Source organism: Siphateles boraxobius, unplaced genomic scaffold (assembly GCF_051911475.1).
Source record: "Siphateles boraxobius isolate OS27281-9 unplaced genomic scaffold, OSU_SipBor_1 65, whole genome shotgun sequence".
NCBI lineage: Eukaryota > Metazoa > Chordata > Actinopteri > Cypriniformes > Leuciscidae > Siphateles > Siphateles boraxobius.
In genome coordinates, this window is record NW_027509192.1 from 21,660,662 (window position 1) to 21,721,609 (window position 60,948).

The 60,948-nt window shown below is 40.5% G+C and overlaps 2 protein-coding genes across 12 annotated transcripts; one reads left to right on the forward strand and one right to left on the reverse strand.

Annotated features, from left to right (window-relative positions):
- Positions 1–1,157: 1,157 nt before the first annotated feature.
- LOC143721211 (protein NLRC3-like) lies at positions 1,158–15,393 on the reverse strand. 4 transcript variants are annotated; one of them, XM_077211478.1, is made up of 17 exons: positions 15,258–15,373; positions 14,634–14,783; positions 14,425–14,532; positions 14,217–14,333; positions 12,690–12,806; positions 12,442–12,500; positions 12,013–12,108; positions 11,849–11,920; positions 11,087–11,124; positions 9,183–10,977; positions 8,492–8,665; positions 8,033–8,206; positions 4,198–4,371; positions 3,870–4,043; positions 3,600–3,773; positions 3,036–3,209; positions 1,158–2,618 (listed from the first exon to the last, which is right to left on the reverse strand). In XM_077211478.1, exons 8-17 carry the CDS (start codon positions 11,896–11,898, stop codon positions 2,489–2,491), a joined length of 3,057 nt encoding a protein of 1,018 aa, XP_077067593.1. In that variant the 5' UTR covers positions 11,899–11,920; positions 12,013–12,108; positions 12,442–12,500; positions 12,690–12,806; positions 14,217–14,333; positions 14,425–14,532; positions 14,634–14,783; positions 15,258–15,373; the 3' UTR covers positions 1,158–2,488. The 4 variants fall into 4 exon arrangements, with proteins under 4 accessions (XP_077067593.1, XP_077067590.1, XP_077067589.1 ...); XM_077211475.1 differs by lacking the exon at positions 12,442–12,500 and having other exon boundaries at positions 15,258–15,393; XM_077211474.1 differs by lacking the exon at positions 12,442–12,500 and having other exon boundaries at positions 14,634–14,748; positions 15,258–15,387.
- A 10,839-nt stretch (positions 15,394–26,232) lies between these two features.
- On the forward strand, positions 26,233–59,988 carry lsm14aa (LSM14A mRNA processing body assembly factor a). 8 transcript variants are annotated; one of them, XR_013196691.1, is made up of 11 exons: positions 26,248–26,497; positions 27,581–27,744; positions 37,280–37,421; positions 38,209–38,322; positions 44,842–45,018; positions 49,477–49,557; positions 50,346–50,525; positions 52,688–52,850; positions 52,942–52,980; positions 53,080–53,418; positions 54,611–58,164. XR_013196691.1 is itself a non-coding variant. In XM_077211495.1 (11 exons), exons 1-11 carry the CDS (start codon positions 26,377–26,379, stop codon positions 57,916–57,918), a joined length of 1,431 nt encoding a protein of 476 aa, XP_077067610.1. In that variant the 5' UTR covers positions 26,248–26,376; the 3' UTR covers positions 57,919–59,988. The 8 variants fall into 8 exon arrangements, 4 of the variants coding, with proteins under 4 accessions (XP_077067612.1, XP_077067613.1, XP_077067610.1 ...); XM_077211495.1 differs by having other exon boundaries at positions 53,080–53,305; positions 57,895–59,988; XR_013196693.1 differs by lacking the exon at positions 38,209–38,322 and having other exon boundaries at positions 26,233–26,497.
- The last annotated feature ends 960 nt before the right edge of the window (positions 59,989–60,948 follow it).

Genomic DNA, 60,948 nt, shown 5'->3' on the forward strand with positions numbered 1-60,948 from the left:
ACATGCATCAAATTTTAACCATGTATGGAATGGGAATGTTTTCCCATATGGTTAGGATTCAGGCATTGTAACCGCACTCTTCCACATTTATGCTCAATTTCAATTTAAAATGATTACAAAATTGAACCACTTCTGTAGATTATTTGTACACTGACCATGTCTTACTGACGTTATAATTGAAGCTTGATAATCATGAATGAGAAATTTACAAATTAGCTTAATGACTTGAGATGAACAATAGAACAACTTCTTGTCCATTTCTTGGTTTTAAAAAGAATGATTTGACTGCATGGCTAATGAATTGTTTACAAGTAAGAGATATTGTGTGTTTAATCTCAGGTGTGACGAATCTTATTTGTAAAAGTGGTGATAGGTGCCAGTGTTGCTTAGTTAGGACCAGTTTTCCTGCTCATGATGCACCCAAAAGGGTTAGTATTTTTTTTTTTTTTTGTTCTTTGGTTTACAGCACTGGCTGGACAGCATGAATTTAGATGGGGTAATAGAAGTCTCCAAATCATATAAACACGGATATTGTTTACCTTTGTTAATTATGAATTCACAGTTTAGTATTGCCTGCATCATGTTTGCATGAGCAGTGTTTTAAAAAGAAATATACTTTTGTAGATTGTTTGTTTTAGAAATGAAGTTTGCCTTAATAGACCATGTATTTGTTATGCCAAATTACCTATATTCTATTGTTGTATTTTTCAATTTATTCCTGTTTTTTAAACACTCTCTTAGTGCAGTGATTCAAGGTTCAAAGCGGTTGGTTTTGTGAATGAGACGCATGCAGGTGCTGTTAAACCAGTGTAGTTTGGCGTTAAATGCACTCACAAATGAATAAATTGTAGCACTTTTCAATGAAATAACTTATTTACTGTATTGTCAAAAGCTGGAAATGCAATATCCCAAACAAAAAAGCCAAAATTTTGACCAAAGTCGAAATATATAATTGTTTCCATGATAGAAAGTATTGTGTGGAGAATGGTTTGCAGTGACTAACCATAGAAAGTTTGGGGAAACTCTGAATATCAACATGTTTTCATGTTAAATGAGGAAAGACATACTGTAATCACTATAATGACTATTAATGAATGATGCCCCTTTCTTATTTCATAAATAAACATTCAAATGAAACACTTGATGATACTGGGTCATTTTTGTGTGTGTATTTACTCCAATTCTTTAATCAATTCTTACTTCTCTTGTATCTTCATTAGACAAATGTAAACATTTGCATTTTTAAACGTGAGAGCAACATTACAGCTTGAAGAAACAAAGGCAGGTTTGACATATCTTGACATAAAGAATATAATAATACAATTTATTTACTCTATGCAGCAAGCCTCCTACAGATCCTGTGCTGCTCTCTACTGTTCATTCAGAGACTCACATCATTATTCTTAGTTTCATTATTTTGTAAACTAAATACTGATAATGCTTCATTCTACAATGACAATTATTAATACAACTACAAAAGGAATGTATGTAAAGACAAACTTTGATGGTGACTTGACAAACCCTTGTGGAAAAACAAGTGCACTTAGACTTTACGACACTGTTTCCAATTAAAAACATAAAAACTTTGTATGCGTTTTGGCCATTTATTTACAGCACAGCTTTTTGGGGGCCGGCAAACGATTGCTAGGTGGTTACCGGACGGACATATGGATAAATAAAGGATAGAATTAGAATTTTAAGGATCTCAGAAGAGGTAGTAGTTCACAGTAAATACTGTATAAATATTCACATTTTGCCAAGTCAACATATTTAGCAGCTGTCACACTATAATAAGCAAAAAACTAGCTAGAATTTGAAAGAAATTCTAAATTTTTACTAAAATAATGTATACTATAAAACTGACTATATACAACATATGTACTACAAAATGCACAGTAATAATTCATACAAAAATGTGTTTGTTTGAAAGAAAAGTCTTTAAGATGCAGCTGATGTGGACCTCTTAAAACAGCTGACTTACTCATCAAACCTGCTAGTCCTCATAGTTTCCCTTGAACCTAATCTCATTCCATCTTATGACATTTTGTTTCTGCTCAAGAAAAGTGTGATTCATTCAGTACCAGTGATGCCATATCACGCACATGGTGCATTTTCCATACTGATGTTCTATACTATTTTTCTATACTATTGTCCTTTCCTTGCTAGTTTGAATAATTCAGATAATGAACAACACTGAGACCAGGGGCCGGTTGCATAAACTGCTAAGACTATTCTTGCAAGTTAATCATCATTAATCAACATAGATGGGTCTAATTTTATACTGAAAAGTAAGACTGATTACCTATTAACTAACTGCTAGTTGGTATATTTCTTAGCCATTATATTAAGAAAGTCTTATGTTTATTCAACTGGCCCCAGATGTCACACTTACAACGACGATCTAACATAGCTCTCTTTCAGGTCTGTTCAACTGGTTTGATGTAACACAGCTGGGAGCAAACTTGTCCAACTCACTCAAAGCACTAAATTATTTTCTTAAGAGCATACGCTTTTTTGTTTTTGTTTTTTGTTCTGTTGATTTTGTTGGATCTACAAGGAGAACATCCTGTGTGTGAGGGACATTCATTGGCGTCTGATTTGTTGTTCCATCCTTGAATCTGTAAGGTGCAGAGACAAAATCAGCAATTGTGTAAAACATGAATATTATTTGAATTATAAAGTATTATACATAATGGTCAAATTTGTTGTGCTGAATTTTTATTTTTACATTTTGATGATACTGATATATGTAGACTAGATACATTATTTCTAGACACACATATAAATGTACATTTACATATTTAAAAAAAAATACTACTTTTATTTCTACTTTTGTCTTTTTGCTTTAGGGTGAAATGTGGCCTTAAGATTCACCTGAATATTGTGGCAAACAATCAAAAGATATGTTAACCCAATCTTGTCTTATTTAAATAATAACTTTATTAATAATTTTTTTAATGTATAAATTATCATGGGATGTTTAATGGCATAGCACAAGGAGTATACTGTCTGTATGCTAAGTTTCAAACACTTACTCCAGTTCTTTTAGTTTACTGTGTGGATTCTCCAGCAGATCTGAGAGCAGTTTAACTCCTGAATCTGACAGTTTATTTCCTCTGAGATCCAGTGCTTTTAGCTGTGATTGGTTAGAGCTGAGAGCTGATGCCAGAACAGCACATCCCTGTGCCGTAAGCCCACAATATGTAACACTGCAAAGGGTTGTGCAATTATAACAAGATTACTTTAAATTGCATTTTCTGATTTTTCTGTAAAAACAGACAAATGTTCTGTGTTAAGTATAGATACATCGACCTTTCAACACATTGTTCACTAACAACAACAAGGTGTAACCTATAATGCATTGCTAATGATCCACATGACAAAAGTTACTGTTATTGACTGTATTTTTGTTTAAAAAAAAAAGCAAAAAACAAAACAGATTGCTGCAGCATATTTTCACTTACTTACTTACTCTCCCTACGAATGCAGAGCTCAGAGAATCCCCAAATATTGGTCTTAAAGTAACATACACCAAGACCATTACAAAGGATGGGTAAATGATGGGATAATCATTATTGGGTTAAAGAAAACTTTATTACCTCAGTGACTGCAGTCCTGATAGAAGATGACACACTCCCACTGAAAGCTGCTTTAAGCCTGAGTCAAGCAGGTCATTAGCACTGAGGTTCAGCTCTCTCAGACTCGAGTGTTTGGATGTGTCCACATAACCCACCATCTGACAGCTTTTATGAGTTAGATTGCAATTATTCAGCCTGAGAAAAGCATAAAAACAATGAAAAAGTTTTAAATATCCATACAGTTTCATTTGTTAATTGTGAAATGTTCACATGAATCTAGAGGCCTGTTACCATAATCTCTCTAGACAAACATGTGGGTCTTCAAACACAGGGAGCAGATCCTTTACTCCTGAGTCTGTGAGGTTATTAATGCTGAGATCCAGCTCTCTCAGGTGTGATGGGTTTGACTTTAAAGCAGATGACAGTGCAGAACTTCCTCTGGCTGTAATTTTACAGTCTGATAGACTGCGAATAGTAAAGGCAAACAAACATAAACTAGTGTCGTTTGATACACAGCATGTGACATTATTTCCTCAGAATCAGATTGTTAGCACCATGTTATTGCCCTGTGGGCTGTGTGTTAATCTACTTGATTAGTCTACTTGATAAATTGTAATACCTCAGTTTCTCAAGCTTGCAGGAATGGTTCTTTAGGCCAACACAGAGCAGTTCCACTCCTGAATCCTGGAGGTCGTTCAAACTTAAATCTAAATGTTTCAGGCTTGTAGAGGAGGACTGAAGTACTTGGGCCAGTGCAGCACAGCTTTTTCTCGTCAGTTCACAGCCTATCAACCTAAAAAAAAAGCCTCCAGTTTATATTTGTAGACTTTACAATATGACTGCTGTTTTTCATCTGCCTAGTTGTAAGGGGTACTATGCAAATAGTATGTGCTGCGTTCGGAAAGAAAAGGGGGTAACTCCCTCTGTAAGGTTGGAACAAGCAAAGACGGTGGGTAATCCCGCCACTCGCGCCCCCCCTCTTCATCTGTGACCTCCGTTGGTGATGGGGATGTCAACGGAGAGGAGAAGCCCTATCCTCATCTGCCTAATGTATGGATGAAGGGAGTGTGCAATAGTCCCAGTTCTTCTTCTATCGCTGTTTTGATATTGGGAGTACGTAGCATAATATATATAGGCTGTTACAGAAGTGGAAAGCAGGTGTTGATGAATGGGCATGACTGCTAGCAGAGTCCCACTTTCCCATTGTTCAGCCCGTCCGATAAATGCGGAAGTTGCATTTTGTTTCCCCATGTGGTCATGTACGAATGGACTGTATAATAGAGGAGAATGGAGGAGGCATGGACACCAGGGAATGGAAGGACAAAGCATAAAGGTGGACGTTGTCACCATTGTGAATAATTCTGTCAGTAACATTTGGCTACAGCCCAGCTGGTTTCACAGCACAGTGAGCAGGCATTTGTTCAGTATTGCGGAGTGCGTATTAATGTCCCAAAAGCGTTAACTCCATGACACAATGTTGAGTTCCTCTTTGAAAGGGAAAATCTAGATCGTTCATTTAACAATATACCGTATGTAACACAGTTCCATTGCCACAATTCAGCCATGCCTGCCCGTCTTCCTTCAGACCCTAGGCGTCCTTTTATTTTGTGATAAATGTTATTCCTTTCTATGTAAAGCACTTTGAATTGCCTAGTGTATGAACTGTGCTATGTAAATAAACTTGCCTTGCCTAATTACAAAACAAGTACAAATGTATTCTCTGTAAACCGGGCCAAATGAGTGAACACTGTTACTGCATTCCTGACATGGGTCAGATCCTTAGTCACCTCTCAGATGCCAAATACTGACACTGCTGTAAAAAAATATCAGAATAGACACACTGGTTTTAAGAAAAAGCCTCGGTTACAACTGTAATGCTGTAATGCTGCGTCGATTGATGCTGTGGGAATGTTCTGGTGATTGCGTTGTGAAGCATCTGTGAAATCAGTCCAACGGTGTGACGAGATGTTAGAGGTAGGTGAGGTCACAAATTAGGAAACTATAAAGCATGCCCAAACAACGCTAGCTTCTAATAGGCAGTAGGGGTGTGAACCTACACTGGTCTCACGGTTCGGTTCGATTACGATTATCATGTCATCGATTCAGTTCAATTTGATATCGCGATGCATCGCGGTGCACTGCATCTGCAATTAAAATTTTTACTCCAAAAGTGATGTGTGCATTCGCACGCGCATGTTCGCCTGTTCGGGAAGTCGCACTGACAGAAACAGTGACATTCCATTTGAAGTTTCAAGGGAGTAAAGCCTGTATATGCCATTTAGTAAATGAAATTGTGTCAAATCAATTTTGTTGTAAAGAAATGTTCATTTAAAAGCAGCGCTCATTCATCAGTGTATAATGTTACCATAGAGATGCGCGCATCGACCGTCGCCGAGCCCACTGTTGAAGGTAACGATCATCCATTTATAATCAAACGTAACAACACAGAATAATTGTAATTTGACCATCGGGTTCGGATACTTAAATCAGCTCTATGTGTGCGTGACATGAGCGCACAAAGCGCATGTCTTCTCCAGGTCGTGCTTACCAGGTTGTTCATTAGAGCCGAAATGTGCCCAGAATAGATGTAGGCTTTTAAAATATATAGAGCATTTTTAATTACTCGCACTTGCGTCTCGCCTCCTCTGCCATTGTATGCTACCGCGACAAAGCACACACGCGACAAATTACGTCAGAAAAGCGTCAGTATAACCGGTTATGGTCTATTACTGAACCGATACCGAATCGTCCTCGTCTGCATCGCGATGCATCGTAGAAACGATTCATTTCGACACCCCTAATAGGCAGAGGTAAGTCGCTGACTGGCACGCAGGAGGTATGGCAGGGTGACGCAACGTCTCATTCCCTCTTCAGGGAACCAAGTTTACAGACAGACCTAGTCCAGGTGAACATTGTCCAGATCTCCCGGGCAGAATGATCGGGGGAAAAACGTAGAGACATAGCCGTGGGCATGACGGAACCATATAGCATCCATTCCCAGAGGAGTTGGATGTGTGAGGCTGAACCAGAGTGAACAGTGAGATGTCTCTCGAGATGCAAACAGATCCACTTGTGCCTGGCCAAACACCCTCCATATCTGCTCCACCACCTCAGGGTGGAGCCTCCCATCCCCGGGCCTCAGCCCCTGTCTCGACAGGAAATCTGCTCCCTGGTTCTGGCACCCATGGATGTAAGCTTCCCTGAGTTAAAGCAGCTTTCCCCTGGTGATTTATGTAGGCGACCACTGATGGTTTCTTCCACATAACCAAAGCACATAAGCATCGCAGCGTGACCTTGATCAAGTGAAAAGGATTGCCCCTCTGGGAAAATCCCCTGGTCCCGAGCCACCACTGTAGGGGTCTCATGTACAACAGGCCAAAATGTTTCACGTTGGACACTGCTGCCATCAAACCCAGCAGGCTCTGAAACTGTTTCACCGTGCTTGCATCGTAACCAAATCCCACACCACGTCTAGAAAAGTGGTCCTCTGTGCTGGAGAAAGCACACTCTACTAGGCGTTATTTTGTAACAAACCAGTCCAGTTTTAAACTTGAGCAGCATGACTGACTGATTCAGATGACGCAGATCCAAAATGGGACGCAACCCAAGAGAAAGATCAGTGGCCCATCGCAACTCAGAGCATCATGGCCAACCCTCCCCCACCCTCATCGAGGTCTCCTAACAGGTCTGCCTAGTAGGCCTGCACCAATGACCAGATGCTGCATAAGCTTTGGCCACCAAACAGGGATTGAAATTAACTTTTTCACTCACCGGCCAATTTGGCTACTAAATGTTTAAGTTATCAGCCATTCAGAACTTCTACTAGCCAAAAAATGAACCAGATTAACTATGTCACAGCTTATACATTTTTTTCGAGGTTGGGGGGGGGGGGGGGGGTGGATTCATACATTCATTTCATTATTTAAACAAAATCCTGTCATCCATGCATCTCCGCCCTTCCTCATTCATCCTCATCACCAAAAATGTATTTTAGACATTAGCTTACAAGAAATTCCCCAGCAAAGTGAGTAAACATAATAAGTAAGCTGCCAAACTGGCTCGTGATTTGACAGCGTTACCCGCCACAGTTGATTTTTAACCACATTTGACGGGTTGGCGGGGGTTCATTTCAAACCCTGCCACCAAAGCCGAAGTTGTTCTGACTGGCTTGGTGGGCAATGTCAGGGCCTTTAGGGACGATGCAGACTGAGGTGAGAGATAGCTAGCTAGCATCTCTTCCACCTTAGTCATCGCCCCATAACCATGCTCTTTGTGGCCAACTATTGAGGAATAGTGTGTTGTTTGTGCACTGTGAATCCACAATCTTGACATCTCAGTGTACGTAACCTAGAAGGTTTTTAAAGTGAATAAAATGTGTGCCACTGCTATTGTACCCAGTAGGAAGTAATAGTTATATATAAATTAGTGCCCACTTATTATATATTAGAACTTACCTTAATATTTCCAGTTTACAGCTTGTATCTGTCAGCACATCAGAAAGCATTTTCACACTTGTATCGTGTGGATTGTTGTATGTCAAATCAAGTTCAATTAAGTAAGACGGGTTTGATCTCAAAGCCGAGGCCAAAGAGGCACCGCCGTCTCTACCAATGCTACAATTGAAAAGTCTGCAACAGCAAGAAAGAAAAGAAAAAAAAATCACAAATTAAATGTTAGTTGTTTCTCCTAGACAGCAATGTGATAAAATGGAGAACAAATGGAGACTTTTGATGTTCCTTCTGAGTGAAAACCCATCAATGATTATTTTATTTTCATACCACTGCACGTCAACAGGTTTTGAGACTCAATGCAATGACTTATAGTTCGTAATTTAGCAATTAGCAAGCAGTTTGCAATGTATGCCATTGTAAATATCTTCAACATCCTATACCATGAGTTTGAGTCCTTCCTACCTCAGTCTGTTTAGTTTACACTGAAGATTCCCCAATCCAGCAGCAAGTTGGTTTATTCCTGAATCCTGAAGATTGTTAGAACTCAAATCCAGCTCTCTTAGACATGAGAGACTTGAACTAAGAACAGAGGCCAGGCCGGCACAGCTTTTCTCTGTCACATTACAACACCTCAATCTGAAGGGAAAAGATTAAAAAGATTCACCAACTATATTTGAAATTACATTACAAGAAAAACTTAACTGTTTATCTCATCTAAGTCCTAAAACTGGATCTGCAAAGTATGTGAATGTATCAAGTTACATGAATACTTTCACATGCTACTGCATTCTGAAATGTGTCCAAATACATCTCATAACAATGCAAATATGCACTGCATTCTCAGCTTTGCTGCAAGGGTTGCTAGAGTTTTCTTTTGGAAGTCAACTGTCATGGCAAAGGAATAATTTGAAGAGAATCTTCCTGTGCAAGTTAAATAAAATTAGTTGACATATTTACAATCGGCTATACGAATAATAGAACATCCAGTTTAATCCCTTTAAGGTAATTTTATTGCAACCTAATACTGAGGTTGTTATCAATGTATTAAAATAAGAAAGCATGTTTAGTATGTACAACAGGACTGCATGCTTGGAATATGCTAGAAAAGTGTACACATCTGTGTTTGCATACTTGAGTAGAGTGAGATACATACAGAACTGATCGAGATGCTTTGATTACTGGCAACAGTCTCAACAGTCCCTCATTCGAGGTCATGCTCGGATGAATGAACTTTGCCAAGTCAAAAACATCCAGTTCTTCAGCAGATGTCAGCAATATGTAAGCCAAAGCAGAAAAACGTGAAGGAGACAGCTTTCCAGCATAAAAACCCTGTGAATGTATAAATTCCCGCACTTCCTCAACCAGAGAATCATCTTTCAGTTCACTTAGGCAGTGGAAAAGACTTATTGCCTTCTCTGCTGAAGGGTGGTCCCTGATTTTTTCCTTGATGTATTGAAGTGTTTTCATGTTGCTTTCAGCATCGCTCAGCACCGAAGTCAGCAGCTCCTGAAGAAGAGTCTGATTGGACTCAAGTGACAGTCCCAACAAGAAGCGAAGAAAAAGGTCCAAATGTCCATTGTCACTTGCTAAAGCCTTATCCACAGCACACTTCAGAAATTCATGCATTGATAGTTTTTTTAATGTACTCATGATTTTAGCATTTGTCGTCTGACTGAGGACATTTCGCTGCTTGTTGACAAACACAAGGAAGGCATACAATGCTGCCAAAAACTCCTGCATACTTGCGTGTACGAAGCTGAAGACCCTCTCCTGAAGCAGTCCTGCCTCTTCCCTAAAAATTTGGGTGCAAACTCCTGAATACACAGATGCAACATTGAGTTCAATGCCACATTCCTTCAAATCTTCCTCATAGAACAATAAATTACCATTTTCAAGTTGTTTAAAAGCCAGCTTTCCAAGCAACAATGTGGTCTGGTTATCCAACTTCAAACCTTCTTCGGAAATCCCATCGAATTTGTGACTCCCTTGCTTGATCTGGAAAATTAGGAAGTGTGCGTACATTTGTGTCAGGGTCTTGGGAATTTCACCACCATCAGGATCCCGAAACATCTTTTCAAGAACTGTAGCTGATATCCAACAGAACACTGGGATGTGGCACATGATGTGAAGGATCTTTGAAGACTTCAAGTGTGAGATTATTCTGGAGGACAGTTCTGGATCACCTATTTTTTTGATGAAGTACTCTTCTTTATGGGAGTCATTGAAACCTCGTACCTCGGTTACTCGGTCAATGAAGTCAAGTGGTATTTGACCTGTTGCAGCTGGTCGTGAAGTTATCCAGACCAAAGCAGAAGGAAGCAAGTTCTTGCAGATGAGGTTTGTCAGTAGGACACTGATTGAGACTGATTCTGTCACACTGGAGCAACTCCTGTTGTTTTGAAAATCCAGAGGAAACCGACATTCATCAAGTCCATCAAAGATGAAGACAATCTTGTATTTGTCTGAATGTAACACTTCTGCGTCTATTTTTAGATTGAAGAAGCGCTGAAGAATGTGTATCAGACTAATTTTCCTGTCTTTAAAACAATTCATTTCACGAAAAGGAAGTGGAAATATCATCTGGACATCCTGGTTGGCTCTCTTCTTAACCCAGTCCAGTGTGAACTTTTTCACGGACACTGTTTTCCCAATGCCAGCGATTCCTTTGGTTAGCACAGTTAGGATTTGTTTGGTAGAACCGGGACAAGCTTTAAAGATATCATTAGCTTTGATTGGTGCATCTATTGAGGCTGTATGTTTAGATACCATCTCGATCTGTCTGATTTCATGTTCCCCGCTGTGCTCACTGCTTCCAACATCAGTGATATAGAGCTCTGTATAGACGTTTTCAAGCAGAGAAGGGCTACTGTGCTCTTCATTCCCCTCGAAAATACACTGACACCTGTTCCTCAACGTCCTCTTAAGCTTACATGTCCAGTTCAGATCCTCTGTGAAGTTTGACATAAGATGTAGTTAGAATAAAAAAAAATGACTAGATCATTTAAAGATTTGAAAATCTAGATTTAAAGATTCATATGAAACCACTGAAATGAATACCATTAAGAACATTTGACCTTAATTCCTTCTGCTGAGTTCTGAAAGAAAAAACAGGTGTGAAAATGCAAAAATAAAATCATCAGGATGTTTAATGTTGCCATGTTTTATTTGTTGATAATGTAAAATAACTTTATATTAAATGTGAAGTGTATAATTCTTCTAATGTTGCTCATATTCCAGCTTAACGTTGCACAGTAAATGTTTTTTGTTTATGTTGCACTGGCAGACATCTTGAAATTATACTGACACCTATCAGCATAAATTACACAAAACTAAACATTTTTAGTTCACAATAACATTGAAAAGGAGCTTTATTCACAATCAATAAATTACACACTATACCTCTAAATAAATAATACACACAAAAAACTAATATTTTGCATCATCTGCTGTATACCTGTATGTTATTTCAAATTAGTCCGATCAACGCCACTGATTCCTGCACATTAGGAAATGTGGTGAAGGTTTTTCAGTGAAAAACAACTTAAATATGGGTCTGTTCTACACAAGACTGTACTTACAATATAATATAGCATAAGAGTCTTATGGACCAACATGGTACTATATGAAGGTGCGTAACTGATTTTAATTTTGGGTGAACAATTCCTTTAAACTGATGTCAAACTTTGTGTGAAGCAGACACACTTTTCAGAAGACTAATATAAATATATGCTTTAAAATGCACCATAAGCATTTGTGTTTACTTCTCTATCATACAAACAAACTAAATGATTTAACACATTGCTTCACATTAACACATACTTCAGTTCTGTGTGGATTGGTTCTCTTCTGAAGTTGTTAGGATCATCCATTGACTGTTTGTGATGAATCGGCCTGCAGTGAAGAAATTATTTAATGGAGGCAAAATCTTATAATATAATTAATGTTTAAGGCATTATTCACGTTTATTAGAATAAGGGTCTCACCTGTGTTCAGGGATTTCCGTCTTGAAGTATAACGGGGAAGATTGATTCCCAAGTGACACTTGACTCGGTTCAGCGTGTTCTTTTGGCTTGTTCAAACTCCAAAAACAAAAATGAATGAATGAATGAATGTAGTTCAGTGCTAACACTTTAGGTTGTGTTGTACATTTGGATGGACTGTTGGATGACAGTGCATATAATATTAAATAAAAAAAATAACTCAAATCTTAAAATACCCAAGGCTAGGACCAGTAAAAAGATCAGTGAAAGGTCATAATTGTCATGTTTATGTTCAGTTAGTTTATTTTTTATGGACTTTTAGTTTGTTTGTCCTTAGTCACATGTTTAAGTTGTCCAAGTTCATGTACACTAATCAATCATCACTGCTGTTTGTCATTATGTTCATTACCATTGTGTATTTCAGTTCCTCACCTCTTGCCCTCATTGGTTTTGTTTGTGTGTTTTGCACACGTTATGCTCGGGTTTCATCTCTTGGATTAATAAAGAACATTTATATTGTTATTCATCATCTACCTTCTTCTCTTGGACTAAGCGTGACAATAATTAAGCAAAACGAGCACATTATAATTTTGTTCATTAGCCTTCAGTCGCTATTCGTGCAAACATGATTGACAATGTTTGGGCCACTTATTCTTTTGCTGATGTCTGTTTACACATACTTCATTTCTGTGTGTATTGGTTCTCTGCTGAAGTCCTTAGGATCATCCATTGACTGCCCACTTTTCATTGATAAACCGCTTGGCAAGGAGAAGTCAGAGTCTGTGCGATGAATCTGCCTATAATGAAGAAATGACTTAGTCAGAAGCAAAAGCTCCCGTTACCGGGTTTACAATGATCGAGTAATTTGTATTGAGCTCATCATATGATCTGAACATGAGGTGACCCACTCCATGTAAAATAAAGCAGCTTTAATTAGGCTTTAAATTACTTGATCTCATGTATAGATTATTATTATTAACATATTTTTATTCATTACTTTATGTGTGAAACTTTGTAATGAGAGGAAATTTACCACTTTTGATATTCAGAAACTATAACTATAAGCCATAATGCTACTGAAAAGTGTAAGCATTGAGCCTGATGTATTGTGTAAACAAGCACAATCTTACACTATAATCACAAGCTAGTGGTTATAGTTTATAAAGTTTTAAATATGGATATTTTTCTTACACAAAGGCAAGGCTTCACTTCCGAAGGCCTTTATTAACCCTGTGTGGAGTATTATTATTATGGATGGATGCACTTTGTGGGCTTCAATTTTCTTTCCAGAAATTCACTCCCATTATAAAGCTTGGAAGTGCCAGGACATTTTTTAATATAACTCCAATTGTATTCGTCTGAAGGAAGAATGTCATATACAACTAGGATGACTTGAGGGTGAGTAAATCGTGGGCTAATTTTCATTTTTGGGTAAACTAAGGTGAGATAGAGATTATGGTGGATGAGATTGTACTAGTTCGTATGAATTACTTACCAATTCGCCAAAACCTACTACCAAAATGAACTGCCATGAAATTGTGTTGTCCTCTCACAGTCATTATGGCTTCTGAAGATATTTATGGCAGTTTTATGGTGCTCAACACTATCATGCCAATTTATAACTATTTTACTTTTTTTTTTTATTGGTGTATGAATTCATGTGATCTCGTTCGTTCATTTCTTTGCGATCTGCTTACGTCCAACAGCTGAGAGTTAGGTGCATGCGTGGAAATCATACCAAACAACATTGGTGCAAATCTAACTGCACAAATTCATACAGAATCGGCAACTTCCAGTCTACTTTTGTTGTATTGACCAGAGCAAACATTCCTCAAAATATCTCCTTTGCTGTTTTACGGAAGAAAAAAAATCAAATTGGTTTGGGATGACATGATGGCAAGTAAATGACGTCAGAAATTAAACTCCTGTATTCCTTTAATTATACAACATTATTCATATTTGTTGATGATGTTATAATATTTGTAAAATTTTAAAGAAACTTAGCAATGTCTGTGCATCATAAGCAGTTTGTAATATTATAGTCAGCTGTGTATATGGGTTTCTTGTGAGGCAAAACTCTTCACTAACACAGTTTGCTGTGCGAGTGAGGTACATGCTCTGGTCTGAAAACTAATATATAAATGCATCAAAAGCTGTTACATTGAGAATTATTATAATTAGAATTGTTTAACACATTGCTAACATACTTCAGTTCTGTACGGATTGGTTCTCCACTGAAGTTGACAGGAACAATCTTAGACTCCTCACTTTTCATTGACAAACCGCTCGGCAAAGAGAAGTCAGAGTCCTCATGATTAATCAACCTAAAATGAAGGAAAGTTTCAATGGAAATAAAATTTGACTACTTGTTTGAGTAAGTTTCCACAAGCTTATCCGAGATGGGTATGAGCTCACCGGTGTTGAGCGGTCTTCTCCTTCAGTGTTAACAGACGAGACAAAGACTCGTTTCCCAGTGACACATGACTTGGTCCAGGTGAAGCCGGTTTCTTTGGCCTTTTCAAGCTTTACAAACAAACCCAGAGCTGACACTTTATGATATGTTTTATGATGTGTTGAATCAAGTGCAGAAATAAACAGATGAATAAACAAGAAACAGCTCAAACCTTAAATCATCTAGTTCAACCGCTGGCCCTTTGTCGCCACTCATTTTACTGTTGGAATGACCAATCTTAACTAGTCTAGATTAGCCTTCATCATTTAAAGTCATCATCCATAAACCTGAGACAACAGACCGACACTGATGTAAATCACCACTGAAAGAAAAGTACCAGTCACAGAATTGATAACAAATGACATTAAGACTGTGAGAACTGATTGTTGTTTTCAAGACACAGATTCATAAAATTAATTGAGTTTTGGGTTTAGCATTTGTAAAATCAGACATGGTTTAGATTTATTTATGTTTCATTATACAAGAAACTTACATTTTCTAAAGTAGCATTTAGTGATAACTAATTGAAAGCATAATATGAGTATTTATTTTCTGAAACAAGTTAAAACTCATAATGTTTACCTTAGTTGAACATGAAAGACATATCATTTAATGGTGTTAAAGTATCTTTGATTGTATAAAAATATGTTTAAAAAAAATGCATAATATAGTATATAGGTAATCATTACCCTGAACACACGCAGATATGTCGGAGTTTCAAGAGCCATGATACTTGTTACAGTACGTTATATAAACTGCATAAATGTTAATATTGTAAACATATTTTATTACTCACCTCTTAATATGGATTTCTGCTTATGAAAATACAAACATTTTAGCTCCCTTTCGGTTCCCTTTGCTCTGCTTTCCAACTGTTTGAGAGTATTATTTTTCTTGTCACCTTCTTCTTATGTAAAATGGAATGCAGCTCTTCAACATTTTATCTCATGAACCATGATGAACAAGAGGCTCTCTTAAAGGCACAGCCCACAATTAAAGCATTGGCAATGAAAAAATGAACTGGCTCTCATGCCTCTTTTGAACTTGTATGAACTTCCTCCTTGGAACACAAGAATGATATGCCTAATACTACCAATAAGTGTGCAATGTAACACAAAACATGCTGCAATTGTCTCTATTAAATTGGACTGTCAAAACGTACTGAAATGATGGTGCAGACGCAAGGGGATCCATTTGCAGAATTTATTAGAAAGGTCAAAACAGGCAGGGTCAAACAGTGGCAAACAGAACAGAGAAGGCAAGGCTGAGACAAACCAGGTAGACAGGCAAAGGGTCGAGGCAGGCAGAGAGAATCAGAGTCCAGTAAACAGTCCAGGGTCAGGGCAGGCAGAGAAAGGTCAGCAACAATAAACAATCCACAGGTCAAACACAGAAATCAAACTCGGGAAGATAACACTCAGAAATGATGGCCGGAGCAGATCAAGACTTCGCACTGAATGAGTGTGTGAATGAGGCTTATATGAGTGTGTGTGAATGAGGTGCAGGTGTGAGTGCAATCAGTGCAGTGCAGATGTATGGTGTTTGGTGTAATCAGCCCAGGGAGGTGTGTGATGGGAAATGTAGTCCAAGTAACCCCAGGAAGTGCGTGGCTATTCGTGACAACTTCATTTAAAAACAAACAAAATAAAAACATTAGAAAAATGTCTCAAATCATGTACACACACAAGACATTGAGGCAGTGTTGTTACTATTAACTAAAACTGAAACTATTAAAAAAATTTCTTTTAGTAATTGAAGATACGCTGAAATAAAATATAAATATAAATATTAGATGAATATCTTCACATAAGCCCATAATAAATGTCACATTGACCTGTGCCCTTTAATATATTAGGGCTCAACAATAAGGATTTTTTTCTATTGGCCCAGTTAGACCAGTTCAGATTTTTACTTGCCCTGATAAAATTCACAATAAGTTATTGTTTTCATTGTTTTTGACCTATGTATCCCTGTAAACAGAGCTTTAAGATTTTCAGGTTTTACAGGCAGGAAATATACATAAATTGAATAAAGTTATCAAACACTTAGGGGGCTTTCACACTGGCAGTTTAGTTCGGAATGGGGCACGGTTCGCATGAAAAATCGCTAATGTGAACGCTGTCATGGACCCGGGTGCGCACTGGGGTACCGAACCCGAGACTACCTGGAGGAGGTGTTCTGAGTTCGGTTGCTCCCGAACCGTGCCGCGGTTCGCGTGTATGTGAAAGCAACACGGACTCGGGTGCACACTTGTTCAGGAAGTAAAGTAACCTGCGAATGCGTTTTAGCCGATTATGATGTATTTAGTTAAATAAAACACACGTAAGGGATGTGGATTTACCTTGGATACGAGCAAGAGTGAGTCTGCAGTGTATTCGCAAATAGTGCGTGCAATCAGGGCAACAAAATAATGGAAATCCACAGTCTCCTCAAAAGAGTCCATTTGCAAGCAGCGGAAAGACAGCTTATGCGACACACACACACAGTAAACCTGTGTTGTTTACTCAGCTATGCATAATAGCACCAAATTAATAAAAAACACAATATATTGACCCACGTCGTGTTTTCTATCATGCGCCGTGCACGTTTCCAATGACGTAAGATGCACGCAAACGCACCAGAGTTCGATAGAATCAAGTTGAGTGTGAAACCAGACCAACGTTGCGGGGGGCGTCGTGAACAATCGCGCTCGGCCTCGGACCGCAGCAAACGAGCCCAGTGTAAAAGCACCCTTAGAGCAGTGAGTGATTTTCTCTTTTTCTTTAGTTCTTTGATTACCATTATTGACAGTTGACTGCTGTCACTTTAAGACCTGCCGCTCATAACATAGATCTGACATGCATCCCATTTTCTCATAACTCTTTCCGTTCATTTAGGACTTCATTTAACTCTTTTAAGACCGTGCTTAACTCGACTAAACTGGCATTTTGGCATAATTTTGTGTGTTTCTGTCCCTTCAAAAGCGAAGAGAACTCAATGCGTGAACTCGTGCGCTGTCTGAAGTGGCTTTCACAGATCCAGATTCATTCTTTATTGTCCTCGATAGAAGAAATCTGTTTTCGAAGACTGTACCAGGAGCAACATTCAGCACGCATAATATGCACATAATGCAAAAAATACACATATACACAGAAATACACATATTGTTTATGAGTTAGCATCTTTTGCCTGAGGGAAGAAGGGTGAAACATGAGTTGAGAGGGTTGCTGGGATTGTGAATTATAGTGTTCGCTCTACAAATGGCAGCAGTGTCAATGAGAGCCGACAAGTTGGGAGTGGGAAGGCCAATTATTTTTGTGGAAATGTTAGTGATTTTAAGGAGCTTGTTTCTATTGGTGAGAGAGAGCATGAAAAAGCAGGTGGCACAATACAGGAGGATGGGTTCAATGATACTGCGGTACGAGAGAAGCAGGAGGTGTGGTTTGACTGAAAGAACCTCAAGTTTACATGACAAATAGTCTTTGTTGGCAGTGTCTATGGATGGCTGTGATGTGATGATCAAACCTTAATTTATTATCCAAAATAATGGCAAAGTACCTGCAACTGTCAACAATTTGTACTGACTGGGCATTGATGAAGCATGGAGAGGTTTTGGCATGTGTGCAGGATGAGTTCCTGACATCAAAATTGTTCAGGTCTCTGGTGAACGAGTTTGAGTGTCAGGATACAGGCTCGGAGACAGAAGTAAGTGAATGAACATAAACTTGTCACATACAAGGTGCGTGCTCAAAGGTGAATAGAAGGAGGATACTCTGACGTGTAGACTTTCAGGTGAGCAGGTCCTCTTCAGTGTGCTTTACATCAAACTAACTCAGTTCTGTGATACTTGCTTTCTTTCAGGTTATCCATAGGCGAACGATATTCAGGAAGGATACATGGGTTCAGGACCGGGCAGGGACCGTAGCGTGGATCCTGAGGACATCAGAACATGGATAGACAGGTTAGTATACTAAAGGTAAGTATACGTTACATTACTTGCTGCTGAACGACACGGAGAGTTTCTTAGTGACTGGGTTTGGGTCTGTTCCTGTTGGAGGCTTGACAATGACTGAGGTATCCGTGAGAGTTTTATAGAGCTGGGTGATGAGGTAATTGATTGTAACCAGGTGCAGGTGATAATTCAGGGGAAAGTGATTGCAGGTGCGCCAAAGAGGATTCTGGGGACTGTAGTGCAGAAATAGATGGTGACCCATGACTGTACCCCCCCCTCTCCGAAGGCGCGTCCTCGCGCCGTATAACATCCAAAGGGGTGGGAGGGTGGGCGCCCTGGAGGCTGACGAGGGCGTGGTTGCACAGGACAGGAAGCCTACAGGGCGGAGCTGGCAGCTCGTGGGACCAGGGTGGAAACGTCTGCGGATGTGGCCACGGCGGAGCAGGCTGTGGGTGTGGCCACGGTGGAGCAGGCTGTGGGCGTGGCCGTGATGGAACAGACTGTGGGCGTGGCCACGGCGGAGCAGGCTTTGGGCGTGACCAAGGCGGAGCTGTGGGACCCTCGGGCGACCAGGGAGGAGCTGTCGGACCCTCGGGCGACCAGGGAGGAGCTGTCGGACCCTCGGGCGACCAGGGAGGAGCTGTCGGACCCTCGGGCGACCAGGGAGGAGCTGTCGGACCCTCGGGCGTCCAGGGAGGAGCTGACCCTTCGGGTGGCCATGGCGGTGAGGACCCTTCGGGTGGCCATGGCGGTGAGGACCCTTCGGCTGGGCGCCCCCCCAAAATTTTAATGGGGAAATTGACAGGAAAGGGGGGATCCGGCAGCAAAGAGGATCAGCGGGCTCTGGCGCGGGATCAGCGGGCTCTGGCGCGGGATCAGCGGGCTCTGGCGCGGGATCAGCGGGCTCTGGCGCGGGATCAGCGGGCTCTGGCGCGGGATCAGCGGGCTCTGGCGCGGGATCAGCGGGCTCTGGCGCGGGATCAGCGGGCTCTGGCGCGGGATCAGCGGGCTCTGGCGCGGGATCAGCGGGCTCTGGCGCGGGATCAGCGGGCTCTGGCGCGGGATCAGCGGGCTCTGGCGCGGGATCAGCGGGCTCTGGCGCGGGATCAGCGGGCTCTGGCGCGGGATCAGCGGGCTCTGGCGCGGGATCAGCGGGCTCTGGCGCGGGATCAGCGGGCTCTGGCGCGGGATCAGCGGGCTCTGGCGCGGGATCAGCGGGCTCTGGCGCGGGATCAGCGGGCTCTGGCGCGGGATCAGCGGGCTCTGGCGCGGGATCAGCGGGCTCTGGCGCGGGATCAGCGGGCTCTGGCGCGGGATCAGCGGGCTCTGGCGCGGGATCAGCGGGCTCTGGCGCGGGATCAGCGGGCTCTGGCGCGGGCTCAAGGCTCTTGCTCGAAGACTGGCTCTGGCTCTTGCTCGAAGACTGGCTCTGGCTCTTGCTCGAAGACTGGCTCTGGCTCTTGCTCGAAGACTGGCTCTGGCTCTTGCTCGAAGACTGGCTCTGGCTCTTGCTCGAAGACTGGCTCTGGCTCTTGCTCGAAGACTGGCTCTGGCTCTTGCTCGAAGACTGGCTCTGGCTCTTGCTCGAAGACTGGCTCTGGCTCTTGCTCGAAGACTGGCTCTGGCTCTTGCTCGAAGACTGGCTCTGGCTCTTGCTCGAAGACTGGCTCTGGCTCTTGCTCGAAGACTGGCTCTGGCTCTTGCTCGAAGACTGGCTCTGGCTCTTGCTCGAAGACTGGCTCTGGCTCTTGCTCGAAGACTGGCTCTGGCTCTTGCTCGAAGACTGGCTCTGGCTCTTGCTCGAAGACTGGCTCTGGCTCTTGCTCGAAGACTGGCTCTGGCTCTTGCTCGAAGACTGGCTCTGGCTCTTGCTCGAAGACTGGCTCTGGCTCTTGCTCGAAGACTGGCTCTGGCTCTTGCTCGAAGACTGGCTCTGGCTCTTGCTCGAAGACTGGCTCTGGCTCTTGCTCGAAGACTGGCTCTGGCTCTTGCTCGAAGACTGGCTCTGGCTCTTGCTCGAAGACTGGCTCTGGCTCTTGCTCGAAGACTGGCTCTGGCTCTTGCTCGAAGACTGGCTCTGGCTCTTGCTCGAAGACTGGCTCTGGCTCTTGCTCGAAGACTGGCTCTGGCTCTTGCTCGAAGACTGGCTCTGGCTCTTGCTCGAAGACTGGCTCTGGCTCTTGCTCGAAGACTGGCTCTGGCTCTTGCTCGAAGACTGGCTCTGGCTCTTGCTCGAAGACTGGCTCTGGCTCTTGCTCGAAGACTGGCTCTGGCTCTTGCTCGAAGACTGGCTCTGGCTCTTGCTCGAAGACTGGCTCTGGCTCTTGCTCGAAGACTGGCTCTGGCTCTTGCTCGAAGACTGGCTCTGGCTCTTGCTCGAAGACTGGCTCTGGCTCTTGCTCGAAGACTGGCTCTGGCTCTTGCTCGAAGACTGGCTCTGGCTCTTGCTCGAAGACTGGCTCTGGCTCTTGCTCGAAGACTGGCTCTGGCTCTTGCTCGAAGACTGGCTCTGGCTCTTGCTCGAAGACTGGCTCTGGCTCTTGCTCGAAGACTGGCTCTGGCTCTTGCTCGAAGACTGGCTCTGGCTCTTGCTCGAAGACTGGCTCTGGCTCTTGCTCGAAGACTGGCTCTGGCTCTTGCTCGAAGACTGGCTCTGGCTCTTGCTCGAAGACTGGCTCTGGCTCTTGCTCGAAGACTGGCTCTGGCTCTTGCTCGAAGACTGGCTCTGGCTCTTGCTCGAAGACTGGCTCTGGCTCTTGCTCGAAGACTGGCTCTGGCTCTTGCTCGAAGACTGGCTCTGGCTCTTGCTCGAAGACTGGCTCTGGCTCTTGCTCGAAGACTGGCTCTGGCTCTTGCTCGAAGACTGGCTCTGGCTCTTGCTCGAAGACTGGCTCTGGCTCTTGCTCGAAGACTGGCTCTGGCTCTTGCTCGAAGACTGGCTCTGGCTCTTGCTCGAAGACTGGCTCTGGCTCTTGCTCGAAGACTGGCTCTGGCTCTTGCTCGAAGACTGGCTCTGGCTCTTGCTCGAAGACTGGCTCTGGCTCTTGCTCGAAGACTGGCTCTGGCTCTTGCTCGAAGACTGGCTCTGGCTCTTGCTCGAAGACTGGCTCTGGCTCTTGCTCGAAGACTGGCTCTGGCTCTTGCTCGAAGACTGGCTCTGGCTCTTGCTCGAAGACTGGCTCTGGCTCTTGCTCGAAGACTGGCTCTGGCTCTTGCTCGAAGACTGGCTCTGGCTCTTGCTCGAAGACTGGCTCTGGCTCTTGCTCGAAGACTGGCTCTGGCTCTTGCTCGAAGACTGGCTCTGGCTCTTGCTCGAAGACTGGCTCTGGCTCTTGCTCGAAGACTGGCTCTGGCTCTTGCTCGAAGACTGGCTCTGGCTCTTGCTCGAAGACTGGCTCTGGCTCTTGCTCGAAGACTGGCTCTGGCTCTTGCTCGAAGACTGGCTCTGGCTCTTGCTCGAAGACTGGCTCTGGCTCTTGCTCGAAGACTGGCTCTGGCTCTTGCTCGAAGACTGGCTCTGGCTCTTGCTCGAAGACTGGCTCTGGCTCTTGCTCGAAGACTGGCTCTGGCTCTTGCTCGAAGACTGGCTCTGGCTCTTGCTCGAAGACTGGCTCTGGCTCTTGCTCGAAGACTGGCTCTGGCTCTTGCTCGAAGACTGGCTCTGGCTCTTGCTCGAAGACTGGCTCTTCCTGGGACTCGGAACTGGACGGGGCCAGCACATCATGGGACTCGGAACTGGACGGGGCCAGCACATCATGGGACTCGGAACTGGACGGGGCCAGCACATCATGGGACTCGGAACTGGACGGGGCCAGCACATCATGGGACTCGGAACTGGACGGGGCCAGCACATCATGGGACTCGGAACTGGACGGGGCCAGCACATCATGGGACTCGGAACTGGACGGGACCAGCACTTCATGGGACCCGGAACTGGACGGGGTCAGCAGCGAAGGAAACTCTGGGCTGGAGGAGGAGGTAAGACCTGGGACTGAGGACCGGAGAAAGGAAGCTGATTTTAGTACTGATCGCACGGATTTGAGCGCTGGATCCGCCATTTTTGCCCCCAGGTCCCTACTATTAGAAACCAGCTTCCTGGCTCGGGGCCACACGGGAGTCTCAGGCTGAACAGCGGGGAAGCAAGGAACCCTTGGGGCTGGCTCTGGCGGGTCGGCTACTGAACTCCGGATGATGACGGGCGGCGTGGTGAATAGAGAGTGAGCTGGGTTGATGGTTGCCGAGACGTGACGTGCAGACTTGGGAAGACTGACGTGGATTTCGGGCTGAATGTCTCCCACGGAGAGTGAGGAACCACACACCCACAGCGTACGGTCAATGAATTTGACCAAAGGGAGGTGGAGATCTCCCAACAGCAGCATCTGGGCGAGAGTATCGTCCAGCCCACTCCAGAACTCACATGTGAGAGTTTCCTCATTCCAATTGAGGTCCTGAAAAAGATGGAGATAAATCCCTGCGTAGTCTTCTAGAGACCGGCCGTCTTGTGGAACACAGAGTTCGTGATTCATCTTATGTTGGTTTGGTCAAGCCTTCTGTCAGGATACAGGCTCGGAGACAGAAGTAAGTGAATGAACAAACTTTATTTCGTCACATACAAGGTGCGTGCTCAAAGGTGAATAGAAGGAGGATACTCTGACGTGTAGACTTTCAGGTGAGCAGGTCCTCTTCAGTGTGCTTTACATCAAACTAACACAGTTCTGTGATACTTGCTTTCTTTCTTTCAGGTTATCCATAGGCGAACGATATTCAGGAAGGATACATGTGTTCAGGACCGGGCAGGGACCGTAGCGTGGATCCTGAGGACATCAGAACATGGATAGACAGGTTAGTATACTAAAGGTAAGTATACGTTACATTACTTGCTGCTGAACGACACGGAGAGTTTCTTAGTGACTGGGTTTGGGTCTGTTCCTGTTGGAGGCTTGACAATGACTGAGGTATCCGTGAGAGTTTTATAGAGCTGGGTGATGAGGTAATTGATTGTAACCAGGTGCAGGTGATAATTCAGGGGAAAGTGATTGCAGGTGCGCCAAAGAGGATTCTGGGGACTGTAGTGCAGAAATAGATGGTGACCCATGACATTGGGTCAGTAGGCGTCGGAGTGCTGGCTTTCGAAATGATTCCAGTGAGTGTTTTCACTTTCTGAAAGACCTGTCTGGTGTTCATGCTACTGAAATCCTGATCTAATTTGTCCTTATATGCAGGTTTTGCCTTTTTGATGTCATTTTCCGTGTCTCCAGTGAAAGCCACTCTTTGCGATTAAATGCTTGTTATTTCTTCTTGAGTTTGAGTTTTATTTGGTGGGTCATCCGTGGTCTGGAGTTTTGACTAGGATAGCGGTTTTCATACAAAACTTGATGTAGTCACTAATTTATGGTCTTATTGTCACTTATTTTTATATCCAGGTCGCCATCAAAAATACTCCAGTTCGTGCATGCAAATGACCCCTGGAGTTGCGCAGTTGCGTCCTGTGGCCACTGGGTGATGCTGTGAGTTGCTGTTTTTCCCTCTTCAGCATTTGTCCATATTGCAGAAGCAAGAAGGTGATGTTGTGGCCTGCGGAGCGTAATAGGGGATGCACGCGAGTAGTATAAGCATGGTATATGCTCCCATAACACAAATCCAACACATTTTCCTTCCCTGTGGGGGTATCTAAAGGATGGGAGGACACTGTCCAGCCTGCAGCTATTAAAATCCCCCAAAATAAACACTGGAGCGTCAGGATATTTGCTCAACATAGCATGAACACTCAGGGCTGCTAGCTCAGGTGCCGTGTTGGTATTAACATTGTTGCACCGCCGGTTGTTAATATAAACACACACCCCTCCACCCTCTCCTTACCGGAATCCCTTGTCCGGTCTGCTGATGGTGAAGTTATCCAGACTAATGTCTTCATCTGGATCAGAATCGTTCAGCCACGTCTCGGACAGCGCGATGATGCAGGCCTCCCGAAAGGATTTCTCACCCATTGCCACAACTGAACTTCAGGTCCGGAGGCTTCCTAAAGCTCATACGATTGCACTCACTCTAAAGACAGTAACGACGGCGTCCATTTTACCACATCAATCCGAGCACGAGCATGAGTCCGATGATGAAACATTGGAAAAAGTAGTTATTCAACCCGAACCTCCATCGCAAGGATGACTTGAGCAGGACGTCTCTCAGTGATACACTACTCAGTTTGAGGAACATTATGAGATGTTCCAGCTGTAATGAGATGTTCCTCACCATCAGCATCAACATGTCCATCAACAAACCCATGTGTATATTTCTCATTTATTGCGGTGCACATGCAGGAACTGTATCAATAATAGTGCATACGTTAGTCGAGCACTAATGTGAGTGACTGATAACATTAAAGTTTGTAAAACAAATCTTGCTCCATCCTTTATCATCACTCAAAGTTGTAAAAACAACAGACAACCCACATTAATGGACACAATTTTAGGAGATAGTGGGCCACAGCTGATTTGCAGAAGTATTTCAGTAGTGAGTTAGCCGGTTAGCTGGAGACCTACACAATATAAAAAAAACAAAAGAAAAACGTATTTCGAACACCCGGTAGAAAATATATACATCAATAATTAATCATACTCATCCAAATACAGATTAAGTGACCATGATCTAGAGATAGAGAGAGGAAGACATAGACAAACATGGAGAGAGAGAGAGCAGAGGATCTGTAGACACTGTGATCTACAGCACATAGAGGATGAGGAACACTTTCTGCTCATATGTACCAAATAAACCGATATAAGAGACTCTTTTCTGCCCAAATTTGAAACCTTGATTCTGTCATTCTATGAACTGTGACACTGAAAAAATGTCCTTCTTACTTGGAGAAGATGATAGTACAGCTGCACTAGCGGCTAAATATGTGCTAGCTATTCATAACGCCAGAGACAGCTAATTCTCTGGAGTGACCCACTGTATTTATTCTGTATTTATTCATCTATTAAGATAGGTTATTTTTATTTATCTGTCTATTTACAATTTTACATATTTTATTTGTTTGTTTGTTTGTTTTATTATTTATATATATAATATGTTGATGCTTTGGCAACATTGTGTTACACAGTCATGCTAATAAAGCTAATTTGAAATTTTAAATTTGAGAGAGAGAGAGAGAGAGAGAGAGAGAGAGAGAGAGAGAGAGAGAGAGAGAGAGAGAGAGAGAGAGAGAGAGTGAGAGAGTGAGAGAGAAAGAGAGAGAGAGAGAGAAAGAGTGAGCATGCACCACAGATGCAATAAGATTTATTATATACCAAAACTGGTAGGAAGGTTGGTAAGTAAATAAATAATATATATATATATATATACATAAATGAAATGAGATGCATACAAACAAATAAAGATAAAAACTAATTAAATAATACAAAATGAATAAAGATAGGCCTACAAACAAAATAAATAAAGATTAATAAAAAAGTATGTCAATTAAGAAAGATCATTAAACAAATAAATAAAGATAAATAACTAAATAGATAATAATGAAAATAAAAAATAACGCTAAATAAATAATAATAATTCAAAAAAGAAAAGAAACTCACCAGTATATCATTAATAAACTCAGTCGACCAATAATGATGGTATAATTGATATTAAAACACACACACACACACAATATATATATATATGTATGTATATATGTGTGTGTGTGTGTGTGTGTGTGTGTGTGTGTGTGTCTGTGTGTGCGTGTGTGGGTCCCCAAACAGTCCCAACATTTTTTATGCTTGCAGAAAAGAAAAGAGAGGGGAAAAAAACCTTCCCAACATTTAAAATTGGGAAACCCTGACGTAGACGAAATTGTAGGCGGTTCAACGTCATTTCCGCCTGATGGCCTGAAAATGCAGGCGGCCATATTAGCAAACACACTCACGCAGTAGCAGCAGTTTGTTTATGCTTGTGAATTGCAGATAAATATTTACCAAAACTTTCTCAGTTTAGTTGAAGTGATCGTGTGACGATGAGCGGCGGCACGCCGTATATCGGCAGTAAGATCAGTTTGATCAGTAAGGCGGAGATCCGTTATGAGGGAATTCTCTACACCATCGACACCGAGAACTCAACCGTCGCGCTCGCCAAAGGTCAGGAAACACTCTTTACACACAAAAGACTCTTTAGTTCGTGTTCCGCGTAGTATTGCGACGGTGCGCGTTGTATTTAGCACCGAGGCTGCGTCTCAAAATGTACTAAGCTCCCTAAACAGACAGCAGTGTTGAGCACTGGAGCCTCGTGCGGCATGTTGGGCTTTATAACCTTAAGCGTGTTTCAGTTTTTTTTTTTTTTTTGCATCATTTTCACCTGCAGTAGTTTTTGGGCATCATAACTGCAAAATAAACGCGTCTGTCGTTTTCAAAAAACGCAATCTGGCTTGTCGTTAGGATTTTAGCATGTTAGTGTGTTTAACGTTAATGTAGGATTCACCCCCTCTATCCAGCTGTTAAGTTACATCGAAGTGATGTATTCTCTTACAAATGTACCATGTTAACCAGAGTTTATGCCAAAATACCACAGTTAAGTTACTGTAGTTATTGTTGCTACTGTAACGTTAACATCTTTCCCCGTTCAAACAGTGTAAGCGGTCTAATTCATGCTAGTGGTTGCTAATACAGAGTTACCACAGTTTTATGGTATAAATTATAGTCACTGTGATATTTTGGATGAAACTATCATGGATGCCGTAGTAAATGATAAATGCTCAACCTTTATAACGTTACCTGGCGTTAGATTAAAACTACTGCATTTATGGATCTCTAATGATTTATTGCCAGTCTTTTCTGTTTCAAATGTTAATACTATCTCAACGTCCTTTTATTGATGCTATTAATATAGCACACATTTAAGCTCAACTTTAAAAACTCCTAGACACTATTATAGCAATTCCTAAAAAAAAAATCACTGTCTGTCCAACTTTGAAACGAAGATGAATGTTAGGATTGTGATATATATATTTTTTGGTAGTACTAAAGCAAATTGTGAGTGTATTTTAGCACCATTTTGTTGTTTTGAAGCTGGGACGTCAAACTTAACAACCGGATTACTTACCGAGCAAAAGCTCTCCAATTTTAAGAAGATTAGAGTCAAACCTCAGAGAAGACTAATTTATTACGAATTACTTTGATGAAAGCTCATTAAAAACTCATGTTTGGCTCTCTTAATTGTTGCAGTGCGCTCCTTCGGCACGGAGGACCGACCCACGGACCGCCCCATCGCACCCAGAGATGAGACGTTTGAGTACATTATTTTCAGAGGAAGTGACATCAAAGACCTGACAGTGTGTGAACCTCCCAAACCGACATGCTCTCTGCCTCAGGACCCCGCCATTGTTCAGGTACACACACGAATGCACTCAGTAGCTGATTCCTGTACCTAATGAAAAAATGAAGGTTTATAATAGGCGTACAAATTGGGCTGGGCGATATGACTGCACCAGAATGCTTAATTTACATGTTAAAATCATAAAAATTGTCTCTTGGGCGATGATGCCCCAGACCCCCCTCCTGACAGTGAAATGGACATATTTGTTTGACTTTCTAACATTTACAGATGGAGAATATGCCTTTGAAATGTAGGTTAAGCCCTGAGGAAAGCGCCACATCTCAAATGCATTAAACAGCGCAAGTATTTATCTGTCAGTCAGCAACATTATCTGACAGGGCAAGCTGCTTTAAACTTGTTAACTATATCTAACCAGTTATTTTGAATTTGAAGCCCTTAATATAAGCTTGTGTCATGTTTAAGACAAATTGTACTTTCACTGCAGCAGCTCACACTATTAACCGCTATTTTTCAGATGTGCTCGTATCAAACTACTGTATCGATATAAACGGTATTTCCTCGTTCCATATCATTTCTAAAAAAATATATCGATATATCCTACAAACTCGATATACCGCTGAGCCCTACGTACAAATGTGTTTTTGGCACATGTAGGCCAAAGTCTAGTGAGCTGCCTACTGTTAGATCCTTCTAGTACTTCAGTAAAGCCAAGAATGTGGATCCGGTCTTTCTACGGGATCCGGTCCTAAAGCATTTAGATTTCAGTCATTAACTGTCTTCTGTCAGCCAAAGAAGCAGGGACGCAGTTGTGAAAATGCAGGAACCAGGATGCGAAGTGATTGTAAAAAATGAGCTTAAAAACATCATCCTGTGACGTTAAAAACCTAAAAATGGAGGCATTCTCTTATCTCTATCTTGTGAAGGGAAATATATCCCTTGAAACAACATGATTAAACAAGAAGCACTACAGGTGTGAGGAAAATAAGTATTCAAATATAATTAAATCATTGTAAATAAATAAGATAAACCGTAAAGAAAATAAATCGCAACACAACTGTGATTAATCTCTTCAGCTACATTCATACAGGTTGCTATTTAAAATCCCTTAGATCCAGGGCCTAAAATTAACACGCACCAAATGCGAGTAAAATTCGGTGTTGGCGAGTAGTTTTAGTCAAGACCATATAATCCGAGACCAAGAGGCCTGTTTTTGCAAAAATGGTTTCATGGCCGATAAAAAAAAAAAGTCTGGTAAATTCTCAAGTCACTGGCCATTGGCAGCTGTGGAAAAGTTAGTTTTAGGCCCTGCTTGGATCCTTCACTGCCAACACAGCATTTTGGGGGACTTAAGAAATAACTAGATTTCTAAATAATAGCCTAATATTTGTCACAATTGTTAAACTGTTACTTCATGCTTTTGGAGGAGATTAGGATAGGGAAGGGGGAATATCTGAACATTTTAATAATTCATAAACTGGTGATTTCTGAGTCAGTGTCGGCTGCAGTGATGTAGTCATCACTCTGCAGTATAGTGGAAGCGCCTATAGAGCTAAATTGACGGGGTTTTTTTTTAGTTTGCTGCATGGTTAAATAAATAGTATTAAAAAAAATATATAGCCTATATTTAACTCACGGGCGCGTCATCACGCCCAACCACACACGTGCCTACAGACATATTTCACTGAGCAAGCACAATGAAGCGAGTGAAAAGTACTATGTGGGACCATTTCGACAGAAGAGGCTAGGGGTGGGAATCTCTAGGCACCTCACCATTCGATTCGATTACGATTCAGAGGCCTGCGATTCGATTCTAAAGCGATTATCGATTATCTGAATCTTTTGTGTGTGTGTGTGTGTGAATATAAATACTTTGCTTTAAAAGTACAAAGTAATGACCCATAAAGAATTAACGTACAATATATTTTATTAACATTGCAAAGAACCAACAGGAAAATAAATGTGTGCCTGAACAAGCAGCATACTTGAAGTAAATTAATAATATAACAACAACAGGTGTTCTGACGATTCATGCTACCCATCGAGATGTGCTACTTACTGGTGCATGTGGAGACTCATTTTTCTTCTGCTTACCACGCCCATAAATCTATGCATCCTTGCTGTGGAGACTTGTAGGAAACTTTGACAGGTCAAATATGAATATTTGATGATAATTTTTACTTTTCACACCGTTTTAAAAATAAAAACAGTACATTATACTGTACTCTTAACTTCGAATTTTATTATAATTTTATTTCATATAAAAATATCATTTTTACTTGTTATATCAAATGTGATAATTGCTAGTTCATTTAAAATATCAAAATATGCTCCCCATACACTTACCCTGATTAAAATGAAATAAACAATGTTATAATATTGTGAGATTTACACCATTATGGAAACAATAGAGAATGAATCAACATTATCTGTGATCGATTTGCGTTTGGGTAGCATTTTTCGACAAGGCAGCAGAAATCGTCTGAACACCGATACAGCCCAGAGCCATAGAGAGAAACGGCTCTGGTACAGCCGAGTGTTTTTCCTCCTCTGGGTGGAAACGTGTCATATGGCTTCTCATATTTGTCGTGTTGCCGAAATATTTTAGTTTTATTCTACAAAGCTTACAACTAGTGTGGCTCTTGTCCAGCTCCTTTCCCCCTTCAACTTCATAGAAGCCAAAATATTTCCACACGTCAGCTTTTAACGAGGAGGGTGTTTGGATTTCGCGCTCAGCCATCGCGTCTCTGTTATGTGCGCACGCCACAGACAGACGGTCCGGGCACTGCACTTCCGCGCTTCAGAGTTCCGTCTTTTGCGTTCCGTCAATATTACGTCATTATAAATAGGCTACATATCTAAAAAATATATATATATATATTTTTTGAAAATCGATTTTTGACATTTTTGAATCGATTCAGAATCGTCCACGTCCGCATCGCGATGCATCTAAGAATCGATTTTTTCACCCACCCCTAGAAGAGGCGACGAAGTCTCAAATGCCGTAAACAGCGCAAGTATTTATCCGTCAGTCAGCAACATTATCTGACAGGGCAAGCTGCTTTAAACTTGTTAACTATATCTAACCAGTTATTTTGAATTTGAAGCCCTTAATATAAGCTTGTGTCATGTTTAAGACAAATTGTACTTTCACTGCAGCAGCTCACACTATTAACCGCTATTTTTCAGATGTGCTCGTATCAAACTACTGTATCGATATAAGCGGTATTTCCTCGTTCCATATCATTTCTAAAAAATATATCGATATATCCTACAAACTCGATATACCGCTGAGCCCTACGTACAAATGTGTTTTTGGCACATGTAGGCCAAAGTCTAGTGAGCTGCCTACTGTTAGATCCTTCTAGTACTTCAGTAAAGCCAAGAATGTGGATCCGGTCTTTCTACGGGATCCGGTCCTAAAGCATTTAGATTTCAGTCATTAACTGTCTTCTGTCAGCCAAAGAAGCAGGGACGCAGTTGTGAAAATGCAGGAACCAGGATGCGAAGTGATTGTAAAAAATGAGCTTAAAAACATCATCCTGTGACGTTAAAAACCTAAAAATGGAGGCATTCTCTTATCTCTATCTTGTGAAGGGAAATATATCCCTTGAAACAACATGATTAAACAAGAAGCACTACAGGTGTGAGGAAAATAAGTATTCAAATATAATTAAATCATTGTAAATAAATAAGATAAACCGTAAAGAAAATAAATCGCAACACAACTGTGATTAATCTCTTCAGCTACATTCATACAGGTTGCTATTTAAAATCCCTTAGATCCAGGGCCTAAAATTAACACGCACCAAATGCGAGTAAAATTCGGTGTTGGCGAGTAGTTTTAGTCAAGACCATATAATCCGAGACCAAGAGGCCTGTTTTTGCAAAAATGGTTTCATGGCCGATAAAAAAAAAAAAGTCTGGTAAATTCTCAAGTCACTGGCCATTGGCAGCTGTGGAAAAGTTAGTTTTAGGCCCTGCTTGGATCCTTCACTGCCAACACAGCATTTTGGGGGACTTAAGAAATAACTAGATTTCTAAATAATAGCCTAATATTTGTCACAATTGTTAAACTGTTACTTCATGCTTTTGGAGGAGATTAGGATATGGAAAGGGGAATATCTGAACATTTTAATAATTCATAAACTGGTGATTTCTGAGTCAGTGTCGGCTGCAGTGATGTAGTCATCACTCTGCAGTATAGTGGAAGCGCCTATAGAGCTAAATTGACGTTTCATACAGATTACACAATCAGAGAATATTTGTTTTCATTTCATTTGGTTAATTTAAGTGTTTATAGACTAGGGATGCTCATATTGACCGTTTAACCGTTAACCGAAAGTAAACATTTTAACCGATTAATACTATCAGTTAAACGGTTTAAAAGTTAAAAGGTTTTTTTTATTTTTTAAGGTTTTTTTTTTTAGTTTGCTGCATGGTTAAATACTATAAAAAAAAAATATAGCCTATATTTAACTCACGGGCGCGTCATCACGCCCAACCACACACGTGCCTACAGACATATTTCACTGTGCAAGCACAATGAAGCGAGTGAAAAGAAGTACTATGTGGGACCATTTCGACAGAAGAGGCGACGAAGTTACTTGCTAAATATTAGGGGTGTCGAAATTAATCGTTTCTACGATGCATCGCGATGCAGACGAGGACGATTCGGTTATCGGTTCAGTAATAGACCATAACCGGTTATAATGTACTGACGCTTTTCTGACGTCATTTGTCGTGATACCATACACTGGCAGAGGGAGGCGAGATGTGTGCGCATAATTAAAAATGCTCCAGCTACTTTAAAAGCCTACATCTGGACACATTTTGGCTTTTATGAACAACCTGGTAAGCACGACCTGGAGAAGACACGCGCTGTGTGCGCTCATGTCACGCACAAATAGAATAGGCAGGAGGAAATAGCTATATTAACTTGATAAACAATGTTAGCCGTGTTCACCCCGAGCTGTTACGCCTGGCAGAGCCGGACTGCTGTAGAGTAAGAGAATGAGATTCAACGTCCCCCGAATCCGCAGCCAAAACAAATAATCCGACCGCCTAAATATTGTTCTCTGATTTAAGTATTCGCTGCCAGCCGATGGTGAAATTACAATTATTCTGTGTTGTTACGGGTGATTATAAATGATCGTCATCTTCAACAGTGAACTCTCGGCGGTTGATGCGCGCGCCTCTAATGGTGACATTTACACTGATGAATGAGCGCTGCTTTTAAATAAACATTTCTTCAAAAACAAAATTGGTTTGATAAAATGTTATTTTCTTAATGGCATAAACAGGCCTTTGAATTCAAACTGGAATGTCACTGTTTCTGTCACTGCGACTTCCCGAACAGACGAACACACACGCACGGATCTCTTTTAAAGTAAATTTGAAAATTGAGGATGTGGTGCATCGAAATGCATTGTGATACCGAATTGAACTGAATCGATGACATGATAATCGTAACCGAACCGTGAGACCAGTGTAGGTTCACAGCCCTACTAAATATGCTACATGGTATTAAAATACAGCAGTAGTGCAACGCAATATCGAAGCAAACATCCACAAGCCAATAAAAGGCGCTTCCCAAAGCTGGCCACTCTAGCGAGACGTTATCTCTGTGTTCCCGGGATATCTGTGCCATCGGAGAGTGTTTTCTGCCGCGGCTATGACTGCGCTCCAGACTAACCTCCACATCATGTAGACATGTTACTTTTAAAAAAAATAAAAACAAGAAGAGGTGTGGATTGAGGTAGGCCTGCTATTTTTATTTGAGGAAAAAACTTAGTCTGACGGAAAACAAATTGCTGTTTTTTCAAAGCTTCAAACGGATTCAGTGTTTTCTTTGAGTCATCTTAATTTGTGAATTATTTAAGTTAAAAAAATATATATTTAGTGTAGGCCTATTTTATGTTTTTCTCTGTTGTCACTGTCAGAAATGCTGCAGGTGAGTGAACATGTGACGTGAATCAGGTTCTGTTGTTGATCTGTTCTGTATGCTGCTGTTTGCACGTTTATATAAACCCGTGACTTTTTTTGGGGTATTTTTAACGGGTCACAGACACTCTTCAATTTTATTTTTATTTAATGCCAATTCAATATTATAATCTTATTAGTTAACGGTTAATACTCGGATAAGGAGCGGCGGTTGTCGGTCGAGAAAATTAACCGTAATGAGCATCCCTATTATAGATATTTCTCATGTCTGTGAGTTTCAGTTTTGTGACGTGCTCCAGTCCACAGTGACCGAGATGCAGAAAGCACAGTTTTTTATTTTTTATTTTACTAAAGCTTGTTGTTATTGTGAGTTTACACAAACAGGGTACCCGCGGGTCTTAAAAGCATTGAAAAAGTCTTAAATTTGATAATCTCAAATTAAGGCCTTAAAAGCCTTGAATTGGGTATACAAAGTCTTGGATTTCGTTACAAAGGTCTTAAATATTATTTTGCCTTTCCTAGGATTAAGTTCATACCGTAGCAAAATTAACTGTTACTAATGTAGGCTAATTCAAAATTCATGCAGCGTTGAGTGCACCTCACGCTCCACGTCATAGCAGAAAAACCGATAGCGTGCGCACTCGTTACTATGGTTACTAGGCAAGTGAGGTACCAAACAAGATGGTAACCTAGCCTAGTTTGTCGTCTGAAATGGAAAGTGTCGGTTTAATCCGCTGTGGCCACAAATACCAGAATTCAATCATTTAAACCCCAAATCAGAGCTTTAATGTAAAAAGAACATTTTCTAACTGTTCTTTTCAATAGTTTTTGCAACCATGCGCGCGCTCTCTCTACACTGCTGAAGAAGCGCGGATGATCTGAAAACACAGACAAGCTGGAGTTCAGCAATCTTCATTTGAGATTTTCTACTTAAATTAGAGTGTCATTCAGTCGGTCTGTGTTCTGTCACGAGCCGCTTGCGCTGTTAGTGCAACTAAGGGCCTGTTCACATATCGCGTCTTTTGCGCGATCAAGTTCGTTATTTCAAATGTAGGCAACGCGGTATGCGCGCTCATAATGGAAGCGACGCGGTCGCGGTGCGACGCTCGTTTTTTCCAAGCCGCATCGAGATAAAGACATCTCAACTTTCCAGAATGCCGCAAGCGGTTTCCTTGCTGTAACGGAGAGCGCAGCTGATGGTTGCTAAGCAACGACAGACGCCTCCGGAGCGCAACCGCCATATAGCGCTTTGGAAAAAGGAGAACGCGGCGCGCCTAGCGTTTTCTACGCATTTTTAGGTGCTATATGTGAGCGCAGCCTAAATCTGCGATCAAAATGAAGGCTGATATCCAGCAGTGTTTTTAATATTGATCATATTATACGAGCAAGAATGGAATGTTCCCCGAATATCCACACGATTTCAAATGTGACATTGATTTTATACAACTGTAAAAAAAAAATAACATTTAACAATGTAACATTAAGTGATGTACTACATTTAAAACAGCATTGTCGGGCTTATTTCTCTATTTTGCAAGGAAATATGTGGCTTTGAACGAATCGTGAGATTCAATGAATGAATGACTCAAAGACTCACTCATAAAGATAGTGAGTTACCGCCACCTACTGGCGATTTTAATGTTTTTAACATTGCATATTTAATGAACATTGTTTTATTTAAAGCATTATTTATTTTTTTAAAGGTATTATAAAGGTAAAAAATGACATGGAAAATTGATCAAAGGGGGCAAATATTGTCACTTATGGAAAAGGTGCGAGTGCAGTCTAAGTGGAAGAGAGGGGGTTCCAGGGGAACGGCACTCTAAAACACTGGAGAACCACGGGACTCAGGAAAAGGGATATATATGTAGAACTGCACAAGTGCTACTGCTAAAGACTGCAATGTCTATCATTTCTCATAAGCTTAATTGAATTGGCCTAGAGAGAATAATTGACATTTTCTGTCTAAAGACTACATATAATATAACTACCAAAAGTAAAGTAACTGTCAACTAAAACTATAAAAAAACAGAATGACTCAAATGTGATTAAGACCAATAAGCATTTTCATGTGAAGATGAAGACTAAATCAAAAATGGCTGCCAAAATTAACTCTGGCCTACACACGTGCGCGCTACAACGCTGTTGTGTATATGTATTAAAAATGACTGATAATTTAAGTAAAATATTTTATTTAATTCAAGTAGCCTACTTGTACATAATTATTTTCTAGGGTTTAAAATGTATACAGATTTGACATTTTCCTCATATACGTCTTTCGGAATGGGTACAAAGTTGGCATTGAATTTTATTTGAAATGGTATTAAAAAGGTCTTATAAAGCCTTGAATTTAAGTTGGAGGATCCTCGGGGGTACCCTGACAAATGAAAGTAGACCCTTTACAGAAATGATGTCTTACTCCTTTCTGTGTGACCAAACATGACGGCGTATTTTAAGTTTCAAGTGATAATGGCAAAACATTAGGCTTCTACTAACATGTTTCAAATAAGCCATAGTTGAGTCGATGAATGATAGGCTTGGATTTCATCCCTGACTGACTTTCCTGTCGCTCAGACAATAGGGCGCTGGCACTTGCAACGCCAAGGTCATGGATTCGATTCCCAGGGAAAAAGCAAGAACTGATAAGAATGTAAATGTGTACCTTGAAATGCAGTGTAAGTTGCTTTGGATAAAAGCCTCTGCCAAATGCATAAATGTAAATGTACATACTAATTACCACATGTCCGCCGTGTAATGCGTGACTTCACCACTACCTGTGGAGTTATTTTCAGACACTTACCGACTAATTAAAATTCGGTCGATTAAGCCTCTTCTCGTCGACTAACGTTTGGTCTGCTATTTGGGGGGTAACCCTATATTTCTGTAATATCTACTAAATCAGTTGTCTGGATTTGGATGTTACAGTAGGTCATGTGGATACACCTGGTTGTATTAATTGCATATAATTATTTCAGCTGAATATCTTCATTTGTTTAAATAATTAGATTTTCTTTTAATATTGGATTGTATGCCTGTTATTTTTGCAAAAGGTTTACCCAAAAATGTCTAAATCTATGACAAACGAGAGGCAACTCATTGCAGAGCCAATGGGTGGAGCATGACCCTGTGAGCTGGACTACCCATTACGTCCACAGACGAGGATTCGGATGTCATTTTGCTCTGTAGTGAGCACCACTTGTCCACCGCAAAGCACAACAAAAGTCAAAACAAATGAGATACATGACCATACAATAACTACAGAAGCTTTCATATCAGGAAGAGTTTTTTTTTTTTATGACTGAGACTAGCTGAGAAAATAACATTTTTGAGGTTGTGTGAGGGGGAAAAACAGAATTAAGTTACATACACATGGAACACTATTTAAATGTGTATGAAACAATTTAACCCAACCCCCCAAAACTAGGTCCATCTGTAAATAAACTTGCGATACCGAAAAGTTCTCTCTAGTTAGGCAGCTCATATGCCCAAACGAGCGAGAACAAATACTAAGAGTCTAAATATTTGAGATTTGTTTCATTATACGTAATTCTTAGATAAAATGGTGTTGGTTTTCAGTTAGTCATTGTTTGTAGCGTAATTCTTGACCAGTTGACCTCCTTATGCTTTATTCTTCTCTCCTCTATTAGTCCTCTCTGGGATCTTCTGCCCCCCCATCATCTTTCCAGTCGGGAAACTCGTACGGCCTGTTCAGCCGTCCACAGGTCACAGCATACCCTCAGTTCAACCCTGCCCCGCTGGTCTCGCCACAGTTCGGGACTGTCGGTGTCGGTAAGTGTCCTTTCACAGCTCTGTACTGGAGATGTTTCAGTTCAAACTAAACTCAGGAGGGGTGTAACAAAACCCTTACGTCACGATTCGATACATCTCACCATACTGAACTCACAATATGATATTATTGCGATACTCAAAGACCTATGATAAATGGTCAACAAAAACTGACTGTTGATTAAAATGCTACATTTGGTGTTACATTGTGTGTGTAAATGAATAGGCTTGGACTTGATGCTGGAAACCCAAAGAACAGGATAATAGAGACACCAGAATAACAATATACATGATTCTGGACCTGAAAATACAGAATTATTTTAGACGAATATGCTTGCACTCTGTCACTGACTAGATATATTTAAAATAATGTTGCCACTTTTTACTGGTAACAGAAGATGTTTGGCATTATCAGGACCCACAAATATTGCCCTATTCCATTATTAGCCTATACGTTATATTCAACATATATAGCAGTTTAATGTAGTACTGACACAAACTCTGGAAACTTGATTTGTTTTCCTCACACAATTTTATTTTGGGTGAAATACACACCATATATTGTCACTATAAACGATACATATTGTTGCATTTTTGTATTTCGATATATTGTGACACTCCTAATGAGAGGCAGATTTTTATAACATGGCCTACAGCTGCCAAATACTGCAAGACATCCAAAAAAATTTACAAGGTGCTGAGCGGAATTGACAGAACAGGATATTTGAGTCCATATTTGATGATCCTGTGGCACCTCTGATGTGTGTGCCTGCTTTTCCTTTCCTCACAGGAAGTTCATTGGGATTTTTTGTTAGTGACACTGGCATGACTGCAGCACTGCCTCAGAGCAATGCTTCTGCCTCTGCTTTCAGCACTGACACACTGTGTGCTTTCGTAGCAGAAGGTAAACCATTCCCTGGGGACCGAAAACAAACTATTTAAGGTTTATAAACCAAATGATTTGGATTTATCTAACCGACAAATGAAATCAAAATGTTACTAACAATTGCTCAATGTAAAATAAAGCCTTGTGTTTAGAACTCAAGATCCCAACCGTTTGGTTTTGTGTCTGTTGTCTCTTTTGTCTTTTGAAAGTTTCGTATGTAACAGTTTCATTTCTCACTCTCAGATGCAGTTTTAAGGCACCTGCATGTAGAGGAAAAATGTAGAAAACTTGGTCTTTTCTGACTACCATAACTTATGGGCAACATACACACTGCAAACCTTTGGGAATAAGCACATTTAAATGGGGGAGTGAATTATGTGTTAACAGAATACATAAGTTGACGTAATGAAAACAAGAAATTAGTGCTGTCAAGATGGCAGAAAAGCTAAATTCAAATTTCTGAAATTTTGGCACAATTCTAATTTATATTTCCGAAGTCTAAAGGCAATAGGCTACTTAATGTTAGAGGGAAAACTACTGTATTGTCTCCTATGCCCACAAGAGGGCACTAGCGAGCCCAAAAGCACATATAAACCAAATCAAGCATCGCATCTTTTATTGAAATGAAGTGACATTCACTTTTTAAAATGCATTAACTTTTGAAACGATTGTTCTTAAATAAAATATAATTTCCTTCATGTGCATGAAAGGAATATTATGTTATAATAGTGCATAAAACTGCAAGTGCATCAATAACATGAGAAAACAGGTCTCAACAGACAGCATAATGTACTACATAAACACAAAATTCAAAAACAATCCACTTCTACTCACTACATATTGTTGGTCAAAGACGCCAGACGGTGGACTTGATCTGCTGTAGGGCTGAACGATTAATCAAAATCAAATTGCAATCGCGATTTGAAACGTTGTGATTTGCTGATCGCAAAAGGCTTCGATGTGGATGCGATATAAGAAAAATATCCCAGAGCAAAAGCATGACTGACCTCTTTGTTGAACGAAATCTGTTTGGCAAATGCTTTTTGATCCTTTTTTTTTCCCATGACTAAGACGAGACAACACCAACATCATTAAACGATATCTGTGACTAAAACATGCAATATCCTTGATGAAAGACTAAATGTAGTTTTCTACCCAGTTTTTTACTAAATGTCAATCTGGCAACCATGCGCTCTCTCTGCACTGCCGAAGAAGCGCGGATGATCTGAAAACAGACAAACGAGTAGCCTGGAGTTTAGCGATCTCCATTCTCCACTTGAGATTTTCTGCTCGAATGAAAGTGTGATTCAGTCATCTGTGTTCTGTCACAAGCGGCTTGCGCTGTTTGCTGCGACTAAATCTGCCATCAAACCTTCAGTGATGAACTCCAATAAATCCAAACTAGAGCCCGACCGATATGGATTTTTGGGGGCCGATACCGATATTAGGGAGTAAAAAAAGCCCGATACCGATATATCGGCCGATATTATTTATGTGTATATTATAATACAGTAGCAATATTATTTATGTGTATTATAGTACAGTATACCAGTCAAAAGTTTGGACACTTTCCTATTGGTGTGTACAAACTTTTGGTGGGTACTTTACACAGTAGCTATAAACAGAATACATATATTTTATAAACACGTTTTGCAATGATCACTCAAATGTGGTAATCAAACACTTGTGTGACACAGATATGTAATGGAGGCAGGGGGAATGATAGAATGAGAATTATACAGCTGAGCTGTAACCAAACTAGTTTGCATTGCATGTTATATTATATTATATTATATTCTAAATACTGTTGCATAATCTTCACTAACGACGACTTTGTCTTTTAATTTAGTCACGTTATATAAAACAACTTGTATCAATAAATATATCAAAAGTGTCACTGACAAAACCTTATTATCTTCTATTTTTACTCTTAATTCCTCTAATCTCTACCAGTGGAGGAAGAACTCAGATCTTTTTACTGAAGTAAAATGAATAATATCATAATGAAAACGTTTTTAATTACATGTACAGTACTTTTATACTATTTTAAATAATTAGTAAGCAAAATGTACTAAACGTGAAACTAGGCTACTCTTAATGCAAAATGGCCCTATATAAAGTGTTATAATTATATAATTTTTTTGGAATATTGCTTGATGTTGTAACGTAGCGTTATCAGGCAGAATGAGCTTTAACACTGTGTCTACACCGGACGCGGCCGTTACTGCTCGCGAGATCTACAACAGCTGTTTACCCTAGACAAAGCAGAATCAGTTTACTGTCGGAGATCGCTCGCGCCACGCATTTTAATCAATGTTTCATCAACCAATTGCCTTAATAGATAAGAAGAAGGCCTAAATATAGCAGACAATATAATCAGGACTTCTCAGCTGCGCGCTTGCAATAGTCACAAGCTCACACAATACGTGACAGAGGCTTGTAGCAGAGAAATCAATTCTGTGAATTACACTGCGCAAATCACAAGTAGGCTACTACCCACTGGATGAAGAAGGGTTGGCTCTCAGTCTCCACAGGCTACATAAAATATTCATTTTATTTTATTTTATTTTTCGTGTTTGCATTTATGAGGAAAAAACAATGTTACAGACGCGACAGTTCAGCACTACGGACGTGAGCGCTCTGAAAGCGGCACTAATGCTTTGAAACTTTCACATAGACATCAAACAGAAAGCACAAAACCTTTCGTTTCAAAGTGAATTTCGTTTTGTATTAATTGTATCTTAATTTTAATCAATGTTTCATCAGCCATTTGCCTGGATTTAATTTATAAGTAAATTTAGCAGACGATAGATAATCTCGACACGGAAGCGCCTGCGGGTGAACTGGAGCTCGTCTCATGAACCGAAACTCAGCGTATAGACCTGAGAATTGAAATATATCTATATTGAAATGTCTACTTTTAAACAGAACAATTCAAAACGAAAGACAGACAGACTCATGTAATCGTATGAAATGTGCATTTCTCTCTGGTGCGCGCTCACTGAAGATCGCGAGTCAGCATCGTCAACTTCATCTTTGGCTGACACTGACTGAAAACACTTGTTTATTAATAAACAATTAAAATGTCTCCTTGCTATATTTGTTGTATTCATAATCATTATTTTTGCCAGTTCTTGTGACAGCTTTTAGGTGCTTTATTGGCAGCGCCACCCTTACATGAATCACCGTACCCGCTTTTTTTTAAATATTAATTTATCGGCCATTATAAATGCCGATACCGATAGTTAGGAAAATGCCTAAAATCGGCCGATAATATCGGTCCGCCGATATATCGGTCGGGCTCTAATCCAAACATGGATCTCGACTATAGCCTATTGATTGTGGTCGCGGTTGCTGAATAACTGCACTTATGCAACTCTGTATGACAAGTGTTTTTTGCTGTTGTTTTAATAGAAAAACATTAAAGTAATTTGGATTTATTAGTAAGTACTAGGTTACTAATTACTAGATTACTATTTTTAATTTTTGAGAAGTTTTGTTTTATCAGTAGGTTTATATGATAAATAGCCTATAATAAATACTAGATGAGGTAAAATAAACCATGTGTATGGGTTGACATTCTCTTGATTTGCGCTTCTAGGTGAAAGTGCAGTAATTTCGATTAATATTTCAACTAGGGATGGCCCGATACCGATACTGGCATCGGGGATCGGGTCGATACTGTCCTCATATACTCGTAATCGTACTCATAAAAATTCGCCGATACCACGTACATTTTGAGAAACGAAACTGGCCGGCGCGAGTGCTTTGTCGAGGTGAACTGAGGCATAGGGACGTGCACTCCCAACGCAAAAGAGTGCGGCGCGGCACTAGATCTGATGGCCGAGCGCAGGCACGGGCGGTAATGCACTCACTCTGTGTGTGCGGTAGGGTTGGGCGGTATTTCGGTAATATCGTATACCGCGGGGTCTTAAAATAGCAACGGTATCAGTTTCAATACCGTCATTACCGGCACTTATATATAATAAATAAATATAATTTATTCAATGCCTAAAAATGCTTATGTAGTTGTCATCAAGTGACAGTGTGGAGGAGAAAGAGAGAGAGAGAAGGGAGAGGCGGTAAATACTGACTAGGCAATTTGTAAATGTTGCAATAAAAAAGGTGACCGCGAGAGATGGAAACACCTCTAACCTAATGTCGCATCTCCGAAACAACCACCCACTCACTGCTGCGAGGATGCATTTTGCCCCGAGTTCATTAAATAAGCGCATTCGTTTATATTTGTTAAAATATTATAATGTTATTTTTTTTTACGTTGATAATGAAAACTGAACAGCACGAGTAAAATGGGATGCATCGGGAGTCAGACATTGACCACTTAATTAAGTTTCATTTTGTAAAAGGCCTTTCTTTAAAGTGAATTTCGTTTTGTATAAATTGTATCCTAATTTTTTTTTTTTTTACCAACCAATAATAAATAAGAATCAAATATAGCAGACAACATAATCATGACATGATCGTTCGCTGGCGCGCCGCGGTCACTTGCATTGAAATCTCATCATAAATTAACCGAAACTCACATGTATGTCTCACAGACATGACAGATATCTAAATAAAGCTTGAAATTTCATTAAACGAAACAATTCAAAACGAAAAGAAATAGGCCACTCGCTGATTATTTAATCCATGATGTGCATTTCTCTCTATGCGCGTTCTATACGGAAATGGCGATCATCAAATTAAACGAAACTATTCCAAACGAAAAGAAATCGGCTAGCCTACTCTCTGATTATTTAATCCATGATGTGCATTTCTCTCTATCGTTCACTATGGAGATGGCGATTCATCAATGTCTTTAAACGAAACAATTCAAAAGGAAAAGAAATATAGGCAGCATACTCTCTGATTAATCCAGGATGTGCATTTCTCTCTATACGCGCGTTCACCACGGAGATATCAATCGTCAATTTCTTTAAACGAAACGATTCAAAACGAAAAGAAAAAGGCTAGCCTATACCTTCTGATTATGTAATCCATGATGTGCATTTCTCTCTATATATGCGCGTTCACTACGGAGATGGCGATCGTCAACTTAATCTTTGCAGCACTGACAGAAAAGTTGTATTAATAAAAATCAATGGACGCGTGTCACCGGATTTACAAATGCACTTCTTGCTTGTTGCTTGTTAATTTAATTTAAATGAATTAATAAAATGAATACAATTGTCATAATTAAAATAATTAAATATTATTAATTTTCCCATTTTTGCTCATTTATAAATAGTATTTATATCTACAACCCCCTCAGCACCTGGGTTAAACAATTATTTGGCGCCACCATATTATAACGGCCCACGTATTAAAAATAGTCGAGTCTAAATAGGGCTACGGCTCATATTACATTTAATGCCGTCAACAGGGATCAGACACAACGTGCACGGGTTGGCCTTGATTTTTTTGTGTGTGTTTTTTTATGCCCGATCTGGTATTCAGTTTCTGAACGGTGTAGACACAAGCCAACAGTTTGGTGACGCTGTCTGAGCCTTATGTCATAATTTTTAATTAGTCACGGTAATACCGTATACCCCGGTAAAATAGGGAGGAGGTTTGACGGTATCAAAATTTGGATACCGCCCAAGCCTAGTGTGCGGGTTCCGGGAGAATAAAACGATTTGCGGGACTCCCGCAAACTAGAAATATCTATGAATACAACATATTAAAACTAATAGATTTTCATTCATCTGTTGCAGAAAAGCAAGAAGAACAACTAAAACAAAATAGAAACGATTTACAGGCCAGAGTTTCTATTCATAACATGTTTGCAGCGTTGAGCGATGTAGCCAATCACAGACATGTGTGTTGATTTCTTGAACGCAATGGCTAATCAGAAGCATTTAAGATAGACTCCCCTCACTGCTCAAAACTTTTTTGTTCAGTGCTGAATTCTGTATGCTGGCAAATCCTCCAATTATAACAAACAAAGTGTGGATATTATGAAAGATTCATTGTGCAGTCAGCTTCATTGATAATAACAGATGTGTGAGATCACGATGAACTGTCAGCTTTTTAGGAATTAGACTATTAAGGGAGCGCACTTTGGGCGCATTCAGTCATGTCAGACCATGCACGCAGTAACTGCTTGCTTTTATGTTAAATTAACAGTGGTTTGTGTGTTAATAAATTTATTATTTTACTCATTATTTATTTTTAGACTTGTTAAAACAAGCAGAGAAGAAAATAAAAACAGTCTTCTAACCTGTGTTCTAAAATAGTCTTCTGTCTTCTTTTCTGGGAGCCTATACTTACTTTTGCGGTAGAAATATCGGTATCGGTACTCGATATCGGCAAGTACACAAATGTAAATACTCGTACTCGTATCGGTTTGAAAAAAAATTGTATCGGGCCATCCCTAATTTCAACAATAGTTATGATTATAATTTTGAGCAAGATAATCAGGATTATCAATTGAACCATTATGCAGCATGACGAAAACTAGACTAAAATGCTCAGACATTTAGTCAACTTGACTCTTAAAACTTATGTCTCTTAACTTTTGCCATTTCTGTGATGCAGGTCGCACCAGTCCGGCTCTGGACTCTCTACGAAAAAGCCCCGCAGTGGAGCCTTCTGCCCCATCAGCACCTGCGGTCACTTCTGCTCTCACCACATTGGGCCGCAAGAGCCCCGTGTCAACTCGCGCAGCCTCCACCAATACCCAGGTGCCTGTGGACCTCGCGGAGCAGATGAGGGGTGAGGAGACATTTTGGCGGTTCAGTTCAGCGTTACCACATTTTCAAATGGTCAACAAAGAATTTGTGCCCATTGGTTTGTGAACTGCCCTACAGAACATGAAATGAGTCATGGCGCCCTCTTGTGAGCTGTACACATGACCGTAACGTGTGATTGACCAACACACTCGGGTCGAAATTGGGAAGTGTTGACTTGGGGATTCCCACTTCAGACTTCATCTGCCATGTGGCAAAAATGAAGCATGTATTTGAGTCTTAAGGCCCATTCACACCAAGGACGATAAAAATATGGTTCTAAAAATCGTTCTTAATATTAAAGAATAGCAGAGTTTACACCACAGCTATAACGATATAGAGGAACGATATTGTGGATTACGGTTAATTTTCTCGACCGACAACAGCCGCTCGTTATCCGACTATTAATCTTTAACTGATAAGATTACAATATTGAATTGGCATTAAATACAAATAAAATTGTCGAGTGACCCGTTAAAAATACCTAAAAAAAGTCACGGGTTTATATAAACGTGCAAACAGCAGCATACAGAACAGATCAACAACAGAACCTGATTCACGTCACATGTTCACTCACCTGCAGCATTTCTGACAGTGACAACAGAGAAAAACATAAAATAGGCCTACACTAAATATATATTTTTTTAACTTAATTCACAAATTAAGATGACTAAAAGAAAACACTGAATCCGTTTGAAGCTTTGAAAAAACGGCAATTTGTTTTCCGTCAGACTACGTTTTTTCGTCAAATAAAAATAGCAGACCTACCTCAATCCACACCTGTTACAAAAAAGTAACATGTCTACATGATGTGGAGGTTAGTCTGGAGTAGAGCCCGACTGATATATCAGCGAGCTAATATTATCGGCCGATATTAGGCATTTTCATAACTATCGGTATTTATAATGGCCGATAAATTAATATAAAACAAAATGCGGTGTGTGGTGATTCATGTAAGGGTGGCGCTGCCAATAAAGTACCTAAAAGCTGTCACAATGAACTGGCAAAAGCAATGATATGAATACATCAAATATAGCAAGGAGACATTTTAATTGTTTATTAATAACAAGTGTTTTCAGTCATTGTGGGCTGCAAGGATGAAGTTGAGGATATGGACTCGCGATCTTTGAACGCGCCAGAGAGAAATGTACATTTCAGAAGGATTACATAAGCAGAGAGCAGTTTGTCTTTCGTTATGATTTGTTCTGTTTAAAAGTAGACATTTCAATAGTTATATTTTTCAGGTCTATACGCTGAGTTTCGGTTCGTTTATGAGACGAGTTGCAGTTCACTCGCCGGGGCCTCCGTTTCGAGATTATCTATTGTCTGTTATATTTACTTATTTATTAAATCCAGGAATTTGGTTGATGAAACATTGATAAAATAGAATTAATACAAAACGAAATTGACTTTAATGAAAGGCTTTGTGCTTTCTGTTCGAGGTCTCTGAAGTTTTAAAGCAGTTTAGTGCCGCTTGCGGAGCTTGTCACGTCCGTTTTTTCCTCATAAATGCAAACTCGAAAAATAAAATAAAATGAATATTATATGTTCTGTTGAGAGCCAACCCTTCTTCATCCAGTGGGTAGTAGACTATTACTTTTGATTTGCGCAGTGTAATTCACAGAATTGATTTCTCTGCTGCCAGCCTCTGTCGCGTATTGTGAGCTTGTGACTTTTGCAAGCGCGCAGCTGAGAAGTCCTGATTATATTATCTGCTATATTTACTTCTTATTTATTAAATCCAGGCAATTGATTGATTAAACATTGATTAAAATGCGTAGCTCGAGCGACAAATCTCCGACAGTAAACGGATGGCCCATTCTGCTCTGTAACGGGTGCTTTTACGCGTCTCGGGTAAACGGCTGTTGTAGATCTCGCGAGCAATAACGGCCGCGTCCGGTGTAGACACCGTGTTAAAGCTCATTCTGCCTATAACGCTACGTTACAACATCAAGCAATATTCCAATAATTTATATAATTATAACACTTTATATAGGGCCATTTTGCATTAAGAGTAGCCTAGTTTCACGTTTAGTAGGTACATTTTGCTTACTAATTTAAAATAGTATAAAAGTCTGTACATTATGTAATTAAAAACGTTTTCATTATGATATTATAAATTTTACTTTAGTAAAAAGATCTGAGTTATTCCTCCACTTGTAGAGATTAGAGGAATTAAGACTAAAAATAGAAGATAATGTCAGTGACACTTTTGATATATTTATTGATACAAGTTGTTTTATATAACGTGACTAAATTAAAAGACAAAGTCGTTAGTGAAGATTATGCAACAGTATTTAGAATATAATATAATATAACATGCAATGCAAACTAGTTTGGTTACAGCTCAAATGTATAATTCTCATTCTATCATTCCCCCTGCCTCCATTACATATCTTTGTCACAAAAATTGTTTGATTACCACATTTGAGTGATCATTGCAAAACGTTTATATATTTATTCTGTTTAAATACTGTGTATTTATTCTATATACAGTACCCATCAAACGTTTGTACACACCAATAGGAAAGTGTGTCCAAACTTTTGACTGGTACTGTACTATAATACACATAAATAATATTGCTACTGTACACATAAATAATATTGGCTGATATATCGGCATCAGGCTTTTTTTTTGTATCGGCATCGGCCCCCAAAAATCCATATCGGTCGGGCTCTAGTCTGGAGGGCAGTCAGAGCCGCGGGAGAAAGCAGCCTCTCCGATGGCACAGATATCCCGGGAACACAGAGATAACGTCTCGCTACAGTGGCCAGCTTTGGGAAGCGCTTCATTTGCTTGTGGATGTTTGCTTCGCCAGTGATATTGCATTGCACTACTGCTGTATTTTAATACCGCACAGCATATTTTGCAAGTAACTTCGTCACCCTTTCTGTGGAAATGGTCCCACACAGGACTTATCACTCGCTTCATTGTGCTTGCACAGTGAAATATGTCTGACGGCACGTGTGTGGTTGCGCCTGTCGACGCGCCGTGAGTTAAATATAGGCTATATAGTATTTTTTATAGTATTTTTTTAACCATGCAGCAGCAAAAAAAAAAAAAAATGGTAGTTTAACTGGTAGTATTAATCGGTTAAATTTTTTACTTTCGGTTAACGGTTAAATGGTCAATATGAGCATACCTATTTTGGGACTATTTTTTTCCAGCTGTTGAAAGATAAAACACTGACAGCCAATCAGAAGCCATTCTAATTTAAGGGCTCCTGCATTTAAAAAGGCAGACGACATTGCGGAGCAGTTAATCGCCGAGGTCCAGTGCTGTTGACAAGTCTAGCCCAAGTCTAGAAAATGGATGTGGAAAACAATCGTTCATACCCTCTGAATAAACAGAAGTATTACAGGTATCCAGCACTCCTTTCGACAACATTGTCTTGCTTCCTTTGAAGTTGCAGTGAAAAAGATTAGGTGTTTTTATTCCACTATATTGACTACGTCAGCTAAATTCACTGTTAGATTATTAGATCGATTACACTAGCTTCACTCAACAGAGCAAGCTGAGGACATCTGCTGATTTAAAGCCGTGTAAATGTAACAAGAACAGCAAAAACATGTTCAATGACTTTCTACACACTTTGAAACCGCAGCGCGCGAGCTAAGAATGAACAGACCGTTATCGTTCGTTAGTGTGGACGCAAATATAGTCATCATTATAGTTACCGTTCTTGGTGTGAACGGCCCATAACTCCTAGTGTGGAGAACATGTTTTAACATCCAAGGTAATTTAATTTGTCATGCCAGTCTAGCGAAACTGCTGTCGTTTTAACATTTAAGAACATTAGGCCCTTCAGGTCCGTTCACACACCAAGAACGATAACTATAAAGATACTGATAATTATAATTATAATTAAATAATAAAAATAATTCAAGATATAAAAGAGTCCATACCACAACTGCAACAATGGCAAAGAGAAATTATATTGCTGATCACTTTCAGAATTTTCTTTTCCAGTTGATGAATGATATAAACATTGACAGCCAATCAGAATCCACTTAACTTTAAAGAGCTTCTGAAGCGGCAGACGACAAAACTGATGGATATCGTCTGCTGGTGTGGACGCTAATATAGTTCTCGTTATAGATATCTTTATTGTTATCGTTCCTGGTGTGAACGGGCCTGAAGTAGAACTGCAATAACGTTTGGGCCTCTGATGCCCCAACATGCTGTCCGGGTAGGTACTGTAGTTTTTAAGACACAGCCTTTGACTCAGGCTGTTAGTTACTTGACAAACTTGATGGATTCTGGAAAGCCTATAATTTTCCAGGAATTACAGGCTTTTTATTAGTGCTTCTGAAGAGAGGAACAATATTAAAAATCGAGGTATATGACACCGTTTGAGCAATGCTAGTGTTAAAAACAGGTTCTGCTACAAGGATTTGGTAGAGCTTAATGTGTCATAGATCCTGAAGAGCTATACTCTCCCAGGTACTGATGTCCCGAAACCAAGCCAACCAGAGTCCAGTCAGTCCAGAGGAGGAAACGGGGACGCTACTAAACGGCCCGCAGGTTATAACGCCTCTGCTGAACGCCCCTCACTGCAGTAACACTGTGCCGTTGGATGTCTAAAACTGCATGATTCCTATTAGAGCTTCGCCCGTCTGTATTTCACATCTGTCCGTATACAATGACATTTTAGCAAGCTTTCTTCATTTATCGGAACTTGTGAAAGGGTGAATCTCATGCAACCTGATGAGAACATGCTTCACCCCAAAATCAAAAGGGAGAAAATAATGCATAAAGTACATTAAGCAAATAATGCATAAAGTACATTAAGCATATAATGCATTATTCACTTGCTTTGCTGGCCTGAGTGTTTTCATGAGATTCACTCAAACGCTGTTTTTACCCATCATTATACCTTTAAATATTGTAAGCAGACTGCTTAAAAAACAGCTGGTTTAAGGGGTTTCTACACCCTCGACTCAGTAGAAATGTGTTCGCACTGCTCTGTGTGGAAAGGGCTTTGTGTCCGTATGATGCTGTTCACACAAGCTGTATTTGTTTACTTGCAGTGATGCTTTCATTGTAATCGGCTTGATTTACCTTCAGTTAACAACTTCTGCATTTTTCTCTACACCAACAACTAAACTAATGTCTGCCAAGGCCTCTATGAGGTGGTAATAGACTTTCTTGTATATTTCTAGCAACTGAACGTCACACAGCATGCTTAGAATGGATCCTTTTTTGCAATCTTTGATTTTTTACTTCATATATGGCCCACATTAAAAATATGTATTTGTGACGTAATATGTGTTTTGTAGAGCAATAATAACCCAGTTCTTGTGTGTTTTCAGCCGGTGGCCATCCCGCTGCTCGCCGCGGGCGCGCTGGAGGTCACCGGGGTCGAGGTCGGTTCCCTGTGCGCAGAGAAGGACCCATGAAGTTTGAGAAAGACTTTGACTTTGAGAGCGCCAATGCTCAGTTCAACAAAGACGAGATTGACAAGGAGTTCCAGAGCAAACTCAAGCTGAAAGGTACAAACTGACTACTAAAAAGAGAGCAAGTAAATCAACTGTTTCAATAGATCTCCAAAAAAGAACGGGAGTTAATGTGAGCTGCCGATATAAGCTAGAATTATGCCCGGCACTGTGAACAGCAAAACAGAAGTGCCACAAATCTGTTGTTTCAGATTTACTTATCTATTATGCTTTTAAAAGAATGTTAACTGTAAACAGTGTAATGTTTTTTGACATTTAAATGCTTGTTAATTACAAGGAAAGTGTATTAGTTTAAATTTGTTAAATGCAGTCAGCTGAACTTTATAGTGCTTTTCTCGACCTTTTTAGGGCTTACGTACTTTATTTGTAATTTCATTTGTTTCCACAGTTTTAAATATGGTTCAACATTTATGCCAAACTAAATATACTTAGATGTACAGGTCCTTCTAAAAAAATTAGCATATTGTGATAAAGTTCATTATTTTCCATAATGTAATGATACAAATTAAACTTTCATACATTTTAGATTCATTGCACACCAACTGAAATATTTCAGGTCTTTTGTTTTAATACTGATGATTTCGGCATACAGCTCATGAAAACCCAAAATTCCTATAAAAAAATTGCATATTTCATCCGACCAATAAAAGAAGTGTTTTTAATACAAAAAAAGTCAACCTTCAAATAATTATGTTCAGTTATGCACTCAATACTTGGTCGGGAATCCTTTTGCAGAAATGACTGCTTCAATGCGGCGTGGCATGGAGGCAATCAGCCTGTGGCACTGCTGAGGTGTTATGGAGGCCCAGGATGCTTCGATAGCGGCCTTAAGCTCATCCAGAGTGTTGGGTCTTGCGTCTCTCAACTTTCTCTTCACAATATCCCACAGATTCTCTATGGGGTTCAGGTCAGGAGAGTTGGCAGGCCAATTGAGCACAGTAATACCATGGTCAGTAAACCATTTACCAGTGGTTTTGGCACTGTGAGCAGGTGCAAGGTCGTGCTGAAAAATGAAATCTTCATCTCCATAAAGCTTTTCAGCAGATAGAAGCATGTGCTCCAAAATCTCCTGATAGCTAGCTGCATTGACCCTGCCCTTGATAAAACACAGTGGGCCAACACCAGCAGCTGACATGGCACCCCAGACCATCACTGACTGTGGGTACTTGACACTGGACTTCAGGCATTTTGGCATTTCCTTCTCCCCAGTCTTCCTCCAGACTCTGGCACCTTGATTTCTGAATGACATGCAAAATTTGCTTTCATCTCAAAAAAGTACTTTGGACCACTGAGCAACAGTCCAGTGCTGCTTCTCTGTAGCCCAGGTCACGCGCTTCTGCCGCTGTTTCTGGTTCAAAAGTGGATTGACCTGGGGAATGTGGCACCTGTAGCCCATTTCCTGCACACGCCTGTGCACGGTGGCTCTACTCCATGTTTCTACATGTTTCTACTCCAGACTCAGTCCACTGCTTCCGCAGGTCCCCCAAGGTCTGGAATCGGTCCTTCTCCACAACCTTCCTCAGGGTCCGGTCACCTCTTCTCGTTGTGCAGCGTTTTTTGCCACACTTTTTCCTTCCCACAGACTTCCCACTGAGGTGCCTTGATACAGCACTCTGGGAACAGCCTATTTGTTCAGAAATGTCTTTCTGTGTCTTACCCTCTTGCTTGAGGGTGTCAATGATGGCCTTCTGGACAGCAGTCAGGTCGGCAGTCTTACCCATGATTGCGGTTTTGAGTAATGAAACAGGCTGGGAGTTTTTAAAAGCCTCAGGAATATTTTGCAGGTGTTTAGAGTTAATCAGTTGATTCAGATGATTAGGTTAATAGCTCGTTTAGAGACCCTTTTCATTATATGCTAATTTTGAGATAGGAATTTTGGGTTTTCATGAGCTGTATGCCAAAATCATCAGTATTAAAGCAATAAAAGACCTGAAATATTTCAGTTGGTGTGCAATTAATCTAAAATATATGAAAGTTTAATTTTTATCATTACATTATGGAAAATAATTTTATTTCATATCATATTGGTACAAGTACAATGATGTCTCATACTTTTAAGATCTGAAGAACACTGCAAGTTCACATTCAATACAATTAAGCACAGCTTTTTACAAAGGAAAAGAAAATGTGATTCTCATGCTGTAGTCTAACACTCATGCAGGTATAGATCTCTGTATTAATTGTGTATGTTTGTTCAGATGAGAAGCCTGAAAAAGCCTTGAATGGCGAGGATAAGGCTGATTCAGGAGTGGACACTCAGAACAGTGAAGGAAACGCTGATGAGGAAGTTCCTCTCGGATCAAACTGCTACTACGATAAAACCAAGTCCTTTTTCGACAACATCTCCTGTGATGATACAAGGTCAGATGATCCATGTGGGAAAATCGTACTTTTGGTACATGATGCAACAACCATGATCTGATTGTGAAATGATTGTTCCTGATTTTAACAGGAAGGCAGCCGAGAGGTCTGGAGGATCCGGTTTCCCCCGGTAAGTCCCACAGAAGACAAACGGCTGTACGGCAGAGGAAGTCAGCCTTAGTTTGTGTAGAAACTTTGTGAAATGTATTTGAGCTTGTTTTAATTTCAGGAGGAACACCTGGGCAGAGGAGCGGAGGATGAACGCGGAGACGTTCGGCATCCCGCTGCGACGGGGTCGTGCAGGGTTCAGAGGTCGCGGAGGCATGGGCTTCAGGGGGGGCCGGGGCCGTGGCTTCAGTCGGGGCTCGTTCGGGTCGTACCCGGGTGGAAGTGGCTTCAGAGGAGGATTCAGAGGCAGTCAAGGAGGAAGAGAGTTCGCTGATTTTGAGTACCGGGTAATAAATTATTCTTGTGATACAGATAAATAGTTTACATAAATGCACTTTCCTCTAGTAGGGCACAAATTGTTGGCCTTTTTAAAAATATATATCTTACATGATAATAGCAGGTAGGGCTGCAACTAACGATTATTTTGATAATCGATTAATCGGACGATTATTTTTTCGATTAATCGATTAATCGGATAGAAATTAAATTCGATTTTTTTTTATTATGACTAAATAAAACCGTAAATCAGGGTATTTATGTGTAAAAGTGTACTTTAAAAAGTGCAAAAGCCACACATTGAGTTTTACTAATATCAATATTTGCATTGTTTTTAATGATAATTGCTGATGGCAAGTTGACAAACATGATTATTGTTAAAAAAATGATATCCAACATATTATGTTTTAACACAATTTTTGTTAAAACAAATTTACACAAACATGTTGTTCAGATGTGAATATCTGAACTAAAAACAAACTAAAAACATCTAAAATATATAATTCATTTAATTTTTATTTAAAATTAATTATATATAAGGAATATAAGGATAATAATATATATTATATATAATATATAAAAGAATAATATAAGGATAAACTGATTAAATAAATATAGAAAGACTGAAAACAATTGTGTGAACGTAGAGCCGCAGTAGATCGCGTTTGAAAAACAATTAAAACTTAGTAGACAAATGCTATAAAAAGAGAACGGAATGGAGGTAACGTTACCCAGCAAGCTAACAGGCTTGAGTAAAGGACAGGAGAAATTATGCATTAGTGCACAAGCATTCGCTGAAAACCACTGAGTACAGTGACTAAAAAACAATATTTTACTGCTGCTGTTATTAACTGCCTTTATATTTAGTGCTTCGCTTTGTAAACACCGTTTTAATTTAACCTATTTCTGCGGTAGCGCTATTTTAATCCATCACTTACGTTGCGAGCGAACTGATTGCGCAACCTGATGCTCGAGACAAAATACAGACATCCCAAGATCCCGGAAGTCCGGGAGTCTCCCGCATATTGATTGCGGCTCCCTGATGCCCGCGAATTAGTTCAAACTCCCGAAATCTAGAGCGCGCAAGCAAGAGCGCGCATGCGAGACATAAGAGACTGCTCCAAACCTCCAAACCGTGTAGCGCGCGCGCTCGGCAGAGCGCCTGAGGGAGAGAGACCTTGCGTGTGTGTGCGTACCAGTAAACGCTCCCCGTGACGTAAGCAGACCAACTAATCGATAATGACATTCGTTGACAACGATTTTCATAATCGATTATAATCGATTTTATCGATTAGTTGTTGCAGCCCTAATAGCAGGTATGAATGGGCATCAAAACTGGGTATTAAAGGGGACCTATCATGACTCTTTTCACAAGATCTAAAACAATTATTTGATGTTCCCAGAGTGTGTATGTGAAGTCTTGGCTCAAAATACCCCACATATCATTTTTTATACCATGTTAAAATTGCCAAATTTGGGCTCGTGCAAAAACACAACGTTTTAGTGTGTTTGCCTTTAAATGCTAATGAGCTGCTTTTCAGACGAGGGAGGATCTTCTAGGACTGCATGACAGCAATAACAAATCCATCACACTTTCATACTATGAAAATGTCTGAAACTGCAAGTAATGTTGTTCAGCCGTATATGTCTGAACCGGAATCGGACAGTTTTGGAGAGGCTGTAGACCAAATTGCGACACAGACATACAACAGACTTGGTCAGCGGTTTTGCGTCTGTCTGGCAAGCAGTGTCTCTTGTTTCGCTGCTCTGTTCTGATGTGCTGTCCTTTACAAATAAAGATTCCACTATTAGCGCGATAAAAAAATAACAACATAGCTGGACTCATTGTGCTATCACAAACTTTATAAGTCTAACATGTTGTTATGAGCTTGACAAATTCAAAGGCAATTTGGAAAACAAATGCGTAATACTTCTAGATGTGTAGCTGGATCACGAACTGTTGGCACTGATACATCCTTCAGGAGCAATTTTTTTGCAAAACGTGCTTTATACTGAGCCTCGATCAAAAAGCTGTCCGGTGTAAAATGATTCGAGCAGACAAACGAATTTTGGTAGAGTTGAGGGAGCATTTTCTTCAAAAACAAAATGAATCCACCTCGTCTTCAGCGGCTCAGATTTCGGGAGTAAATGGATAGAGCTATATGGATTAATACATCCAGCTACACAACACAGACAACGCTTGGGAGACATTCTCGTCAGTGCAGCAATGGCGGATGTGTACAACTCAACTCGCTGTGAACTCGATCAGGGCGGTTCAATGTTAAAACGCCAGTGTCTGTCAACACTCGTGGGCGGGGCCTGTGTCTGTCCACACTTGGGCGGGGCCTGTGTCTGTCAACACTCGTGGGCGGGGCCAGTGTCTGTCAACACTCGTGGGCGGGGCCAGTGTCTGTCAACACTCGTGGGCGGGGCCAGTGTCTGTCAACACTCGTGGGCGGGGCCAGTGTCTGTCAACACTCGTGGGCGGGGCCAGTGTCTGTCAACACTCGTGGGCGGGGCCAGTGTCTGTCAACACTCGTGGGCGGGGCCAGTGTCTGTCAACACTCGTGGGCGGGGCCAGTGTCTGTCAACACTCGTGGGCGGGGCCAGTGTCTGTCAACACTCGTGGGCGGGGCCAGTGTCTGTCAACACTCGTGGGCGGGGCCAGTGTCTGTCAACACTCGTGGGCGGGGCCAGTGTCTGTCAACACTCGTGGGCGGGGCCAGTGTCTGTCAACACTCGTGGGCGGGGCCAGTGTCTGTCAACACTCGTGGGCGGGGCCAGTGTCTGTCAACACTCGTGGGCGGGGCCAGTGTCTGTCAACACTCGTGGGCGGGGCCAGTGTCTGTCAACACTCGTGGGCGGGGCCAGTGTCTGTCAACACTCGTGGGCGGGGCCAGTGTCTGTCAACACTCGTGGGCGGGGCCAGTGTCTGTCAACACTCGTGGGCGGGGCCAGTGTCTGTCAACACTCGTGGGCGGGGCCAGTGTCTGTCAACACTCGTGGGCGGGGCCAGTGTCTGTCAACACTCGTGGGCGGGGCCAGTGTCTGTCAACACTCGTGGGCGGGGCCAGTGTCTGTCAACACTCGTGGGCGGGGCCAGTGTCTGTCAACACTCGTGGGCGGGGCCAGTGTCTGTCAACACTCGTGGGCGGGGCCAGTGTCTGTCAACACTCGTGGGCGGGGCCAGAGTCTGTCAACACTCGTGGGCGGGGCCAGAGTCTGTCAACACTCGTGGGCGGGGCCAGAGTCTGTCAACACTCGTGGGCGGGGCCAGTGTCTGTCAAACGGGTCCTTGGGAGACACTGCTTATGATTTATGAGGATTTAAATAAAAAGGAGTGGATGGATTTGTATCACTGCAGGGTAGTTGTGTACACACACTGCCATCACACATTTATGTCCAAACACAATGCAAAAGTGAATTTTGCATAATAGGTCCCCTTTAAATGGGCCCCGGGGCTGAATTATGAAAGATCGTTGTATTGATAAGCTCTGACGTTACCGGTATTTATTATTGCTATATAGACGTTATCTTGCCCGCCGTTTCTATATGCGATCATATTAAACTATTTGTCTGATGCATTTTTGCTATTCGCAATCCAGAAGCGAGAGATCACACGACAGCCCCTGCTTAACTAGTGACGAGAGAACGTTTGCTTACACTTAACACCTGTGATATTGATCTAATTTGATTTGATTTCGGCTTCTAAGGATTATAAAAAGAATATATTTGAGGTAAAACTATTAAAAGCTAGACGCTTTTTCTTCAGAGACGTTGGGATATTTTTCAAGCAGAAGTTACTCTTTATTGAGGACTATGCTGTTGCAATGTTGTAGCTTCCAAGTCTAAACTCAATAGCTTAAACACTGTTTATACTTTTCAAGGGGGAGGGATTTACACGGAGGTGGAGACACTCTTGAACAAAGCATGTAAATGAAGTATACAGAAATCAGCACGTTACCGGAAATTCCCCATCCCTGATACTATTGTATTGGAACCTAAATTAAACATTCAATAAATTTGTAATACAACACCGCGATTTGTCTAGCGCAACTTCCTTCCCTTCACAGCGGTGCGCTGTCATTTCTCCCTAAAACCCAAATGTCAGAATCGGCACAATCGGGGATTGCTGTAACATGCAGTGTGTCTAGAGAGTGTTCACTGAGGCCTTGCTCACACTCGTGCGGTTTCGATTGAAAAACTTTCGTCCACACCGAGACAGCCATTTTATTTATAAAAACAAAGCTTTTATTAAACAATACATTAGAAAACGCTGTTTTCGTGTTGAAGTGTGGACTGTGAAAACAGGCATTTGAAAACGATGACGCATGTTTAGTCATGTGATGCATATTGAACCCATAGATTCTTAAATGTATGGGAAATATAAGTGCTATTAGCCAACAGTTTGTTGTAGATTAGCTAGCCACTACTGAGTGTACAACCCTGTCTTATGATTTTATTTGTGATATTTCATGTTAATTGTTAGAATCAGGTGTTAAATATAGAGAAAAAAAACTATTCCCCAACACCTTTTATTACTGTTGGTTTGTAGTTTTAACTGAATTGTGAAATAACTAGCAAATGTTTGTTTCTCCAGAAGGACAACAAGATCTCTGCGTAGTGCTGGCGGGAGAGGGATCCAGAAGTCCTGGTTTGTGTGGGAACTGTGTTTCGGGTCAGACCAGGAGATCATGTACGTGTTGTAAATCTGTCACCAGCACTGGGGTTCGACTGCTTGAAACCTGGATATTAATCAAACATCTACTCCGTTTCTTCCGGAGGAGGGGAACAAATGCAATTTTTCCGAATTGTTAATTTGAGAATAATATTTCCGGATGGATTGAAATATATTCTGGCTTCTGAGGGACTTTTTGTTGTGTTGACCTTCCATGCTCAACCTGAATTTGATACACTGCTGCTTACAGCTATACGGATTATCTATAATAACGCATTGATGATTTTGAATGAGCTTTATTTTTGACTTGTTTTGCTATAAAGTATCTTAAAGTGTCCTCAGAATAGACCGCCTGAAGCTAAGTTATATATTACCATATTTTTCTAACGTAATTGCATCCTTCAACCCCCAACGTCACGGTTCCTGTAGCATGTAGGGATTTTTTTTATTAGATATTTACAAACGTGGTACAATTTGACTTGGGTTTCTCTGGATACATGTATCCTTTTGAAGAGTCTATAGTTTCAGTGATATTCGTCGAGTCGTTTCTGGATTAGCGCTTCGAGGCGAGTGTCAGTATTGATAGAATTTCACTAAAAAACATTTTAGATAAAATGAAAAAAAAAGTAGAAAAAAAAAACACGTAAATGCTGCCTTTGAGGGAAGCAATTACTTTTCGAGGATGAAATGCCACAATTGAAACTAAAACGACACGATATGGTCAAGCAATGCGAAGTGACTCAGCGATATGTTTATATATGATATGGATTTCTCTTCGAGGTTCACTTTGCAGTATGTAGCACTTTGTAGCAGACGTTTCCAATGTCCCATCTTTACTAAGAAAATAATGCTACTCTGTGATCTACACAACTCTACTTTGAATGCGATGCGTTTGTCACTCACCACTAACAGTTATACGACTCGTCCAGCGTTGAGATCGGATATTCTTCACGTCTACCCTGAGCCTAGAGCTCGCTGGGAAAAGAGTCTTGACCATTATTTGACAAGTGATTCATTAGTGTCTTTAAGTGAGCGCTGAAAGCAAGAATGTGGTCTAGTGTTATAATGCTTTCCCTTCTCTCCCTGTTCAGCTACTGTGTGTTTATAATCACTGACCGCACTAGCATGATGTCATAGTGTCACGCAACCTCATGCTTTACCTGACGTGCACACCGTGATGTCATATCCACACCTATAGAGCACTCAAGATTTCTTTTTCATTTGGCCTCTGACATCTTTACGTTGTCCTCGCAGTTTTATGTCACTAAAGTTGGAAGATTTGATATTTTAACTGGCCGGTTTTGATTATCCGTTCACTTCAGATCTGGTTGTGTAGCGTATGGTTATGACATCACTGCTAAAATGTTTAGTCTTGTTAAATGTTTGTTTAAATTGTTGGGATATTTGGGCAAGTTGGTTATGAAATAAACTTTGTTTTCAGATTATATATTAAAGTACAAGTCTGTAAGACCCAAAACACTTTGAATTTTGGATCTTGTGTAAAATATCATCTTGCACTTTTCTCTTAAATTCAGAGAATAGACGCTTTGTTCCTGTTTAAATTTGACGTTAGTAAATCATCCATAGCACAGGACATGATGGAGGGTTTAGTAATGGAGCTAAGCATATTATATCAATAAATATGAGCAAAAACAGAAGGGATCCCTTTACCCAGGAACAACACGTCCTACAGTTTCACTCTTTTAAATGTATAATTAGGAGCGTTAAAGGTTAAAAGGATTCAGCTAGTATTATTAGTCAGCTCGTTTAATTCTGTCCCCGCCCCTTTTAGAGACTGTTTTACCCAGTTAAATAAATCCCAGTTGTGTGTGTGTTCAGTGTCGGGACAGTAATACTCGCGTGTAAAAGGGAAATCTGAGGCAAATACTGTTCTGGGAATGTCTTTAAACACAATCCTTCCACCGGTCGACACACACTCTTCTGAACCTCAGCATGGCGTCTGTTCATCTACATGTAGAGGTGTCTACTCGATGCAAGAATAAACTGTTTAATATCTGTTGTGTGATTTGTTTGCTTCATTACACTCCATACTTAGCTTAGTTTTAAAATGGTTACTTATTACGGAAATAGTAAACTTTGATTGTGATGATTTGAGACACTTTATTGCATGTTCATTTCAAATGGGAAATGTAGGCGAGGTAAATGTTGAATAGAATTACTTTAGTATTTGAAGCATGTTTAAAGTATTCTGACATAAACTAACAACACCATAGTTTGTTACTTATGTCATGTATTGTGTTTGTGATTGCATTTGTAATGAAGTTGCAATGAATTTAGTACATTTAAAATGTTAACTTGAAATGCAATATCAAATATCACGCTAGAGTTCATCATAATTATTTAATTCACATGTGCTCTAGTGTGTTAGTAACATCATAAGTGTAGTTTAAAGCATGACAAAATATGATTAAAACAATTTAAAAGGTATTTTAGTAGCATATTTTAGGACTCTTAGTCTTTAATATTTTGAATTGGTTTATTTTTATATTTTTCATTTTACTTTTTTAAAGTTGCGAGGAAATGCTAAAGTTTCTCGGGAGCACAAATCTTGTGAGAGATCAAAATATATAATCTTTTTTTCTGTCACCATGCGTCCTTATAGGGGCTCTGTATTTTTATTTTTTATTAATGTTTATTTTAGTTTTAGTTATTTTAACTCAAGTTAATCTTATCCAAATAAGAAATGTTGCCTTGCCAACTAGCTAAATAGTGTGTGTATATATATATATATGTATATATATATATATATATATATATATATATATATATATATATATTAGAGGTGGGCATAGATTATTTTTTTAATCTAGATTGATCTCAGTGTAATCTTTGAATTAATCTAGATTAAAATGGCTCATTTGCATTCTGCCGAAGGCATTCAGAATGTGTGTGCTACCCAAATAATGACTAAAAGTAAGTCTTTGAGAATAGTTCGCCTCGCGTAGGGATGTGAAT

Excerpts from the sequence above, each read along its gene's own strand:
- LOC143721211 (XM_077211475.1), bottom strand. The coding sequence starts at position 14,677 with ATGAGTGGCGACAAAGGGCCAGCGGTTGAACTAGATGATTTAAG. Across the intron at positions 12,109-12,689 it reads CCAATACACACAGAAATGAA|TTTGAACAAGCCAAAAGAAC; the intron begins GTATGTGTAAAC and ends TTGTTTTTGGAG. Across the intron at positions 4,044-4,197 it reads TGCAAGCTTGAGAAACTGAG|TCTATCAGACTGTAAAATTA; the intron begins GTATTACAATTT and ends TACTATTCGCAG.
- lsm14aa (XM_077211495.1), top strand. The coding sequence starts at position 26,377 with ATGAGCGGCGGCACGCCGTATATCGGCAGTAAGATCAGTTTGATCAGT. Across the intron at positions 38,323-44,841 it reads GTGTGCTTTCGTAGCAGAAG|GTCGCACCAGTCCGGCTCTG; the intron begins GTAAACCATTCC and ends TCTGTGATGCAG. Across the intron at positions 53,306-57,894 it reads TCGCTGATTTTGAGTACCGG|AAGGACAACAAGATCTCTGC; the intron begins GTAATAAATTAT and ends TTGTTTCTCCAG.